The sequence below is a fragment of the Carica papaya genome, chromosome 1, assembly GCF_054855325.1.
Source record: "Carica papaya isolate Zhongbai chromosome 1, ASM5485532v1, whole genome shotgun sequence".
Lineage (NCBI taxonomy): Eukaryota > Viridiplantae > Streptophyta > Magnoliopsida > Brassicales > Caricaceae > Carica > Carica papaya.
Genome location: NC_142309.1, coordinates 19311594 through 19383138, shown reverse-complemented (window position 1 = coordinate 19383138; position 71545 = coordinate 19311594). Strand labels below are relative to the sequence as shown.

The following is a 71545-nucleotide window of genomic DNA, read 5'->3' as shown; positions in this document are numbered from 1 at the left end:
AAAAGAAGTGAAATTTTGAATCTGTAAAGTATTTTTGAAAGAAAAATTAAAAACATGGGGCTAAATCGTAAAAAAAGAAAGTTTGTCCACATGGGATGGCCCAGTCAGCAACCCGAGTGAACCAAAGCACGCCGCGTGGCTGGCTGGCTGACATCGACTCTACGCAGGAGGCCACACGGGCAATCCGTGTGCCTAGGCAATTCGACGGCCCAGATTGCATCCTGCGCACGCGAACGGCCCAGATGTATTTTTTCTTTATATGCGATCGGACAGGCGAGATTAATCGCGATGGACGGTCCAGATTCGTCAATGCAATCAGCCTAAACAGGAAATCATCAAACAACCTTCCTCGCTCCACATGTCCCCGAACTGATGGCCCAGATCGACACGGGATGGGTAGTTAAATATCGCATTACAGGAGAACCTAATCCTAGTCGCCCAGCCCTTGCCAAAGAAGAAGAACCAGATGCTAGAGAATGAGACCAATCCCCGACTGCCGCCACACCGAAGCCACCGTCGACCTCCAAAAAATATAAAATTTTCCCTTCCCACTTGGAATTCAATTACGAGAGTCCTTGTGGCTATATCAGAGCAAAATGGACAACAGATGAGCTGAAAATCATTGGCAAAGTCCGACGGAGCTGCGGTGGCCAAAACCCTAAAACCTCTCTGATGAGCCCGTTCCCATTTCCCGTTTCACACAATTCTTTGACTATTTTGTTCACTGTCCCTTTCTGTTCAAGTTGGCCGAAGGAAAATCGGCGGAGCCGCTGCACCCAGAGACCCCCCCAGCCAATAGGTTCGATGTTTGATTTTTTTGGCCAACCGAGACTTTCTAAAGTGTTTATTGGCAGGGATACGTGTAAAACTGGCCAAACTCGACCAGGCCGAGGTGAACCACCGCAGTGTCGGAACCCTAAAATTGGCCAAAAAATGTTTTCAATATCGATTTTAAATTTTTTAGGGTATTTTAAGGTACGTGACAAGTATTTTGATTTTCATAAGAAACATTCAGGAAACTCAGGACCCGCTAGGAGATGTAGTAGATAGTATGACATTTCGAAATACTGATCCGGATAAGAATCTCTCACCTTATTTCCTGTTATGGTAAATTGAGGTTTAATAATCAATAATGCTGTGTTTTATAAAAAATTAAAAAAATCCTAAAAATAATTACGAGTCACTAGTGGAGCCGGAACCTGTCAGTTTATATTATTTTTAATTATTTTCTCGTTTATTAACTGCCTAATCATTATTTTCTTAATCCGATTGACTGATCGAAAATAAAGGCTCTAAGTATGTTTCTTGGTTATTAAGGTATGAAATTATATTGTCTTCATAAATATCGTTTAATTAATCTGTGAATATGAAATGAGATATTGGTATGCGCTTGGCGACTATTTGGTTGATGGGGATCTTTATGTGAAAGGCTTATTAGGTATTCTGGGAAAGGACATATGAGACCTAGTATATAGGGAATCCTACTGTGAACGTTACGTTACGTTACCTCAGTCGAACGGGGGTAGGAAGTCCCATACTGGAAGAGTTTGGGAGATATGGTTCACCCTCATACCAGACGAGGTATCGAAGCGATGGAATCTTTGATGCCCATTACCAGATGCGGTATGAGGACGATCGGTTAATTGATAAATTTGGATATTGGGTTCACGCGTAAAGGGACATCCCTATGGACCCCCAAAGGTACCAGTAAGCAGGTAAAAAAAGAAAATTATCATTTCTTATTCACTTATGCATGAAATTAAAAAGTTGTATGGATATTAGTTTTCACAGGTTGATTTTCAGAAAACTCATAACGATAAGTATGGAACAAGTAGTTTTCTTCATGATAAATGAATTTACTTAAATTAAAGGCTCTATTAGTTATTTTTCTTATTTTTACCAATATTTAGTTTTCGTATCAGTTATTAGTGTGATATTCTTACTGAACTACTGTATCTCACTTTTTTATTAAATATTTCAGATAAAGAGAACCAATATTCAGATCTCTATTAGTAAGAAGGTAGTGAATAGTTTACCTCTCGACCCCTTCAAGAGCTAGTGAATGTTAACTTCTAAGACATCTATCTAATTGTTTTAAATCATTTATTTGTTTCTCTTTACGATCCGCTGTAGTAGTGATATTCTCGTAACACTATTAGATATTATAATTTATTGTGTAAAAAATATAAATCCAAATACTATTGTTTATTTCCGCATTTAAAAATACAAATTCATTTACTTTGAGTTTTTAGTCTTTACACCATTAGATATCATTGATTTCGACTCAATTAGAACTTTACTGATCGCATGCTATATTTTACAAGAAAACAAAAAGATACTTCCTTTTCCTCATTTTTACAAGAGACATGAACCAGCTTAGCTAAAATAGCCAAGTGAAAGCAAATCCAAAGCTTATTCTGATCCTCTTAATTTTACGTCCATTCACGCAGTGAAGGACAAATGGTCGATTAGTTCGAAAAGAAAGATCAACTAAAAGAGAGAGTGTGTGTGAATATTTACTGACAATCAATTTATTAGTCTCTTCAAACAAATCTGAAAATTCCAAGAAGATACAGCGAGAGAGTTGACCTGATCGATCATTTTGTGCTTGATAATGGTGCTGCGATCGAGCACTTTCATGGCGACACTTTCTCCTGTCTCTGTGTTATGCGCGAACTTTACCTTGGCAAAGGTTCCTTCCCCGATTGTCCTACCTCCCTTCTACTTTCCTACTTTCCTCACCACCTTTTCTCTCTGTCTCTCTGCAACTAATTTGCTTCTTTACTCACCCTCAGCATTTGTCTTATCTCTTTGTGTTTTGAGAGAGATCTTTACCGGCTGTATATCAAACTCAAGCCGTTTCTTGCAAGTTCTTTTGGGTTTTTCTTTTAAAATTTATATACGAGCTCGGAACTCGAATGAGTTTTTCGCAAATTGAGTATGTTAGAACAAAGCGCAGAAGCAGAGAGTAACTTTGATTGTTAGGTCAGAAAATGAAAGAAAAAATATAACGCCAATCGTGGAAAATGAACCGAATTTTCTGAGGAAAAAAGAAATGGTCTGGAAGAAGAAAAGAAAAAGAAAGAACAGACTGTGAAAGAAAAACCAAAATGCGGAACACAGAGACAGGAGAAAGTGTTGCCATAAAAGTGCTCGATCGCAGCACCATTATCAAACACAAAACAATCGATCAGGTCACCTGATTCTCCTTAACGGTTTTCACCGTAGTTTTTCACTTCACAGGATTGAATTTTTATGTTATTGGATAAATCGAGCTTCTGCTGCTCTGCGACGCCAAAGAGAAATTGCAGTGACCTAGCCGACTTGAAACATATGTCAGGCACTTGAACGGTGCCGTTTCCATGGCTTAAATAAACTTCTATTGTCCATCATGCAATTTTTAAAATCGGGAAAGCCCAAAAGATCGTTGTTGATGAAATTGTGCCCACGCCCAGTTTGAAAATTGTATTCTGTACCTGGATAATTATGGAGGAATTTGATACTACTGTGTCGACATTTTCTTCACGTTTATTATATCCTAATTTAAATCTTAAATCTTAAATATTTAATATATCAAATTCGTCAATATTTTAGCTTGATGAATTTGTATACTAATTCAATAAATAAGAAATTATAAATATTTAATTTGAATTAAATAAATTTGATTTTAAACTATGACATCATTTTTATTTAAAATAGATTAAAAAAATTTATTTTATTTTTACTTCTATTGCATATAATTAAAAAAAAAATTTAAAAAAATATTATTTAATTCAGAAATAATGTAAACATTATTATAAGTAACTAATCATTTCAAAATAATATATCTTAAATTTTATTAAAATTTAATGGGCACAAATAAATATCCAAAAACAGCCCATTAAAAAATAATTGAGTCCCACGTGTGAAATCAATTTCATTTTAGTTTTAGTTTTTTTTTTTTTTTTTTTTCTCAAAAAAGGTTATTTTTGGGTTTTTAGTCATGATGTTTAAAGAACTTGAAATTCATTTCATGATGGGAAAAAACTACTTAATTATGAAGTCCACTTCAAATATAACTCAGTATTATATATGTGTATCCCAGCTATGAACGTGTATATGAGCTTGGTCAGGTACATAATTAATTGTGTAATGATACCCACTAATCAAAGCTTCGATTTAATTAATCGAATACATCTTAATCTGCTTTTGCGATAAAAAGTTTTTTTAATTAATCCTCTAATGGTAACCTGCTAGCATTTATTTATTTTTTAATAATTATCTACCGCACAAGTGGACCTTTAATAATTCTCTCATGCTTATAAGGTAATGTTGATTTTTTTTTCCTTTTTAATGAAAAAATGGTGTTTGTCTTTTTTCTTATTTAATTATGCATTTCTTAAAATATTCGTGTTCCTTTTCTTATTATTACCTTGCATAACTTCCTAATTAATTTATACTATTTCATTTAGTTGAATGACAAACTTAATTTGTTATTGTATTTTTTATTTTATAATTTTTAAATTAAATTTAATTTAATAAATTTATTACATATATTAAAAAAATATTTTATAATCTTTATATTTTTTTAATAGAAAAATCATATAAGTTAAAAATTCAAAGTAATTTTATAAGTATTAAAATAATAACAATAAAATATATTAATAGTGATAAAATCATAAATGTTATGAAAAAAATAATGGTATTAGATATAGATAACATTATTCTCGTGATATAGTAAATTTTATTTTATTTTTAATTTTTAATTCATATAAATTTGTATTTAGTAAATCAGTTTATTATTATTTTTTCTTTCTTATTATTATATCCATAAATTATGTGTTCATGCGCTTATATCATACCTATAAAAATAACTTTTAATATAAGTATAACTGCATTTATATCTTAATTTCATGCTTTTAAAATTATTATTATAAAAAAAAAAAAATCATGGAACAATATATATACAAACAAAGTTAACCAGAGAAAAGAATGGATAAGGATCGGTAATATGGTGATTAACGAATATATAGTAAGGATTATCTTGAGTCAAACTTTAATTATGAGAACTAGGAAATGTCAGACTTCCCTAGTGGAGGCAGAGACGAATAAAGCAGATACTGCAGGACTGGGGGGGGCTGCTCAACTTTTCCACGAATGAAGGGGGTGTGACCATAAATAAGCCTATGAACATTTTGAAACAATTGGCTGAATATAATAATAATAATAACAGTAATTATACTTATATATTATTATTATTAGAGAGACTTATAATACATTTTAGACAAAAATTATTCATATGGGTGTGCCTATTAGCACTCTACAAAATTTAAAAAAAAATAAATCATAAATTAAATGCGGAAGTGAAATAATAGAGTTAGAATTTTCATTCATTACACAATAATTTAAAATACTCAATAGAGTTACGGAAATGATTCTTTTAAAGGAACAAACGAAAAATAAAAAAAAAATAAATGAAAAGTAAACAACTGAGCGTCCTAAGATGACATTCACTAACATTTGAAAGGAGTTCGGGTGATGAACTATTCACAACTCCTTTATTGATTAGGATATAGATTTTGGTTCTCTTGATCTGAAATGATTAATAAAATGGTGAGCTATACTATCTTAATAAGAATATCACACTATTCACCGATACAGAAATGAATGTTGGTAAAAATCATAAAAACAACTAATAGAACTCTTAAATTAAGTAAATTTATTTATCATAAATAAAACTATTTATTGCATACTTAACATTGCGAGATTTTAAAAAACGAACTATAGAGGTAATAATACAAACAACATCAATATCTCATATTCAAATGGCCAGAATAACAACTTTCCATTTTTATCTATTTACTGGTATCCCTGGGGGTCCATAGGGATGTCCCACTACGCGTGAACTCATATCAAACATTGTCAACTAACCGGCTGTCCTCATTCCTCATCCGGTTTAAGTGCCAAAAGTACCATCCCTCAATATTCTGTCTAATATGAGGGCAAATCGAGCCGTCTTCATACTCCGTCTGGTATGAGCACAAAAAATATCATCCCTCAATACCCTATCCGGTATGAGAGTGAATCAGGCCGTCTCCATACTTCGTCCGGTATGAGTGTCAAAAATATCACTACTCGATACCCCGTTCGGTATGAGGTAACGTTTATGGTAGGGTTCCCTATGTACCCAATCTGTCCACCATCTCTCAGGATATCTAGTAAGACAACCGTTTCATTAATTCACTTAACCAAGCAATTTTTCGTTTACATTTAATTTTCAGTTTTACAATTTAACTGTAAATCACACAAGACAAGCAATACATGAATTAAAGAAACACAACTGAATCATCTTACCAATTTCAGTGTATTATCATACATTTAAAATTGTAAAATCAAACAATCAGTTAAAACAGAACAAACAGTAATAAATAATCGGTTCTGGCTCCATTAGTAACATGTAATTAATTCTTGAATTTTTTAAATTACACAAAATACCGTATTATTTATAATTAGACTTCAATTCCATAACATAGAATAAGGTGAGAAATTCTTGCCTAAATCGGTGTCCGAAATACCAAATTTCTACTGTGCCTATTAACGGTCCCTAGGTTTTTTGAATTTTCTTACGGAGATTGAAACATGTTTTACGTACCTAAAAATATCCCAAAAATTTAAAATTGGGGTTAAAAACTCTTTTTTGACCAATTTTGGGATTCCGGTACGGCAGCACCACCGTGCTCCGGCGACGACACCACCACTTGTAACGGCGGTTTGCCTTGGTTTGGCCATTTTTGGGAAGTTTTAGCTGGTTTTATACCAATCCCTACGAGAAAACACGTTAGGGGGTCTCGGTTGGCTGAAAAAAGTCAAAAACAGAAACCTACCGACGGTAGAATTTTCTAGTGCGGCGACTTCACCAACTCACATTTGTGGTTGGGTGTTTTCCTTCGATCAATCTATAGAAAATAGAATGGTGATCAAAATAGTAAAAAAATCACACGAAACAGAAATCGGGAAGGGGCTCATCGGAGGAAGTTTCTGGTTTTGCCCGTGGTTTCCGACTCATTCGTTATTTCTTTTTTTCTGATTTGGTCATGCATCTCGCGTTAATCTAAACCGTTCATCGCATTTGATCTCAATCATCCGATCGCATTTAAAGAGGAAATGAATATGAATCTTTTATCGCAATTTGATATCGACCGTACGATCGCGTTTAAAGAAAAAATAAATTTATACCATTCATTGCGTTTAATCGTGACCGTCTGATCGCGTCTAAGGAGGGAACAGACCCGGACCGTCCACGCGCGTGGGAACGCTTCTGGACCGTCCGATCGCGGGGCACGCGGATCACCAGCGTGGCCTCCCGTGTGGCACTGAGTCACCGCCTTACCATGCGACGCACTCTGGTTCATTGAGGCTGCTGATTGGACAATTTTACTTAGCGCAATTTTTTAAAATTATGTTTTGTCCCCAGTTTCTGATTTTTCTTTCAAAAATACCATCCGAACCTAAATTTTCACATATTTTTCTCAAAATTATTTTCAATTTCATCCCTAACCTATTTTTTTCATAATTCACATTAAATTAAATTTTATTAATTTTAAAATTAGATTTTTATACAATTTTTTAATGTATAAATTAATTCTGGGCCAAATTTTGGGCCCGTTATTACAACTCTCCCTCTCTTAAAAGAAATTTGGTCCCTCAAATTTATCTCTCTCATACTAAATTAAACAGTTGGGGCCTTAATGAAGGAAATTTTCCAGTTGTGGAGTACTCTGGTCTTTTGGTCTACAATGTCCACTGATACCTCCTCATAAGACAGATCCTTCTGGAGTGAAAGGGGCTCATGAGCCAAAATGTGAGAGGAGTCCGAGTTGTACTTGAGTAGCATGGACACATGGAATACATTATGAACTCTGGATAATTTTGGAGGTAGTGCAAATCTGTAGGCAACGGTACCAATTCTGTCTAAGATCTCAAATGGCCCAATAAACCGAGAATTTAGTTTCCATCACTTACCAAACCTACTGATCTCTTTGAAAGGGGTGACCTTGAGAAACACTCAATTACCTTTCTCAAATTTTAAATCCCTCCTCCGAGTATCCGCATAACTCTTCTCCTTACTCTGAGCCGTCTGGATGTTCTTCCTGATCTTAACTATTTTGGTTGTAGTCTCTTCCACAAGATCTAGGCCAAATAATTTTCTATCACTCATCTCTTCCCAATAGATCGGCGATCTACATGAACGACCATATAACGTCTCGTACGGAGCCATACCGATACTTACTTGGTAGCTGTTATTGTAGGCTATTAAGGGTAAATGATCATCCCATTTGTCCCCGAAGTCAAGAACATAAGCTCGGAGCATATTCTCTAGTGTGTGGATCGTCCTTTCTGATTGTCCATAAGTTTGAGGGTGGAATGCGGTTCTAAGAGATAGTTTCATTCTCATTGCTTGCTGAAAACTAGACTAGAACCGAGAAGTGAAGCTGGGGTCCCTGTCAGATACTACTGTCACTAGCACTCTATGTAACCTGACTATTTTTCGGATATGCATCCTTGCTAACTTGTCCAAGGAGTTGGTCATCTTGATGGCCAAGAAGTGAGAAGACTTGGTGAGTCGGTCAACAATTATCCAAATGACATCATGTCCCGAGTGTACCCTAGGTAAACCTGTCACGAAATCCATTGTGATGTATTCCCACTTCTACTCCGGAATCGGTAATGGTTAAAGTAGGTCACCTAGGTGTTGATGCTCTACATTGACCTGCTGACACATTAGGCACTTGGAAACAAAGTCAGCTACCTCTCTTTTTATTCCGTTCTACCAAAATCAGGATCGTATACTTTAGTACATTTTAGTACTTCCAGGATGCATGACAAACTTTGAGTTATGAGCCTCTATCATGATGTTCTTTTTCAGCTCATTGTCACATGGAACACACACCCTATCCTAAAATCTGAGCAACCCATCGGCAAAGACTCGAAATTCTGAATTTTCCTCCTGTTTTGCATTTTTTCTTAGGGCTGTTAGGGTGGAATCGGCAAATTGGGCTTCCTTTATTCTCTAGATCAACTCAAGTTGAACAATCAAGTGGGCTAAGCATGTAACTCTCTTCAGGTCCTGAAGTCGTATATGTTGTGCGGCCCTTATTACCCTATATTTTGAAACCATTAGGCGAGCTAACATACTTGCATTTTTTCTACTGAGTGTGTCGGCTACTACATTGCTCTTTTCTGAGTGATACAAAATGTTGTCATTGTAGTCCTTGAGGAGTTTTGTCTATCGTCTCTAACAAATGTTGAGATCCTTTTGAGTGAACATATGTTTCAGTCTCTTATGGTCAGTATAGATCTGAAAAGTCTCCCCATACAAGTAATGACACCAAGTTTTTAAAGCGTGAATAATCACGGCAAGTTCTAAGTTGTGGGTGAGGTAGTTTTTCTCATGACTCTTTAACTATCTTGACCCATAGGGTATGACCTTCTCATACTGCATCAGAACACAACCCAACCCCAAGTAAGAGGCATCACAGTAAACTGTGTATTCACCTGTCCTACTCAACAAGGCCAACACATGTGCAATAGTCAACCGCTTCATTAGTTCTGAAAAACTCCTTTCACGGTTCTCGTTTTACTCAAACTTGACGTTCTTCTTTGTGAGCCGAGTCAAATGAGCAGCTGGGTTAGAAAATTCTTCTACAAATTTGCGATAATAACCCACCATTACCAGAAAGCTACGAATTTCCTTGACCTATATCAAGTTCTCCCAACCAAGCACTGCCTTAACTTTTTCGGGATTCACTGACACTCCATCCTTTGATATGATATACCCTAGAAAGGTAGTCTGCTCGAGGCAGAATCCACGCTTATTCAACTTTGCATACAACTTATTTTCTATAAGAACCTGCAAAACTTGAGTCAGATGGTGAGTGTGTTCCTCTTTACTTTTTGAATAGACCAAAATATCATCGATAAATATAATGACAAACTGATCCAAGAATTATCTGAAAACTCTATTCATCAAGTCCATAAAGATGGCTGGTGTGTTGGTTAGTTCAAATGGCATGACCAGTAACTCATAGTATTCGTACTTGGTTCAGAAAACTGTTTTTAGAATGTCCTCTGCCTTGATCTTTACTTGATGGTAACCTGAGTGCAAGTCTATTTTGGAGAAGACCTGAGCACCCTGCAACTGATCAAAAAAGTCATTAATCTTGGGGATGGGGTACTTGTTCTTAATCAGGATCTTGTTCAGTCCCCTGTAGTCAATACATAACCTTAATGTTCCATCTCCCTTCCTTGCAAATGGAACTCCAGCACCCATTGGGAACACACTATGTTGGATGAAGCCACTATTATGCAGTTCATTTATTTGTTTTCTCAGCTCTTCCATCTCAACACAGCTCATGTGGTAATGGGTAACCGAGATAGGTTGGGTGCCTGGCTGAAGATCTATGGTGAATTCAACTTCTCTGTTCACTGACAATCCGGGTAGTTCATCAAGAAACACATCTGAGAAGTCTTGGACTACCAAAATCTCTTGGATGCAAATTTTTTTCTTAGGTTTGCCTAGTTAGAGAAAAAAATCGAGTTAAAGCACTTCAAAATTGAAAAATAAATTGTCATGAGGGAATAATGTTTAAAAATTTTATTAATTTGCGAATGACTCTTCATTAAGAGGGTTGAATACAAGTTTTTTATGAAAATAATCTACGGTGGCATGATACGCCGCTAACCAGTTCAGTTCTAGAATTACAGCAAAGTCCCCCGTATCAATCTCTATTAGGTCCACACTCAATTTTCTATCTGTTATATCTATGATATAAGCTCTGTATATAACCTCTTCTAGGAGTAGACACAAACAACACAGAATTAAGTCTTTCAGGTAATTCATTCAAGTTTGGTGCAAAAATATGTGAGACAAATGAATATTAGGCACTAGTATCAATTAAAACATGTGCAAGATAATTACAAATATTGTACATACCCAATATCACGTCTGAGTATGTTTTTGCATCTTACTGAGTGAGATTGTAAGCATTGCCCTGAATAGGAGGTCTGACTTGGTTCTGATTCCTCGGGCACTCTCTCGCGTAGTACTGGGCACTCCCACATATATAGCAAGTATTGTTGAGGCGATAACAAGATCGATCTTCATGATTTTTGCCACAATGTTGGCAAGTCCTACCGCGTCCTGTTACTGGAATATGAGGAGGAGCCTGAACCATCGGCTTAGGTCTCTTGTTCTGCTGACTAGGTACAGTGGGTGCTGGTCTGCAGTGTGAAACTGGGGGCCTGAGATTCCCCACTGCTGGAGGAAAAATGCGAAGGTTCCTCTCCACTAGCTGTGCCTTGGCCAGAACGGTTGAGTAAGTGCTGAGCTCGAACACATATAGCTGCTGTCTGATCTCAGATGGAGGCCCTACTCGAACTTTCTTATCTTTTTGCCTACATCCATCATGTTCTCAGGGGAATACCGATCCAATTTTAGGAACTTTTGAGCATACTCTGACACAGTCATATCACCTTGGATTAGATGTGCAAACTCCATTTCCTTCATATGTCGGAGATGCTCTAGGAGGTACTCTGCATTAAAGGCCATCAGGAACTGTTCCCAAGTGACTGGAACGGGCAAGGTGGCCACTTGAGCTCCCACCAACATGTAGGTGGCAAATATGACTCTTTGTTCGGGAACCACCCTAAGAGTTGTGAAAGCTTTCTCTATCTCAGTTAACCAATAATCGGCTTCTTCAAAGGAGGATGCCCCTACAAAAGTAGATGGGTTAGTCTTTTGTACCCTTAATATAACCTAGGTCCATCATGGGTGGAATTGGGTCACGTGGAAGAGGGACTTAATTGTGCTGAGGAGGGACCGAATGATACAGTGGTACTGGATGATACAGTGGAGGCACCGGATGGTACTGTGCTGATGTTGGGTGATGCGGTGGGAGCACCGGACTATATTGTGGTGGTGCTAGATGGTACTGTGGAGGAGCAGGATTGTACCAGGGTGGCTCAAAATCCTCCCACTGCAAGGGTGGCTCAAATTATGGCAGTAGGGGAGGGTCAGGTAGCTCCCTCCTTTCTTCCTAGGCATGTTGGGTAGTAATGAGTCTCTCCAGCATTTCAAAGAGTCGGTCAACATCCCATCGAAGTGAACCCTCCAAGGCTGCTCGATTTAGTGGGGATCTTCCTGTTTTCATCTATTTGTACCTGCATTTCACAAGGAACGGTTGAGTGATAATTCATTTTTTTGGTGTTTCCTTAAGTTTTGTGTAAGGAATGGTTCCGAGTAATGCGGCTTTGATACCAACTGTAGAGGCCCGGAACCTAAAAGAAAATAAATCATAAATTGAATGCAGAAGCGAAATAATAGAGTTAGAGTTTACATTCCTTACATAATAATTCAGAATACTCAATAGGGATACGAAAATGACCATTCTAAAAGAACAAGTGAAAAATCAAAGAAATAAATGAAAAGTAAACAATTGGACATCCGAGGACGACCTTCATTAGCCTTTGAAGGGAGTCCCGGTGGTGACCTATTCACAACTCTCTTATTAATCAGGATCTGAATTTTAATCCTATTTATCTGAAATGGTTAATGAAATGGCAGCTACACTAGCCCAGTAAGAATATCATACTACTCACCAATACAGAAATGAAGGTTGATAAAAATCATAAAAACAACTAATAGAGCTCTTGAATTAAGTAAATTCATTTATCATTAAAAAAAATCATTTATTGCATACTTACCGTTGTGAGATTTTTAAAAATGACCTATAGATGTAATAACACAAACAACATCAATATCTCATATTCAAGTGGCCAAAACAACAACTTTCTCTTTTTATTTGCATACTGGTATCCCTAGGGGTCCATAGGAATATCCTACTATGCGTGAACCCATATCAAATCTCGTCAACTAACCGGTCGTCCCCATATCCTGTCTGATATGAGCGCCAAAAGTACCATCCCTCAATACCCTGTCCGGTATGAGGGCGAATCAAGCCGTCCCCATACCCCGTCCAGTATGAGCACCAAAAATACCATCCCTCAATACCCCGTCCGGTATAAGAGTGAATCGGGTCGTCCTCATACCCCGTTCGATATGAGTGCCAAAAATACCATTCCTCGATACCCCGTCCGGTATGAGGTAACATTCACAGTAGGATTTCCTATGTACCTAGTTTGTTTACCTTCTCTCAAGATATCCAGTAAGACAACCGTTTCATTAATTCATTTAACCAAGCAATTTTTTGTTTACATTTAATTTTTAGTTTCACAATTTAATTGTAAATCATGCAAGACAAACAATACATACATCAAGAAAATACAACTGAATCATCTTATCAATTCCAGTGTATTATCATACATTTAAAACTGTAAAATCAAACAATCAGTTAAAACAGGATAAATAATAATAAATAATCAGTTCTACCTCCATTAGTAACATGTAATTAATTCTCAAAGTTTTCTAAATTACACAAAAGACTGTATTATTTATAATTAAGCGTCAATTCCATAACAGAGAATAAGGTGAGAGATTCTTACCCAAATTAGTATCCAAAATACCAAACTTCTAATACGCCTATTGGCGGTCTCCGAGTTTCTTGAATTTTTACTATGGAGATTGAAACATGTTTTACGTACCTAAAAATACTCCAAAAACCCAAAATTGGGGTTAAAAACCCTTTTTTTTGGCTAATTTCGAGATTCCGGCATGGCGGCACCACTGTGCTCCGGTGATGGCACCACCACCCGTGGCGGCGATACCTCAGCCTGGCATTTTCGGCCAGTTTTGGCCAATTTCGTCTGTTTTTATACTCATCCCTGTGAAAAAATACGTTGTGGGGCCTCGTTTGGCCGAAAAAAGTCAAAAATAGAAACCTACTAGCAGTGAAATTTTTCGGTGCGGCGGCTCCACCTGCTCACCTTCACGGCTAGACATTTTTCTTCGATCAACCTATAGAAAATATAACGGTGATCATAATGGTAGAAAAATCGCACGAAAAAGGAATCGAAAATGAGCTCATCGGAGGAGGTTTCGGGTTTTACCTATGGCAGCGCCACCAGACTTTGCCTGCGATTTCTGACTCATCCGTCATTTTTTTGCTCTGATTTGGCCATGGAGGTGTTTAAAATTAAATTCTGAGTGGATAAGAGAATTTTTACCTTTTTTGGCGATCGAAGGTGGCTCTGGCGCGGCGGCGGGCAATGGTTGACTCCCTTCTCCGGCGACTGGTTCTTCTTCTCCAGCGGAAAGCTGGCGGCTAGGGTTTGGATTTAGTGTGATGCGAGATATTTATAGCCATCTTTAGTCAATCTAGACCGTTCATCTCATTTAATCTCGATCGTCCAATCGTGTTTAAAGAGAAATGAATCTGGACCGTTTATCGCGATTTGATTTCGACCGTATGATCGTGTTTAAAGAGAGAACGAATTTGGATCGTTCATCGCGTTTAATCGCGATCGCTCAATCGCACCTAAGGAGAAAACGGATCCGGACAGTCCACGCACGGGGGAATGCTTCCGAACCGTCTGATCGCGGGGCACGCAGATCGCCAGCGTAGCCTCTCGCGTGGCACTAAGTTAACGCACCTTACCACACAACGCGCTATGGTTCATTAAGGCTGCTAACTGGGCGGTCCCATGTAGTGCAATTTTTTAAAATTGCTTTTTGATCTCCAGGTTTTTATTTTTCTTTCAAAAATATCATCCAAACCCAAAATTTCACCCATTTTTCTCAAATTTATTTTCAATTTCATCCATAACCTATTTCTTTCAAAATTCACATTAAATTAAATTTTATTAATTTAAAAATTAGATTTTTATATAATTTTCAAATGTAAAAATTAATCCCGGACTAAATTCCAGGCCCGGGTATTACAAATAATATGTTAACATGTAAAGCCCCGATTTTTTTTTTTGCTTCAGCGGCATTACCACAACCTGTTAGCATACGTAGCATAACATATATCATCCCACAAATAATTTCGATCATCACATAGAAAATGTTCAAATCAAATCATTCAAATTTCTAAGGTTTCTCCATTGTATATCCATCTTTACAGTAGATTACGAATTCACGATTTCTAATTTCAATATGAGTTACTTACTACTAGCTATGTAATTACTCTATTTCACTAATCATACTCCCTGCTCCGTTTCCTCTACCCGCTAAGTTTAGAAGCACGCGCAGCTTTGGTCCAGTTTCTAGTATTACTTCATCTGTAAGTGATAGGTAATGAGTATACACAAACTCAGTAAAGTAAATTCAAATCATAAACATAGTATGAAAATCCAGTTAAATGCCTAATCTCCTAGTTTCTCCCTTCCATTAGTCACGCCATCTTTTCTACCCATACTCTCCTCCTTTTACTCATCTACCCCTACCATAATTACCATATCTCATCGATGAAAAATTATCAACTCCCCCATATGGAGTCACCACATTAAACCACCCCAATATTTCCAAAGTACCTGTCCCCTCGACCTTGACCCGACCACACACCCACACTGTTATTTCCAAATAAAAATCCCCCAACCATCACCAATATCGGCGACCCCTTTTCCTCACCACTCGAACCCCAACTGGCCACCCACTCACACCGTTACCATTTTCTTCCATCACCAATATCGGCAACTCAATTCGCGCCCAATTTCTGTAAATCCTCGGCCTTAAATTGGCCACACACTCACACTATTACCCTACTAACAACCCCCTAACCGTCACCGACATCAGTGACCCCACTCATCTCCAGTACCAAACAACCACCAATAGCCAACATCAGCATATTTATTCACCAAACAGACCATTAGTGGAGTTATACAATTTTCACGATCATAGTCAAACATCATGCATGCATACATATTCAACAAACATAGAGAACAGCTCATACAAGCATTCACATTCAACAAGTACACAAATTAGCTCATACTAATATCCACACGCATGTACAATCAATCGAATTCTTATGCATACTCATCAACCCTATCCTATAACTTACACACACACACTTCCTTTCACTGATATCCTTCTCTCTTAACTCCCTCAATTATCCCTCTCGGACTGTACACACACACCTTTCCTGTCACACTGTAACTCTCATTCTTACCTCCCTCAAGAGTCCCTCTCGGACTACTCCCTCTCACTGGTATCTCTCTCTCATCTCTCGCAACGACCACTCTCAGACCACTCCCTTTCCACTAATATCGCTCTATTTCATCTCCCTCACGTACTACTTTCGGACTTCTCTCTCTCTCACCTTTCCTACTGGTCCCTCTCAACCACCCCTACATTCACAATCCCCTGCACTAATATCGGACTTTTTCTCCCTCTGTTGACACTTGGATACTTATATTTATACATACGTACATATACATCGAATTTTAGAGCTATCTAGTTTCCTCTTTCGCACTCCCATTCGTACCTTCTGTTCTATTTCACCACACTTTTTCCTATCCGCTCTTCCCTTCCCTATTCACTCCTCTACCGACTCTTTACAAATCCTTCCCCTTCTACAGCTCATCTCTGTTGATCCTCTTCCTCTCGACTAGACTTCAATCCATGGTTATACATCTCCAGTTAACAAGTTTAACTATAGTTTACCATTTCCATGTTTGAAATTCAAATTCATAATACCTTCAGTCTCCATCATCTTCCGCATCGCCGTAGCTCACTCAGTCGCCTTAATCGTCTCCTCCTTCTCCAGCTCCCTCTCCCGTCCCCGACCGACTCTTCCTTTCTTTTCTTCTTGTCCCTTCTGTAACGGCCCCGAAAATTTAAATGAAGATGTATGTATTAAAAATTTTAAATATGGAAGCGAAATAAAAATTCTGATTAACATCCCTTACACAATAACCATAAACGTATTCAGCGTATGAAAGAATAAGCTAATTAAAAGAAATACTCGAAATAAAAATTATAAATAGAACTATAAAATCTTTAGGTGTCTAACTCGCCATCTTCCCGCGGGACGGGCTCGGGAACTACGTTTTCCTGATCTGAAATGGTTAAGGAATGAGCAACACTAGCCCAGTAAAGACATCACACTATCTCACTGCCACAGAAGTAAATGTTGGTAGAAAAAAAAATGACCAATGGAGCATAATTTATAACAAACTCATTTATTAATGATAAAAATATTTATTATCCACTTACCTCGGTGAGACTCGTGAAAGTAACATATGAAAATAATAACATTATAACCATCATAAAATTATAAACACTTTGTAACATAACACATATTATACTTTTGCACTTTAATAATCAGACAACAAATTTTCTCTTTTACCAGCCTACTAGTATCCATGGGGATCCATAGGGGGTCCCCGCTACACGTGAACTATTAACATTAATAATCTGATTCCAGGACCGTCCCCATACCCCGTCCGGTATGGGTGCCAAAACCATGAACCTCAATACCCCGTCCGGTATGAGTGTGAAACGGGTCGTCCCCATACCCCGCCCGGTATGAGTGCCAAAACCATAAACCTCAATACCCCGTCCGGTATGAGGGTGAAACGGGTCGTCCTCATACCCTGTCCGGTATGGGCGCCAAAACACATAAGGTCTCCATACCTCGTCTGATATGAGAGACCACGTTCCCGGTAGGGTTCCCTACGGATCCGGTCCGTCCACCATCTCCCAGGATATCTAGTCAGGTTGTCCACACTATCCATTTATCAATTCACATAACCTTTTTTCCATTTTTCTTGGTCTCAATTATCCAATCATACACAAACACGTAAATCAATAATGAACACCAAACAAAACAACACAATATCGGGTTCACCATAATTCAAACCATAATAAAAGAAACCATGAATCATGCATACAAAACCATAAGATAAATACATCAAATACCATACTATATTTAAAACTATAAAATAGATCAAACAACAACTGACCGACAATATATCAGATTCGGCTCTATTAGCAACCTTAAACAATTATATACATCCATTAATTCATGAAAATACTGTTTTATCATTTATTGAACTTTAATACTGTGATAGGAAATAGGTGAGAAATCTTTACTTGTTTCGGAGTCTGAAATCGGCTATACAATGTGCCTACGAGCTGTCCCTAAATTCCTTGAATTTTCTCCGAAAAACTGAAACGCACTACCGGTACCTGCACGTGTCCCCAAAAATCCTAAATCAGACACAGGGCCCCTTTTTGGCCAATATCGAAATTCTGACACGGTGGCTCCACCGCCCGCGACGGCACCGCCGCCCGCAATGGTGATCCGCCTCGGGTTGGCCGTTTTCGGCCGAATTCGGCCAAACTTGCATTGGTTCCTGCGATAAAACAACCCTAGGACACTCGGTGGGCCAAAAAATCACGAAAAACTGATACTTACCAGCGGCAGAGTTCTCGGGTGTGGCGGCTTCTCCGGCGCGAGTCGCGGTTTGATGTTTTGCTCCGGTCAACCTCTAGAGAAAATGACGGTGATCACAGTGGTGTAAAAATTACATCGAACGGGAACCGGAAAGGGCCTCATCGGAGGTAAAAATCGAGGAAAGTCACGGCGGCGCCGCTGGACTTCGGCGGTGTTTTTCGGCCGTTTGGCCGGTGGTTTAGCTCCGATTTGGCCATAGGCAGATTCAGTATCTAAAAACGAGCCAATTAGAAAAAATTTACCTCGTTTGGCGGTCGAAAAACCCTCCGGTGCGGTGCCGGGTGGCGACGGATGAGGCCCTTTCCATACATATATATATATCTCATTATTATTATTATTATTATCATCATTTCTTCTTTTTTTTTTTACAACCCAAAAATCCATTTATCACATAACACATATAATATTATAACACATTTTTTTGCCATCATAATATAGAAAAATAAAAATAATATTTTTGACCGAAAATTCATAAAGAATTGCATATGGTTACAATAATTTTTAAATTTGTGCATTTTTATTTATATTTTTGTTATAATTAATGTGGCACTTTAACATAATAGTTATAAATAATACTTATATATTATTTAAGGTTATGATATTATTTTATATTTAAGATATGATAATATATATATCATAATTATATATTAAAATAATATGGATAATAGTTAGCTATTTAGTAGATATAATAATTATTTATTTAAGTATTTTAAATATAAAAATAAAATGTGATTGTAATAAGATTACTGTGTAATTAATTTTTAGTTGATTATAAATTATAAGATTATCTACATTTATTTTCTCCCTACACCTTATTTATAATACAGATTTTCACCAAATGTTAATATATGATAGTTTTTTTTTTCTATTTTTATTCAAAAAAAAATTATGATAATTCATATTCACATAAAATGGTATTTTTATATAATTATAAAAATCATGTTCTGCACGTGGTACAATTTTAATATATATATATATATATAATATGTGGTAGTTTTATATACTTTTATAAAGTTACAAGGTTGAACTTTTGAATCAACGTGTCCTTTTAAATTAAAGTCGTGAAACCTGTTCCAATTGTCAAAGCCGGATTGCGGATGATCTGTTATTACTAATACTTTATACCTATTTCATACCAAATCACAATTTTATTCTATTTGATAAAATAAAAGAGAATATTAACAGCGTTTTATTTGTTTATTTATTATTATTATTTTATGAAGAATAAGTCAATTTATATCAAAGACTTTTAATCATAATTAAGCAAAATTAATTAAATAATTAAATTAAGATTTCAACAAAAAAAAAAAATCAAGTTCGATTTTAACCGGTATAATAATCAATACACGAAACAAAGTTTAACCAAAAACTTTATAAAAACTATTATGAGTGTGTTTAGTTTAAATTTTAATTATGTTAAATAAGAATAGAGATATAATATAAATTTAAATAATAATATTTTAATTTTAAGTAAATTGTACATTAAAATATTTCTGTAATTCCTTATTTAATATATAAAAAAAATAAACGTATGAATCTATGATTGTAAAATTAAATATATAAATTAAAGTTAATTTAATCATATATAAAATTATAAATTATAATTAATTTTTATGTATCAAATGATCAATGTTTAAAAATTAAATAAAATAAGTTAATTTTGTCGGCAAGATTAGTATTTTTAGACGTGGGTGGTGAATAAAACTAATACTATGTGGTAGAGTTTGGATTTCATGTTCTGTTAAAAAAAAATAAAGGACAATTTCATAATTTTACAAAAAAAAGTGAATAGTATATAAAGAAATTAAACTGAGGACAGGTAACTTCTTAAATATAATGTTACTAACTTGATGCAATATTTATCTTTTAAACAAAATCATTAACTATTTTACTAATAGAAATCATTCATTTAAATTATTATCATTTATTTAAAAGTCATGATTTCAAATATTATTGAAAAGATAGAGTTTACTATTTTATAACTATATATGTAACGCCTCTAATCTAATTCAGAGACGTTACGATGATTCTGCCCTTATATCCATTAAAGGGCATACACTATTATACTATCTAAGTCCATCAAGTCAATATGCACTTACATATAAATAGTACCCTAACTCATTCATTTTGTAAATGACCGAACCCTTAAAGAAAATAAATTTATATTTTTAATGTGAAAGCGAATAATAAATTTAGGGTTTACATTCCTTACACAGTAAATTAGAATGTCGGATATGGATACGAGAATGTCTCTTCTATATTGTTTCATAAAAAAAAGACAAACGATAATTAAAAATAAATAAATAGATATTTTAGAGGTTAACATCTACTAGCACTTGAAGGGAATCCGGGAAGTGAATTACTCACAACTCTTTTGCTGATCGAGATCTAGATCTTGGTATTCTTAATCTGAAATGGTTAATAAAATGGTGAGCTACTCTATTCCAGTAAGAATATCGCATTAATCATTGATAAAAAAAATCGAAAGTTGGTAAAAATCACAAAATAACTAATAGAGTCATTGATTTAAGTAAATACATTTAACTTTAAAATATTTTATTCCATATTTACTATTACAAGTTTTTTCGAAAATAACTTATGACAATAAATAACCAAGTGATATTTTAATTTTGTACATAAGATCAGTAATTCTTCATTTTAATTTACTTACTGGGACCTCTAGGGGTTTATAGGGATATCTCTCTACTCGTGAACCCAGTATTAAGATTTGACAATTAACCAGGTTGTCCCCATACCCCGTCTGATAATGAGCACAAAAAATATCATCGCCTTGATATCTTGTTCGGTATGAGGGTGAACCATATCTACCAAAACCCTTCTGTTATGAGATTTCTCAGCCCCGTCCGACTAAAATAATATATACGGTAGGGTTCCCTATGTACCGAGTCCGTCCACCTTTTCCCATGGTGCCCAGTAAGCTTTTATTTATTTAGATTTTCATCATCCAAATAACCACAAAAGCATACCAACGTCTCATTTCATATTCACCTATTAATTTAAACGGTAATTAAGCAAGTGATATAGTTTAATATAACCGAATAACCAAGTAATCAAATAACCAATTAAACAATGCATGAGAAACCAAATAAACCAAATAATCGAGAATGTCATAAAAACTATCAATTAAATATGTACAATATAATATTAAGCAATTTATGCAGTACAAAAAAGATAAACAGGGAATCAGGACAAATATGAACTAAGCGGTTTTGGCTCCACTAGTGACTTGTAATTATTTTTAGGATTTTCCTAATTTTTTACAAAACACACAATTATCGACTATTAATTCTCAATTTGATGTAAAAAAGAACAGGGTTATGGATTCTTACCCGGATCGGTGTTTCAAAACGTCGTATTATCTATTACATCTCTTAACGTGTAAAAGTCCAGAACTTAAATGAAAATAAATTTATAATTTAAATACGAAAATGAATAATAGAGTTAGGGTTTACATTCCTTACATAATAATTTAGAATGCCCAATAGATCTATGAAAATGTTCCTTATAAAAGACAACGATTATTAAAGAAAAAATTAATAAATAAGTATTTTAAGACAACATTCACTAGTACTTGAAGGGAGTCCGGATGGTGAAATACTCACAACTATCTTACTAATTGGGATCTGGATCTTGGTTTTCTTGATATGAAATGGTTAATGAAAGGATGAGATATACTAGTCCAGTAAGAATATCACACTAATCACATATACAAAAAACTGAAGATTAGTAAAAATCAGAAAAATAACTAATAGAGTCATTGCTGTAATTAAATATATTTAACATAAAGATGTTTGTTTGATACATACCGTTACGAGTTTTTAAAAAGCATCCTATGAAGACCCACGTCCATATCACTTTTCATTTTTATACATAAAAGAACAAGTGACGACAATTTTCTTTTTTTACTTACTTATTGGTACCCCTGTGGGTCCATAGGGATGTCCCCCCTACTTGTAAACCTAATATCCAATTTTAACAATTAACCGATCATCCCCATACTTCTTCTAGTAATGGGTATCAAACATTCCATCGCCTCGATACCCCGTCCAGTATGAGGATGAACCATATCTTTTAAACCTTTCCGATATGGGACTTCCTAGCCTCGTCCAACTGAGGTGACGTTCACGGTAGGGTTTCCTATGTACCGGGGTCATCCGCCCTTTTTCTATGTACCCAGTAAGTCTTTCACATAAAGATTTATATCGAGTAAAACAACCAATAAACGCATACAAATATCTCATATTATATTTACAGATCAATCATATTATATTTATGCCGACAATGTAACTTATCATAATAAGAGATCAAGTAACCAGATAACCAAATAAACTAGATAAATTGATAAGACTATTGAAACTATAAATTAAAAATATGCACGATATGCTAACAAGCAAGTATGATAGTAAAAGAAAATAAATAGAAAATCAAGACACTTATGAAGTAATTGGTTCAATCTCTACAAGTGACCTGTAATTTATTTTTAGAGTTTTCTAACTTTTCATAAAAACACAACATTATACATCGTTAAAGCTCAATTTACTGTAACGGAGAATAGGGTGAGAGATCCTTACCCGAATCAGTGTTTCGAGATGTCGCGCTGTCTACTACACCTCCTAATAAGTATTAGATTTTCTGAATTTTTTCTGCAAAATCCAAAACACTCATCACGTACCTAAAAATATCTAAAAAATCTAAAATCAGTGCCCAAAACTCTTTTTGGCCGATTTTGGAGTTTTGGCATGGCGACACCTCCATGCTCCGATGTTAGCTCCATCGCCCACGGCGGTGGTTCACCTCAGCCTGATCGATTTTAGTCAGTTTTGGCCAATTTTACACGTATGCCTGTAAAAAAATACTTTAGGGGGCCTCGGTTGGCCAGAAAATTACCAAAAACATCGAACCTACCGGCGGGGATCATTAGGTACGGCGTCTCCACTGGTCCTTCTTCGCGGCAGGGGTTCCTTCTTCGGTTAACCTATATAGAAAAGGACGCTAAACACAATGATTAAATAATTACGTGAAACGAAAAATGGGAAGGGACTCATTGTAAAAATTTTTGAGTTTTGGCCGCGATGGCTCCGTCGGGCTTTGCCCATAGTTTTCGACTCACTCGTCATCCCTCTTACTTCGATTTGGCCACAGGGATGCTTGAAATCAAATTCTGAGCAGGTATGGGAACATCTTTACTTTTTTTTGCGATCGGCGGTCGGCCTCCTTCTCCAGCACCTGGTTCTTCTTCTCCGGTGAGGGCTAGCGACTAGGATTTGGGCTCCCATGCGACACGAAGTATTTATACCTATCCTGCGTCAATCTGAACCTTTCATCGCGATTGATCTCGTCCGTTTGATCATGCCTAAGGAATAAACGAATATGGATCGTTCATCGCGATTAATCTCATACGTCCGATTGCGGGACATGCGAATCGCCTGTGTGGCCTCCCGCGTAGCACCAACGTCAGTGTACCTTACAATGCGATGTGTTCCGGTTCGTCTGAGCTGCTGACTGGGCAATCCTACGTGGTCAAACTTTTTCTATTTACACTTTGACCTACTATTTTTAATTTTTCTTTCAAAAATACTCATCGAATTCAAATTTTCACCCATTTTTCTCCAAAATTGCTTTCAATTACATCCTTACCTATTTTTTTCAGTAAGTTAATAAAATTGAATAAAAATTAATTTATAACTCATTTTTTATTTATTTTTAAAATATCAAAAATGATCTCGGGCCAAATTTCAAGTCCAAGTATTACATAACGAGTTCCAAATTTTCTGAAATTTTTCTGCGGGAATCAACATACTCGTTATGTACCTAAAAATACTCCAAAAATCTAAAATCGATGTTGGAAATTATTTTTGACCAATTTTAGGGTTTCGGCACGGCGCCGGCTCCATCATTGTTCACCTCGACCTTACTAGTTTTGACTGATTTTACACGTATCCCTGTAAAAAAATACGTTAGGGTGCCTTAGTTGACCAGAAAATTAAAAGAAACTGAACCTACTGGCAAGGAGTCTTCAGGTGTGGTGGCTTCGTCAATTCTCCTTCGCCACTAGGGTATCTTTTTCGACTAATCTTTACAGAAAAGGATGGTAAACACAATGGTTGAAAAATTATGTGAAATAGAAAACAGGAAGGGATTCATTGGAGGGGTTTTAGGGTTTTGGCCGCGGTAGCTCCGTTGGTCTTTATCTGCGATTTTTGGCTCACCTGCCATCCTTTTTGCTCCGATATGGCCATAGGAAGACTCAAAATCGAACTCCGAGCAAGGAGGAAAAAGTTTTACTTTTTTTGGTGGTCGGTGGTGGCTCTAGTGCGGCGGCGATCAGGGGTCGATTTCCTTCTCCGGCGAGGGCAGGTGCGGCTAGGGTTAGGGTTCCCTGAGATGCGATGTTTAAATATTCATCTTGTGTCAATTTGGACCGTCCATCCTCGTCGACATGGAGCGAGGAGAGGCGTTCGATTGTTGCTTGTTTAGGCCGATTACATGAGCGAATTTAGACCGTTCATCGTGATTGATCTCGTCCGTCTGATCACGTCTAAAGAGGAAATGCATCTGAGCTGTTCGTGCATGTGGCATGTTATCGGGACCATCGAATCGCCAAGCATGCGGATTGCCTGCGTAGCGCCGATGTCAGCGTGTTTTACCATGCGCCGTGCTCTGGTTTATTGTGGCAGCTGACTAGGCCGTCTCACGTTATCGATGTTGTTGCCGGATCACGACAGTGCCGCCATGCCGGAATTCTAAAATTGGCCAGAAAAGAATTTTAACACCGATTTTAGATTTTTTGAGTATTTTTAAGTACGTGAAACGTGTTTTAATCTCAGCAAAGAAAATTCAAGAAACTCGGAGACCATCAATAGGCGCAGTAGAAAGTTCAGTATTTCAGACACCGATTTAGTTAAGAATCTCTCCACTCATGTAAAAACACAATTGTATTAAACTCACTAAGTTTTTTTTTTTTTAAGGTACCAATGTTGAATTAAGAAATGGTCGGTGAAAATAAAATACTTATATTAATATATTTGATTTATAAAATATATCCCTAAGAACCGGAAAAAAAATTGCGGGCGGCTTCCTGGTTCAAAAGTCTTTGAAGGGAAGTCATCAGATCAAGAAGCTCATGTGTGTCCGCCTTTTGGTTTTTCTTTCAGTCGTTTTGTTCTTTTTCTTTTCTTCTTCAGACCATTTCTTTTTTCTTCAGAAAATTCGGTTCATTTTCCACGATTGACGTTATCTTTTTTTCCTTCATTTTCTGACCTACCAATCAAAATCACTCTCTGCTTCTAAGCTGTCTTCTAACACACTCAATTTGCCAAAAACTCATTCGAGTTCCAAGCTCGTGTATTAAGTTTTAAACGAAAAACCAAAAAGAACTTGCAAGAAACGGTTTGAGTTTGATATACAGCTGGTAACGATCTCTCTCAACACGCAAAGAGAGAAGGCAAATGCTGAGGTTGAATAAAGAAGCGAATTTGTTGCAGAGAGACTGACAGAGATGGTGGTGAGAAAAGTAGGAAAGTACGAGGTAGGTAGGACAATCGGCGAAGGAACCTTCGCCAAGGTAAAGTTCGCGCAAAACACGGAGACAGGAGAAAGTGTCGCCATGAAAGTGCTCGATCGCAGCACCATTATCAAACACAAAATGATCGATCAGGTCAGTTGATTCTCTCTCGCGCTGTATCTTCTTGGAATTTTCAAATTTGTTTGGATAGACTGATAAGTTTATTGTCAGTTCGCACACAAACACAGTCTGTCTCTCTCTCTCTCTCGGTTGATCTTTCTTTTTGAACTAATCAACCTTTTGTCCTTCACTGCGTGAACGGATGTAAAATTGAGAGGATCAGATAAGGTTAGAGTTCAAGAATAAGCTTTGGATTTGCTTTCACTCGGCTATTTTAGCTAAGCTGGTTCACGTCTATCCTGAAAATGAGTTGACGAGAAAGGGCTATAGTTTTTCGAAAATGAATTATCTTTCCGTTTCTGGTAAAATTTAGCATTCGATTGGTGGAGCTCTTATTGGAACGCAATCAAACGAAATAAGCAGTCTGCTTTATCTCGCTCTACCAATTATCTTAACCGTGGTAACTTGTATCTAAGTTCAAGATTTTACCTTGACTGTTTAGTTCAATCTGTGGGTTACTAAACAGATGCTCCAAATTATTCCGCACTGGTTCTGAAGTTACTATTTTCAAAATCATGATGCAATGATGTAACAGCCCTTTGATCCTCAATATTGCTTTGAGAGGCCTCCTTAATTTATTGATAGGGTTTTTCAGATCTTTAATGGCAACATGTTCTTGTCTTGTACATGATCTTGAATTTCAAGATTAAGCCATTTTGGCTTTGAATTTAATTCAATATGCTTCATTTCACATTATGTTCTTATTTTGTTTTTCTTCTTTACTCCTTGTCAATGCAGATTAAGAGGGAGATATCAATAATGAAGCTTGTTAGACATCCTTATGTTGTCCGTTTGCATGAGGCAAGTATTTTCTTTTTAAAAAAAAAAAAATCTTTTATGCCGCCTAAATCTTTTTATTTTCTTTCTTTATTATAATCTTTTTGCTTCATTCTGATATGTAATGTTGGTCTCTTAGGTTCTAGCAAGTCGTACTAAGATTTATATAATCTTGGAGTTCATTACAGGTGGTGAATTGTTTGATAAAATAGTAAGTAATCCAACTTGAGATACAAGGATTCATTTATGTACTGGCTGTTTGTGGTTTGGCATTTTTCTTTATCACGTTAATGTAGGAGAATGTTTAATTCTGATTATGCAGGTTCACCATGGACGACTTAGTGAAGCAGAAGCAAGAAGATATTTCCAACAGCTTATTGATGGTGTTGATTATTGTCACAGTAAAGGAGTCTACCACAGAGATCTAAAGGTGCTCATTTGCTGACTTTAGGAAATTTTTTATGGGCCTTCTATGTCACAAATTTCTGACATTGTTTTATCCACAGCCCGAAAATCTTCTGCTTGATTCCCAAGGGAATTTAAGGATTTCAGATTTTGGACTTAGTGCATTTCCTGAACAAGTAATGAACTGTAAACACTATTACTTTTAACAAATTTTAATCATTGTAGTTGAGAGAAATGAAATTAAATGGCTTCTTGGTTGATTATTTTTGAGCATAGGGTGTTAGCCTTCTTCAAACAACCTGTGGGACTCCTAATTACGTGGCACCAGAGGTAGATAGTAGAACTGTGTAGTTTCTGATTTGATGGTAGGAGGAGTTCTTTTCTTTGTTATGCAAGATTAGATCAATCTGTTGAATTCCCGCCGCAGGTTCTCAGTCACAAGGGCTATAATGGTGCTGTTGCAGATGTTTGGTCGTGCGGTGTCATACTTTATGTTCTAATGGCAGGATATCTTCCATTTGATGAGCTTGATCTCATGACTTTATACAGTAAGGCACGATATCTTATCATGTCTACTATTTCGTGCACATTGTACTTCTATAACTTTTATGGATGTTATTCCTTTCATGTTTTGGTGATCTTCTATTGCTGATATTCTAATTAAAGGGTGAAGCAGCACAATTTGTTGAATGATCCATTTACCACTGTGAATTTGATAATGGGAACATTCAAGGTGGCATTGTTGGGCAAGAAATAGGGTAAAATGTTTTCACTGGTTTGATAAGTAAGAATTTCCACTATAACTTTGTGCATTTCCTAGTGGTAGTGGATGGTGATGCTGATCATCCTTTAAGTTATTTTCCTAGGTTTGGAGCCTGAAAGCCCGTTTATGTCACTGCATTCTCTTGACATCTTATGATGCCTGTTTTCTATCTGAGTTTGCTGTCAAAAACAGTGTTACAATTTAGTAAATTACTTTGTGCAGATTGAGAAAGCAGATTTCTCATGCCCATCTTGGTTTCCAGTTGGAGCAAAATCCTTGATTCATGGTATTCTAGACCCAAATCCTGAATCTGTAAGTATAGGCTTCCTGATCAAACATTTCCTTTATGCATCACCTGTTCACTCGCTTTGCTGGATATACTATGACAAATACCAAAATGAAGGACAGCAATGTTTGTATTAGATGACATGGGTTTAACTTAAATGCTTGAACTGATATCTTGTTAACCTGAAAGATATGCATTGGATAATATCATTTTCGAACAAGAGATTGAGGTGCTTGACATAATGCTTGATTTTCTCTCTCTCTCTCTCTGTCAATGTGTATAGCGGATTACCATTGAAGAAATTAGGAATGATGAATGGTTCAAGAAGGGTTATGTTCCTGTTCGACTACCTGAACATGAAGATGTCAACCTGGATGATATAAATGCCGCTTTTGATGATTCTGAGGTAGTAAGGTTTTCATATTATGTTTATTCATATGATCCGATCTTGTGGGGCCAGCATATACTCCCATGATTCACAGTGGTCAATCCAGGGTATACCTGCCTTTGGTGGGTTCCTGATTACCAATTGAAAAAAAAAAATTATTTAGATCTTCATGATACTAAAAATTGTTGATTTATGCTCTAATTAGATAAATATAAAAAGCTCCTCTACATATCCCCCTCCAACAGTATATCGTAAAAATAGGTTAGGCTCATGTAGGATTTTCAATGGATAACTTAGAAGGGTTCCCAATTTTTTGGAACTTGAAAAATTTCTTAATAAGGTTTATTTACATATAGTCATTTTCTATTAGGTTGATATTTTAACATTATAGCTCACTGTAGGAACAAAAATCAGATGAGCATTGCAGGAATGAAGGAGCTGGCCCTTTAATTCTTAATGCATTCGACTTAATAACTCTATCTCAGGGCTTGAACCTTGCAACATTATTTGACCGTGGGCAGGTATATATTAGTGAATCAGTTATTTCATTTTCTTTAGTTTTATCTAATGCTTGTTTGAGCAGACCTACCTCAATTATTAACATGTATTTATGTTATTTCTGCTTGTGGTTCATAAAACAAAAGGTTTGCCCTTTTTCATGTGAGACTTTAGATGATTGTATCTTTGGTCTTTTCTAATATTAATATTGTAAAGCTGCTGTCGTTCATATTATGCCATTCAGATTCCAGATATGTTTGCTTCTTATGCCTGTTAACATATTTTACATCTTACGGACAGGACTCAGTAAAGTATCAGACACGCTTTATTACGCGGAAGCCAGCAAAGGTTGCTCTATCGAGTATGGAAGTTGTAGCACAATCGATGGGTTTTAAAACACACATACGCAATTATAAGGTTAAACAATTTGAAGTTTGCTAAAGATTTGTCCCTATATCATGACGTTAAGAAGTCTGATATACTTTCCTGCCTGTTTATTGTGCATTTTCTTGCTTGTTTACTGGTTATATTTCTCTATCTGAATGAAAATCTTGTTTCACAGCATCTTTGAACTCTTATTAACTGAGATCATCTGCTAATTTTCAGATGAGAGTGGAGGGTCTTTCTGCTAATAAAACTTCGAATGTCTCAGTAATTTTGGAGGTAGGTTTTTTTTAAAAAAAAAAAATGAGGAAAGGAGGTAAGTTTTCAGTATAACTACTAATTCTTGATTTTGCTATCTCTAGGTTTTAGTGTATTAACTTATTTTCTGTTTTCTTGAATTTCATTTGGGTTGAAGGTCTTTGATGTTGCTCCTACATATTTTATGGTAGATGTTCAGAAAGCAACTGGCGATACTGGTGAATTTCTCAAGGTAAGTTACTTCATTGAATTTCTCAAGATTATTCGTGACCTGATTTTTTTTGCATGGTCTTGCTTGAAAAGGTCAACTGGTGTAGCCTCTCTCCTTTTTAGTTTATAAAGATGGCAAAGACCTAAAAAACTTGACAAAATCAAGTGATAACGGGAAATGCACTACATGAATTGGCCAAATAAAGTTAACACAGCAAATAAACTAAGATGTCCAAACAACAATAGGGAACTTATAAATCCGATATGGAATGATTTATTGTTCAAATAATTTAAAATATTAAAGATATGTTTGGAGCAAATCTAAAATATTAAAGATATGTTTTAGTTCTTTACAGAATTCATAAAAGATTGATGCTTCTTATTTTCTAATAGAATTTACATTTCTTTTTATTAAGCTAAGAATGTATTTATAAATAAATTTTACAAAAGTTTTGGTTTAGTTCCAAATCCGGCTGAACTTAATTGACATCCAAGTTGCTTGAAATGTAAAAAATTCAAAAGATAGTGAAAAACCAAAATTTACTATTATAAGACTCCATGCTTGAAACTAGAACCATCCATAACTGAATCAAACATTAAATCAGAAAAACAAAATTAGATCTGAGTGTTGGACAAAAATAAACCCAATTGGTAGATTACCTGAAATCTGAGCCACCCAAAATCAAACAGAAAATTCAGTGAGCTGACCTGAACTGTTTGAAAGTATAAGTAAACCAATTAGAACTCGATCTAATCCTTCCGTCATTATCTTTTAGTTCTCTCCAGTTGTGTTTTTACACTGTAATTCTATGAGTTGCTATTTTATGTCTTGCAGTTTTACAAGAATTTTTACAGCAACCTAGAAGATATCATCTGGAAGCCACAGAATGAACCTACTAAAACAAGAATCGCCAATTCCAAGAGCAAAAGACGTTGATTTCTTCTCCTTTAACTTCATGCATAGTTTATGAACTGGTTGACGCTACTGCATTGTAGATCAATTTTTTTTTTTAGTTTTTGCTCTCCATTGTATCATGTATCTTGTAGTCAAGGAAAGATGAACCTACAGTATTCGAAGAGGCTAAAAATGAGTATAATACATTTGCTTTATGGCAGTACACTTTACAGTGTTCTTATAACCTGGCTGCCTGTTATAACTTTAGGTTTTCTTTCTTTGTTTCCAATTGAAACTACGATTACACTAAAAATTATTTCACCATATAACTTACAAACGTTGAGCACAGAGATGATGAAACTAATAAATGAAAGTGCATTTATCTTCAGCATAAAGACAGGTTAAAGAACAGTATAGTTTCACCCCAGTTTAATCTTGTTATGGTGCATTTCAATTTCAGTGAATTTTTTCAGGATAATTTAGTACCTGTAATTTGACTTTTTTGTTATTTGATATAAATTCCTTTGGTTTTTAGATGATATTTATGTTATTCATGTCCAGGCAGGAATATGTTAAAGTTTAAGTCAAAATTAGAGAACAGATTATAAGGAAGTAATAGAAGATGAGAATAGACAATGGAATTGTTAAAAAAAAAATGCACAGCATTCAAACCAGAAAGATTAGAATTTTAATCTTCCCAGAAAGAAATAAGTAAACGTTAACTATTCACTTGCCCTCCCTAAATAGCAAAGTCAAAGGAGACCAGCAGAATCCCCACAAGAGCAATGTCCATTTACAAATCTGTGAAGACGTTTGCTATCTCGGATGATTATAGTCCTACCAGTTAGCAAGGAGATCACTTTAACAAAATTATGACAATCTCTACACATACATAAATTTTTTATTATTCGAATTGGCGCAGCATTTGGTGTATTCAACAATCCAAATGTAATGGCCAACTTTTCACTATGATAAACCAGAGAAGAATAAGTCTTTTCTTCATCATCATCCTCAATTAATTCGAAACTTTCTTGCTGTTCATATCCATGTCTCTTTGCTTTTTCAAGCAATTCCTCCAGCAATGTGCTTATTTCTGAACTATGAAGATTCGACCGATCACTGGACTTGAAGGAATGAACTTTGTCCTTGATGCTAATCCACCCCCAATCCTTTAAATTTCCCAGTTTCTCCTCTCTTATTATTCTCCTCACCTTGGAAACCTCCTGCCATCTCTCTGCAAATATATACATATTCAATAACAATACATAAGTCTCTATGTCCTTTGGCTTCAGTTTGAGTAACTGTTCAGCAGCGTACAAACCCAACTCTGTATTCTCCTGTCTTCTACACCCTGCAAGCAAAAGTGACCATATAAACTCATTTGGTGGAAAACCCATCTTCTTGATAAACTCGAAAGCTTCCTCTAAACGACCTAATCTCACAAACATATCAATCAAACATCCATAGTGGTCCATCAATGGCTTCATTTTATAGTCCTTTTGCATAATCTTGAGATAGCCAAGTGATTCATTTACCATTCCAGCATGACTACAAGCTGATAAGACACCCACGAAAGTTATCTGGTTTGGTCTTACTCCGGCTACTCTCATGTCCTCAAACAGCTGCAATGCTTGCTCTGTCTGGCCATGATGTGCGAGACCAGTAATCATAGAAGTCCATGATATCAACGTTCTGGTAGACATCTCTAAGAAAGCTTTGCTTGCTCTCCCAATGCTCCCACACTTGTTGTACATGTTAACTAGTGCTGTTCCCACAACTACTTCGGACAGGAAACCAGTTTTCAGCGTTTGAGCATGTACCTGCTCTCCTTGTTCTAAGGCCACCATCTCACCACACACGGTTAATATGCTAGAGAAGGTGTAGAGATCGGGTCTAATGGCTGAGCGATTCAGTTTCAAAAAAATGCTCAGTGCCTCTGTTCCACTGTGGTAGGCTGAGACATCGTCCTTAGCAAGATCCACCATTTGAGCATGGCCTGCAATCATGGCATTCCATGTAACCAAGCTGACATCTCCCATGACATCAAACAACTTCTGTGCCTCATCAATCCTTCCACATTTAAGGTACAAGTACATGATAGAGTTATTTATTCTCAAGTTTGATTCATACCCTTGTTTAATGCTCAAGGAGTGAAGCTGTGATCCTATACTCAAATACAACATTGTACAACACAGGCTCAAGACAGTAGACAATGTAAATTCATTAGGCTGAATTCCTTCAGATAGCATCTCAGTGAAAATTCTCAGGCCCTTTGCAGCTTTACCATTGTCTCCAAAGGCAGAAATAACTGTGGTCCATGACACTATGTTCTTTTCTCTAATCTTTTGGAAAGATTTGACAGCAGAATCCAAGCTGCCACAAGTTGAGTAAAAGCTACAAAGCGAGTTCCCAATACTTGTATCAAAATCTATCCTATATTTAACAATGTAAGCATGGATTTGCTTCCCCAGTCCAATAGAATTCAGAGCAGAAGAAGCATTCAGAGCAGCTCCTAGAGTGTAGTTTGTAGGATAAGATCCGACTTCCAACATTTCTTTGAAAACATGGATTGCAAGCTCTGGTTGAGAATTCTGAACATAACCCGTCATCAAGGTCGTCCAAGAAACCACATTTCTTCTATCCAGATTATTGAATATTTTCTGTGCATCCTCCATGGATCGACATTTTGCATAAACATTGATAAGAAATGTCATGATGAAGAAATCTTGATGGGTTCCGGTTTTTACGATGTGGGAGTGAAGAACTTGCGCATTTGAAAAGGAATTCTTGTCAATGCATTCTTGAAAGAGAGGGACATAGTATGATGATTCAATCTTTTTTCCATCTTTTACAATGGAAAGCGCTTCTTGGAAGTCTAGGGTTATTGCTGCTTCTATACTTCCATCCAATGGGGTGATTGTCTGGTTTCTTGTATATGAGAGGCCTGGGCTCTGAGACACCAATGTTGTCGACTGATTATTGTATATAGTTGGAGAAGAAGAAAAATTTAAAGTGATTTAGCTAATTAGATTGGGAATTCTTTTTTAAGAAACAAAAAAAACTCAGAGAGATATGTTTTTATGTTTATGAAATTTAAAAATTCGGTGGTTCCATTCAACCAAAAAAAAAAAAAGATTTGCAAAGCAACCTGATTCTAAACTTGGGTGTTATCAATAACAATTTTAGAAAGGGTAAAGGTATGTAATCATGAACTTCATTCTGGAAATTATTGAAAATCATTTGTTTTTCTCACTAGGTGAAAATAACTCATGACCTGCTAAAATTTGATCTTATAGATAGTTTTAAGTGAAAATATGACAATAGATTTCTTTTTTTTTTTCCGGGTGAGAAAAATACATTTCAATTACACTAGTTTTGAAATTTTGAACTATAATATTTGTTCCAAAAATAACATTGACTTTAGAGCGAGAATGATTGTACAATATATAAACTGTTTTGTCTAGTAAATCAGTGAACTAGCATGTTTCATATAATGAACTGGTTGAAGAATAAAGAAACACTAATCAAATTGCAAAAGAAGATATACCTTTTCTGGGGCAAGAAAAGTAAAGAGTTGTTTTCTGGGTTCTGTATCGAGCTTGAGATTGCCACTGAGGGCAACTGAAGGCAGAGAAGCCATGAAAGGGAACAGAAAGAGAAAGGTGGTCATTTATTAGGGAGAGGGTCATTTTATCCTCTTCTATCTCTTTGGATAATGTTGTGGAGCAAAATATATGCCCTGAAAACTCCATGTCTCGTATAAAAACTTCAGAATAACCATGAGCAACAATCGCATGAGTAAGCTAAAGTGTTTCACATTCTAATACCTACTTTTAGAAAGCAGACCAAAAAAATTGAAATGAAACTGACCAAATCCACAGCTAACTCTTAATTTAAAGTTCATATTAACCATTTTCCGAAATGAGAACATTAAAGAATTTGATGAAACTAAAAATAGTTAAAACATAACAATTATGATATAATCACACCTATGAAGTGTGAATAAAATGAAAACAAATCAAAGACGGGCCCTGCAATCATAACCCAATTGTATAATTTGAGGCCTAGGTCTTTTTGGCCCAACTGGAGTGGTTGCTGAAAGAACTAGCTTTTATAATTCTCACTTACGACAAATAATAGAAACGAAAAAATGTTGTATTACAAGTTGTTCTCAATGGTCATCCTGAGAATAAAATTATAACATTGAGCTAATGTTTTTGGACTTGAAAAGCTGCAGATCCCCTGTTTGTTTCTAGTTCAGAGTGTTACTCCCAATAAAAAATTACATGAAAGATACATTGAAATACATTAAATCGATTGCCAAGGAAAACGAAATTCAATTAATATCATAGCTCAAATATTGCTGAATAATAATTAATACATTACATTTAGATATTAATATTTTGAAAAAAACAAGTGGACCAGATTGAAGAAAGGTGGTCTCATCCCTCCATCCCCTGTTTATTTCAAAAAATAAAAAATCCCTCCATCCCCTGTAAATATACCGCTACAAAGGCTTTGCAATATATATTTCTTCTCTCTTGGAAGGTGATAGACTGACTGAGGACCCAATTTGACATCATATTATCTGCATAAGCTGTTAAACATTAAAATGATCGTGATTTGAATGCTTTAACACACACAGAGATCTTCGGCCAGTAAAAGGATTTTGTCAACAATTTCATGTTTTCCACTACTTTTAACAAGCTATATTTCTAGTATATAAATATGTTATAGATACATTAACAATTTGTACATTTTTCTATAGTTTTCGTCCAAGCAAACAGGGTTAGTTTCAGTTCACAAGACATACCTTGCCCCACAGGTACATAATGGGTCCTGTCTAGTCCTTGTATTTCATTGTCTCTTTTTCAAAACCAATAGTTGGAAATTGTTTTGCATACTCCTCAACCTCGTGTCGAAGCTTTGCAATATCAGATTGAATTTGCACATTTGACTGTAAAGTTGCTACAAAATCCTTTAACTTTGTTCCTGGATTCAGAATACAAAATAAATGCTGTGAACATGCAGTTCTCACAACTAAGAGACCCCAACCAAATAGTGCAACACGTGAAGAATCTTTTCTTCTTTTTGCTTTTTCCTAGATAATGACAGAACTTAAGGAAATGAAAATGATAATAGATTTAAAAGAAATAACTCATGTAGGACATGAAAAAAAAATACCTTTGGCATCAGCCTTGATCTTCAACGCCAACTTCACAGCTGCATCAAAGAAATCGGCTACTCTCTCAAAATCTTCCTCTACAAAACCCCTAGATGTGAGAGCTGGGGTTCCTGGAGTTCAAAGGTAGATGTAATACATAAACCTGGTAAAAATTTAGTTCGCATCAGGAAGGAAAAAATAATCACAGGACGGAGGCCATACCCATCCGGATGCCACCAGGAACCATGGCAGACACATCCCCGGGAACTGTATTTTTGTTGGCTGCAATATGAATAGATTCCAAAACTTTTTCCACTCTTGATCCATCAATGCCCTGTCAATTAAAGTTCCCAAGTAAGAGTGCTATAAATTATTTAAATTTATTATACAATGATGGAAATTTCCCAGCCAATTAGCTTATGTTTCAGAAAAAGGAGTGATTGTTTCGAACATCAACTGGTAACTTCTTCCATTCTCTAACTAAATTCCAGGTATGCAGAAAAGTTTAAAAAATTCAATTAGGAAAAAGAAAGAAAGAAGCTTAAGAGCTAAAGCACTTGAAAAGGGAAAGGATCAATCACATACCTTGTTTTTCAAATTTACCAAAACTAAATGGTTGTCAGTTCCACCAGATACTAATTCGTACCCCTTCTCTAGCAAACTCTGCATATATGATGGGCATAGAAGGGTGAGTATAACTAAAGGCAATACGCAAACAACTTGTCCAAAAAGTGGCAAAGGATGCAAAACACACATAAGATCTAGCAAACTATATAAATTTGCATCACGGAGAAGCACTCATTCAGACCTGAGCAAATTTTGAGCAATTACTGAGGACTTGCTGCTGGTAGGCCTTGTACTCAGGTGTCTTGACCTGCATTAAGAGAAAAATAGTCAAGAAACCAAATAAATGCAAACTTTGCTAAATGATTCTTAAAAAGCTGAATTGATTGAATCATACTGCAATTTTCCTTTTATTTTTGCCAGTAAATATAAATGACACGAAATCAGAAACCTACTTCTTAACCCAGAAAAATCACAAACCTGCTTTAATGCAACTGCCAAACCGGCTATAGTATGATTATGTGGACCACCTTGCAATCCCGGAAAAACAGCCTGGTTAATTTTGTCTTCATAGTCATACATCACCTGCAGGACCAAACTCAAAAATATGTAACTTGTTAATAAAGATTGCAGGAGTATGGATACTATAGTTCTAACACGAAGGGCAAACAGAAATGATAAAGAAAAATCACAAGAAAGGAGCAGAAGCTGATTTCCAAGGTTTGCAATGCAATATGCTCTTGGAGGATAGAAGTGATTATTTTTCTAGTCTCTCAAATTGAGTAATGTCCTCTATCTGTTCCCTCCATTTCTAGAGCAAAAAGTTGGCACTCACTTCTTGCCCTTGTTTGTTGACTTCTTTGACACCCTTCCTGAAGAAGATCATAGCACCACGTGGACCACGAAGTGACTTGTGCGTTGTCGTTGTCACAATATCTGCATATTCAAATGGAGAAGGAATAACACCTGCAGCAACCAATCCACTAATGTGTGCCATATCAGCCAACATAATTGCTTTTTGCTTGTCACAAACCTGCAAAGCCATCAAAATTAATCCTGTAAGACTAAACCGAGCTTCGTAAGAATTTTCAACAATTTTGTGAAAACATCACCAATATTGCTTCTTCCCAGCAGGTGAGCTTGAGTTTACCTTCCGAATAAGTGCATAATCATAAAGACGAGCATATGCACTAGCACCAGCAACTATAAGTTTTGGCCTGAAAAGTGTGGCACTTATCTCCAACTGCACACAATTTTGTTCAAGTGAATTAGGACTTCTCCATCAACATTGGCTGAAACCACATTTTGCCAAGGATTCTGAATTTTAACGAAAGATTTAGATAGGAAAAAAAGGACGCTACCAACTGGCATATAGTTTATTGCTTAACTTTAAGAAAGTAAACAAATATAATCAAAATGATGATTATTGCTCAGTGAGCCACCACAATAATTTGGATCAAGATAGTTTAATTAGGTTATATAGAAAAAAAATTAAGATTGTAAATCAGTAGGACTGAAGTTTGGGGCTCACAGTATAGTGGTACCACAGAGGAGATCCAATGCAAAGTCCACTAAATAAGTGTTTATCCTTTGACATGAAGTGATTGTATCCAGGTGTGGATATTAACCTCTGTTATACATGAAGACAAGTGACATCTACATAACATTTGCATTTAGCCACAACTTATTACGTTTGTAGTTCTCCACAACATACAATCTACTTAAGTATTCAATTTTCTGTTTTCTGAGTAATTGTCACCATGAACCCCAATTTAGAGTCTGAACAAGAACCTTAGCAGACTAGGGAAAATATATCATCCACTGACTTAGGACCATAGTATTCCAAAATGTAAATCTATCTAGAATAGTCAGTAGAAATTCATGAAAGATGGAAAAGTATACCTGCTCATAGTCAATATATCCAGTGCTCTCGTTCAATCTGTATGGCATTGTTTCAAAGAATATAGACACAGCAGATATTTTCTTTGTATCTGTCTGCAAAACAGCAATCAATAGTGCTGGTTATAATCTCTAGTAAAACAAGAGTGTCATAGTAGAAACTAAGAGATTGCTGAACCATGTTCGATGCACAAACATTAAAGCACCTGAATTCAAGCATTATAAGAGATTACATTACTAATATCTTAGAAGAAAAAAAAAGCATTAGAGCAATGAGATAACAGGGAGTTTCGTTAAAGGATCTAAGGACCTTCTTTAATGGAATAAATTTTGGAAAGATACATAGATACTAACTGAAAACTGGAGAGAGCTTGTCTACAAATTAAAAAAAAAAAAGCAGGAAAATTTTTATCAGAGAAAGCTGCAAGTACCTGGTAACCATGTGAAAGATGCCCACCATGAGGTAGATCAAGCGCCATGATTCTTTCATGAGGTTTCAACAGTGCAGTATAAGCTTGGAAGTTGGCAGGGGATCCTGAGAGTGACTGCACGTTGACTGCAAAAAAGAAAGGTATGAATTCCCAAAAGTTAGGAAGTTAGCTATGCACATTGCATTGCATTCTTAAAGAAATAAACAGATTACTGAGAACATTGCAATTAAGCATTAAACATGAACTGATGAATTCAGAATGTTCAGCCCCTTCTACAGCAATGTAAATCTGTCATCATCTCTTTTGTACCAACCAAACTGCCTCTGGCAGATAATTAATTAACTGGCAAATGAAACTAAATAAAACTTTCCCTTAAACTGTGACTTTAGCTACAATGACTATCCATGAGCACTGTCCAGAAGTTTACAATCACTAATAGCATAGGGAAGAAATCACTCTCAAGACTATAAGATATAAGAGAACAGTAAGAAAAGGAAAATAATATATCTTTTAAAAATAAAAAGGCCAATAATTCTGACAATTAAGTCAGTATAGGCCAAAGGTAAAGCTACTCTTTATCTCTATCAATTAAAGCTAAACATGAAATAATGATCTTATGTCTCCTTCTAATATATGACAGTCAACTACAACTAAAGAAATCTGGAACCAAACAATAAAACAACTAATCTAATTATAGCATCAGCTGCATGACTAAAACCGGATTAACTGAGTAAAAAGACCACATCAAACATGCAAATGAGAAATCAAATAGGGCCAATATAAACCAGAAGAGACAACCATTTACCTCCCCATTTCTCTGGATCTAATTGAAAAGCTTCTAATGCACGCTTTTGGCACAAGGACTCGGCCATGTCAATATACCTAATTTGATGAGAAGTTAAAAGAGTTACATATCACAAAAAAGCGACTGCATATCAACTTATCATAAATTACCTTCCACGTGTGAAATTTAAAGATTGGAAAGAAAAAGGAAACTAAAAGCAACAGAAACAACAGAGATTCGACTTTAGAAAATAATAACTTCTTGTGCTGAAAACTAGTGCTATATTGTTTCCTAATAGTAGATAACAACCAGAATGACATCAACTTCAGAATTCAACAAACAATAGCAAACGCCATTCATATTGAGATTTTCTTTCCAGTGTCGATTACATAAACTCATCCAAGACATCTAGAAGGAAAAGTGGAATCTCATACTCATTTCCTCCATAATATCTAGCGCCAGGATATCCTTCACTGTATTTGTTGGTCATTACAGAGCCTACAGCTTGCATCACTGAGACTGACGTGAAGTTCTCTGAAGGTATAAGTTCAAGCCCCTACATATAAACCTCAGATCATTAACATGCTTCAGCTCAATAGAATCCACCACGTACAAATGATTAAAGAAGGGTAAATTTACATAACTATTAGTCAGATTATAAATCAAAAACAATTTACAGTAAGAAATAAATTTGGTAGCGATTATGTACATATCATACTTTCCATTGCCTTGCTTTCTCGAGTTCGATAATGTCGGCGATTTCAGGATCGATTTCCTCGAGTGGAGCATTCAGTTGCTTTATCCACTGATGCAAAAAAGTGAAAAAAAAAAATTGCTTGTCTTCGCATTGATTAATTACAAAGCTAACTCGTGGATCTAATACAGCAAGAAAAAAAAGTTCGTTCAATTTAAGCTTTGATTCAGAATCAAATAAAAAAATTTGCTTACAGTGGCACGAGCTTTCTCTTTCTCCTGTATGGCTTCGTTTGGCAAGGAGGACTGCGCATGCAGATCAAATACGAAACCGGATAGATTTCAATACGAAATCCGAAACAAACTAATACCGCGTGATTAAAACACACACACACACACATATATACGTTCAGCAGATCAAGAGAATGACCATGAAATATAAAGAACCGCCATTAAAGAAAGGTGAAATTGGCTTGATAGAAGAGGATAGTCTGCGAAGAGCCAGTGCCATTCCTGCGTTTGCCTTCTTTCTTTCTGCGCAAGAATTTTTCTTCTTTGCTTTGGATTTCAGTTGCAAGCGGCTCCCTCAGGCCTTCAGCAAGTGGGTTGGTGGAACTGCGAGGCGTGTCTTCTGCTCTTTATTTAAATCTAAAAAAATGGTTGTTCGTGGGGGCAACGTCAGTTGTCAGACGGGACATCACCAATAAACGACTGCGTTTCTGAGAATGGCTTAGATTGCCCGATAACGACGATTGACGAACCCTCAAGCATGATTCTGCTGCAATATTCCAACGGCAGCGTTTTGTGGGGGCTTTCAAAACGACAGCGTTTTGTTGTCAGACCGTAATGCAACAACAACGTTTTCTTTCGGGCTTATACGTTAAAAAATGGGCCCATATTGGAAACAAGGTTCAAATTCTTTCAGCCCTATACTTCAACATTCGCGCGTGTGTGACACTAATTTAAAAATAGGAATTGTTCGCAGACGGCAATGTGAGCCCGACAGATATATGCTGGCCTATGACGGGATAGTTTTCGTTTTTACCTATTTAAATATTTAGAAATTTAAATAATTATTTATTGGCAAAGTTTGTTATTTTTCAATAAAAAGTTAATAGATTTAAATTGAAATTTATATTTTTGTATATTTTTATTAATATGTTATATATAATTTGTACTTGTATATTATCTAATTAATAAAATATACTTAATTCCACTCAAAAGTTTAGAATCCGGAATCTTAAGCTGGAATACAGAATCCAGCCAGGTGGAAAAACCTTAAAAAAATTCCAAATAGTTTCTCGTCCAAAATGTACCGTATAAAGACCCACCATCGTTTCATACCACATGCTTCCCTATTAAGCCCTTATTATCTCTAATCTTTTTCTCTTAGTTTATGGTAACCATGGAAATAGAAGCACCAATAAGCAAAAAAATCACAGAAGAAACCGTAACGGAGGAAGACGACGACGAGCAATCTCCAATAGAGCAAGTCCGTTTAACTGTTCCGGTAACCGATGACCCGGCACTCCCGGTATGGACTTTTCGTATGTGGTTCCTTGGGTTATTCTCCTGCGTCCTCCTCTCTTTCTTGAACCAGTTCTTCTCGTACCGGAAGGAGCCGCTCATCATCACACAGATCACAGTTCAGGTGGCTACGCTTCCTATCGGACGGTTCATGGCCTCTGTTCTTCCCGAAACGAAGTGTCGGATTCCGGGTTTCGGGTCGAGAAAATTCAGCCTCAACCCGGGGCCGTTCAACATCAAGGAGCACGTTTTGATTACCATATTTGCGAACGCTGGAAGTGCTTTTGGTAGCGGTTCTGCTTATGCTGTTAGTATCGTGAATATCATAAAGGCTTTTTATGGGAGGAGTATCTCTTTCTTTTCTTCCTGGTTACTTATCGTCACCACCCAGGTTTTTTCTCCATTTCTGTAACTATTTGCTCTGTGTTTGCCCGAAAATATAGATATTTTTTATTTTATTTCTTATACTTTAATGCATATATTATTTATAAAATATACGTCATGGTTTCTCGTTTTGTAGTAAAGCATATACATGTGTATGTATTTTTATAAATTCCATACAGTTTTTTTCTTATATATATATATATTTATAAAACTATGGTACTAACTAGGGGATGAACGAATTGGCAATGAGTTTTCCAGGTATTGGGATATGGTTGGGCGGGGCTACTGAGGAAGTACGTGGTGGAGCCAGCCCATATGTGGTGGCCCAGTACCCTCGTTCAGATCTCTTTGTTCAGGTACCTGAATTTTTTTTCTCATTTATATCTTATACTTCATAAAATAGTTATTTATATAAGAATTTAAAAAAAAAAAAAAATAGAAGGCAATGACTATGAGGGATTGATATTCTGCATGACTCTTTGTACATGGCACTATTTTTGTATTATATGATTGGATTTATTTAATTTAATTCGGCTGGATTCAAGCCAGGGTTGGCCCTCCATTACCCTGAAAAATGAAAACAAAATATGCTTTTATTTTATGGTTTAATATAATAAAATTTTTTATATTTTATATTAAGTAAAATGTTCCCTTGAAAACTATTCCAAATATACACATTTGAATACCGGGCATATGTGTATCTATAAACAAACAAAAACAAAAAATAGAGAACACTAAAAAAATAAAAATATCATTATCGGTATTTGATTGAGCTAAATTCATACAATTTAATTTCTTACTGATTAAAAATTACATTAATTAACTCTTTAAAAAGATACTATACCTACATAAATTTGCAGGACTTTGCATGAAAAAGAAGAGAAAGACGGCAACCGCCATTTATCTCGAGTCAAATTCTTCTTGATCGCACTCATATGCAGCTTTAGTTGGGCCTTATTCCCCCAATACTTGTTCCAAACCCTTCAAAGTATCTCATGGGTCTGTTGGGCTTTTCCTAACTCGATCACTGCTCAACAAATCGGGTCAGGTCTTAATGGACTCGGAGTCGGAGCATTTACTCTGGACTGGACAACTGTTGCTTCATTTCTATTTAGTCCCTTGGTATGTCCCTTCTTTGCCATTGCCAATGTCTTTGTGGGGTATGTCATCTTTGTTTACCTGGTGATTCCAATATGTTACTGGGGTATGAATATGTATAATGCCAATACATTTCCCCTTTATTCCACGGATTTATACACAGCACAAGGTCAATTGTATAACATTTCATTGATTGTTGATAAGAAGTTTGAGTTAGATTTTCCAGCATATAAGGAGCAAGGAAGGGTCCATTTAAGTATCTTTTTCGCTTTGGCATATGGCTTTGGATTTGCTACCATTGCTTCGACACTTTCTCATGTCGCTTTATTTTATGGACGGTAATAATTATTTTTATTTATTTATTTTGTCTATAAATTTTTTGAATAAATTGTAATTTAATCACGATAAAGAAAATTTTTCATGTGACATTAATTATAATTTGATCACAGGGAAATATATGATCGATACCGTGCTTCGTTTAAGGGAAAAGAGGATGTCCACATGAGACTAATGAAGAGATATGAAGACATACCTTCATGGTGGTTTTATGTTTTACTTCTTGTAACCATTGTTGCTTCCTTACTTCTCTGTATTTTTTTCAAGAAAGAGGTACAGATGCCATGGTGGGCATTAATATTTGCAGCCGGGCTCGCATTTATTTTCACTTTGCCTGTCAGCATTATCACTGCCACAACAAATCAAGTAATCTACAACTTAATTATAGTGTTAAGAGTTTAATTTCTGAAAATTTTGAATGTCATAGTTTGTTTTTTTTTAATGTAGACACCAGGCTTAAACATCATTACAGAGTATATAATGGGAGTAGTATGGCCAGGAAAACCAATAGCAAATGTTTGCTTCAAGACATATGGATATATGAGCATGTCACAGGCTATTGCATTTCTCAGTGATTTCAAGTTGGGTCATTACATGAAGATTCCTCCCATATCAATGTTCCTGGTTCAGGTAAATTGTATCAAGTTGGATCACTATATAGAACTAATATAGCTAGACTGATAAAGTTACTTAATTTCAGTTGATCGGGACAATGGTTGCTGGAACAATCAATCTAAGTGTAGCATGGTGGCTTCTCGAATCTATCGAAAACATATGCCATAAAAGTGTTCTTCCAGCAAATAGTCCATGGACATGCCCAAATGACAAAGTGTTTTTTGATGCATCTGTTATCTGGGGATTAGTAGGACCAAAGAGAATTTTTGGGTCTTTAGGAGAATACTCATCATTAAACTGGTTCTTACTTGGAGGACTTTTAGGACCTTGTCTTGTTTGGCTCCTGCACAAAGCCTTCCCTAACCATTCATGGATTCCACTAATTAATCTACCAGTACTTCTGGGTGCAACGGCTTATATCCCCCCAGCAACCACATTGAATTATAATTCTTGGATTTTAGTGGGTGCCATCTTCAATTTCTTTGTATTTAGGTACAGAAAGAAATGGTGGCAGAAGTATAATTATATCTTATCTGCTGCATTGGATGCTGGTGTTGCCTTCATGGCTGTTATGCTTCACTTCTTGCTGGGACTTGAGGACAAGAGCTTGAACTGGTGGGGTTCAGGTTCGGACATTGATACCGAACATTGTGGCCTGGCAATTTGCCCAACAGCAAAAGGTGTAGCAGTTGAAGGATGTCCACTTTTTTAACTTCTTCGAATTTTTCTTTCTGCCACCAGTATGTATTATTTACCATGTATACGACACATAAATAAATTAGCGCATATATATATATATATAAATATCTTAACTATATTTAATCCTCCAGTCACAAGTGTTTGTATATCTATATAAATATATAGGACATGTTAATATATTTTATTAATTTGAATTTTGGAAAGAATGAAAATAAAGATTTGAGAAAACAATTGAAATTTATGTACCGATGACCTTTTTTCAATTGTATAAAACAAATTAAACTTCAGATAGATGAAGGGTATTCATGTAATTCAAACTAGAATAAAATTGATTGAAGATGAAAGATTTAAAATTAATGACCAAACTGGAACGAGAATAGATTAAATTAAATTGTTTGTTAAAATATGCTTATGCTTAAAATCGACATAAAGTAATATATTTAAATAAAATAAAATAAAATAATCAAAGACTTCTGCAAAATTTAAAGAGAGAATGAAACTTAATATAAATTAATACTTAAAATGACAATAAAAAAATTAATATAAAAAATATATATTTGAAATAATTCCAACCACATTGGACTGAAAACTAAAATTTTAGACAAAAATATTTGGCGAATTTAATTATTGTTTTGGTTGTAATCTAACTTATATATAGGTAGATTAGGTTATTGGGACATAAGCTTTGCACGTGATGTTATTATATATAAAGTGAATCATGCATGATGCGCCATAGTATGACGATGAATCAAAGAAATTAATGCTTATTGGATTTAAAGTTCCATAGGCACATGAATTGAAAGACTAAAAATGGCATTCATCGTGTATAAATTAAATTCCCCATCATTGTAACAACTGTCTTTCTTATATATATGGTTGAGATTAATTCAAGGGTTTTATTCAATTTTCCTTAAGAAGAAATACAAAAATCAAAAGTTAAAACAATATATATACATATATGTACAAAGAAAGAACAGAATTAGAAACACCAAGATGCAAAGAATCAAGTCCGATAATCACCTATATATATATATATATATATGTTGTGTTTTACAGAAATAATATATCATTCTTGCCCAGAGAAAGAAAACGAAACTTTTGCTATTATTTTCAGGGATAAATTGTTAATGACAAGTCAACATCCTAAATTTAAAAAAAGAAAAAGGTAGATAGTCAAGAGTTGGAAATATCATTTATGGATTTTATTGTTTAATTTATATTTTTATAAAAAAAATAATTATTTAGTATTTGAGAGCACAAAAAAAATATTATGAATAAACTCATATTTGTGTTAATACTTATTCATAAATTAATTATGAATTTATTAATAAAAATATCATATTAGTTAACAGATAATTTATTAAAAGTAAATAATAGGAAGTATTAATTAGTCAAGATGTTTAATAGCTGGATTTTTGCTTATGTTATGGAAAAGATTAACTCTTAGAATTACTGTTAGTAAAAATGGCAAGAATGTTTTTTACAGCTATTAAAACATCTGGAGCCTATGAATTTATTAGAGGTCAATAATTAATTTGCCAAGTCAAGGACATTGCTGTCACATTACCCAAAATTGATTTTCAATTCAAATCTTACCTAAAGCCAGATCAAAATTAAAGAGGTTAAAATTATATTTATTTCCTAATTTTATTTTAATCAAATTTTTATAGGATGTTAATTATGCATTTAATCAAAATAAGTAACTATGTGATTTTTTGTCGGGTCATGAAGGGAACTTGGTGCTTTACGTCATTAAATTATGTTATTAAAAAATAATAATTTTCTATGAAAAAGAATTTTCGTTAAACTGCAATTAACAGATATCATTATGGTAGTATAAAGATAGATTAAATTTAGAAAGCAATAAATCTATCTGTAATTAATAAATTTATTTCCCCTAAAAATCCAAAGATTCTGCTATTTTTAATAAAGATTCCACGTAATATAATTTGAAAAAGGCGAGGAATAAATACAATTTATAAACCCCAAACGTAACAGATTCTCCAGATCCCCCGCCCCTCTTCTCATCATCGGTCTCCATTGATAACCACACCACAAAACAGTTTATTTTTCCTCCTCGCAAACTCTGGCCCTTCGCCATGTCTCCTTTCGAGATGCAATTCCAAGCCAGCGCCATGGACGACGAAGAAGAAAATTCTCCTATTGAGGAAGTGAACCTCACCGTTTCGAACACGGACGATCCATCTCTGCCAGTCTACACGTTTCGCATGTGGGTTCTCGGCATTCTCTCCTGCTGCCTCCTTTCTTTTCTCAACACCTTCTTCGCTTACCGTACGCAGCCGCTCACCATAACCATGATCTCCGTACAGGTCGCCACGTTGCCCATCGGCAAGTTCATGGCCAGCGTACTTCCGTCAACCACATTTCGGATACCCGGGTTTGGGAACCGAAAGTTCTCACTGAACCCGGGTCCGTTTAACATCAAGGAACACGTCTTGATATCCATCTTCGCTAATGCCGGGGCTGCGTTCGGGTCTGGTACCGCCTATGGTGTAGGCATTGTGAATATTATCAAGGCCTTTTATCACAGAAGCATCAGTTTTCATGCTAGTTGGATTCTCGTCATCACTACTCAGGTCCTCTGTTTTCTCTCCCTCTAATTCCCTTCTTCATTCACCTGTAATTGCTATAAATTTCAGACTCGGGCTGACTTGTAACCGGGTTGTGGAGCAGGTTTTGGGCTACGGGTGGGCCGGGATTATGAGAAGGTTCGTGGTGGACCCTCCAGAAATGTGGTGGCCCGGTAGTCTGGTTCAGGTCTCTCTTTTCAGGTAAATATTGGGCATGTCGTTTTATCAGCTGTCAGAGGAGAACAATTGTCGTTTTGACTTTTATTTTTGGTTCACTGATTAATATCCAGTATGGGGGACTCATGACAAGAGCCAGAGTCTGAGTCAAAAGGGTTTGACTTGTAATTTCACGAAGGATTATTGTAATTAGAATAGTTTATATACTATAATTACGCTTGAGGCATATCTTGAACCTTTACTTAATATTTGTAGAAACGAAAAGATGATTTGCTTAAGACAATGAAAGAGAAAATATATTCTCTTTTTTTGACATAATTAAAATTAAAAAAATTAAAAATGAAGAATAATTATAATTTTTTTTCTTTAAATTTTAATTAATTATGATATCAGAATTTAATAGCATCAACTGTGTGACACTAACAGGGCTTTACACGAGAAAGATAGTGCTCGTATGTCCCGAGGCAAATTCTTCTTGATAGCTCTGATCTGCAGCTTTTCCTGGTACGTCTTCCCCGGCTATCTCTTCTCGACACTATCCGCCATCTCCTGGGTGTGTTGGCTATATCCCAAATCGGTCACCGCCCAGCAGATAGGCTCCGGCATGGACGGACTCGGCCTCGGCGCCTTCGCCATTGACTGGGCTGTCATATCTTCCTATCTCGGCAGTCCGCTAATCACTCCTTTCTTCGCCATTGTTAATGTGCTTGTTGGCTATATAATCGTCATATATGCGGTTCTTCCCTTGGCCTACTGGGGCGTAAACCTCTACGATGCCCACAAGTTCCCCATTTTCTCGTCGGAGCTCTTCGATGCTGATGGACAGGTTTATAATGTTACCGCCATTGTCAACGACAAGTTTGAGATTGACATTCCGGCTTACGAGCAGCAAGGCCGAATTAACCTCAGTGTCTTTTTTTCTCTCACTTATGGAATTGGATTTGCAGCCATTATATCTACACTCACTCATGTCGCCTTGTTTAATGGAAAGTGAGTTATCAATCGCTTTTAGTTACTGCTCACTTCATTCACAATCAAAATTCTTATGTTACTTCTAATATTCATAATTCAATTAGTCTATGCTTTACTTATCATTTAGCTTAAATTTTTTGTTACTTGTCATTTAAGTATAAGAATTTAAATTTAGAAATTGATATAAGGACTAAACTTAGGATTTGAAAACGATCAAAATGAAAATTGAACCAAACACAATAATCAAAAGTTGACACGAGATCGGATTGATGGACAGAGAGATCATTCAGCAATTTCGAGCTTCGACGAAGGGGAAGATCGATATTCACACAAAGTTAATGAAGAGATACAAGAACATACCAGACTGGTGGTTCCATGTGTTGCTTGCAGTGTCAATTGTACTGTCTCTTGTGCTATCCATTTTCATGAAAAATGAAATCCAAATGCCATGGTGGGGACTGGTATTTGCTGCTGGCCTTGCTTTAATTTTCACTCTTCCTGTCAGCATTATAACAGCCACAACCAATCAGGTAAAGGGCTTCCATTGATGAACAGTATTAGTTATTCAATAAATGCTAGATGTATAGTTATTTTTGCAGAAGTATTTGACTGGCTCTGCATTTTGTTTAATTAGGGTTTAATTTTTATCAGCCAATTGCTGGTTCTAATTTTCATATTTGTCTTAATATGTGTTACTAAAATATGTACCACCATTATCATCTTTGAGAGTCTCTCATATTGAAAGTTGAAATTGAATTCTCCCTGTCAAAGAATTCAAGTTTTAAATTTCAGAAATCAAATAGTATACGCATATTTAGATTAATATATTTAGTTAATTTGAAGTCTAAACATTCTGCTTTTTTTTTAACACGACCTGCCAGATGCCGGGATTAAACATCATTACAGAGTATATCATGGGTGTTATATTACCTGGAAGACCTATAGCCAATGTCTGCTTCAAAACTTATGGGTACATAAGCATGGCACAGGCAGTCTCCTTTCTGAATGATTTCAAGCTTGGCCATTACATGAAGATCCCACCAAGATCAATGTTTTTAGTCCAGGTATGACTTAAAAAATGCCCTTTTGTCTGTTGAACGAGGACACAAGATTGTTCAGGCAAGAAGTCATGCTCCATGACAAACATTCTCAATGGAACTTATCCTGTTCTGGTGTATATACAAGTGTAGACATAGACATTAGAAAAGAAAGTGTGATAAAATCTGAAACTCGGGTTTTTAACGAGACATGCTTGATGAGGACTAAATTCATTTCTTGCAAATCCACGTTTTACTATGTAGTGTTTGCTTAAAGTGCTTTACCATACTGGTACAAAAGTACTGATTAGTATTCTCTATAGGAGATAGATAAATTTTTACAGACGGTAAAAAGACTGATAATTAGTGAAATTTGATGCAACTTACTAGTCCCCGGGAGTATTATTAGTTAGTGGTGTTATTTGTGGACCAAATAAATTGTAGTAGAAAATTTTTGTTTGTGCTGTATTTTTGTCCATTTATATAAGGTTATGAAGCTATTGGTTTGAAAATCGTCAGTACAGTAATCTTGCTGAATTGGAAAATTTATCATGCTCCAAAAGTGACTTCTCAAGTATATTCTTTTGGTGTTCTTGAACAGTTCATAGGAACCATAGTAGCTGGAACTATCAACATTACAGTAGCCTGGTTTCTGCTGGGCACTGTGGAGAACATTTGCCAAATTAATCTCCTACCTGAAAACAGTCCCTGGACATGCCCCAGCGATCGGGTCTTCTTTGACGCATCCGTAATCTGGGGACTGGTCGGACCTAAAAGGATCTTCGGCAGTCTTGGCAACTACTCAGCTCTCAACTGGTTCTTCCTCGGTGGTGCACTGGGACCTCTTGTCGTTTGGCTCGTCTCCAAAGCTCTCCCCAGCCAAGCACACTGGATTTCAAAGATCAATCTGCCTGTTCTTTTAGGCTCGACTGCCGCCATGCCTCCTGCCACAGCAGTGAACTTCAACTGCTGGATTGTTGTTGGGATTGCTTTCAATTATTTCGTGTTTAAGTACAGGAAGAGTTGGTGGCAAAGATACAACTATGTTCTGTCTGCAGCACTGGATGCTGGATTAGCTTTCATGGGGGTGTTGCTCTATTTCACTTTGTCAACGCAGGAAGTAGGCCTAACCTGGTGGGGGACAGGAGGTGAGCATTGTGATATCGCCAGATGTCCCACAGCTAAGGGAGTTGTTAATCCTGATTGTCCTTCCTTTTAATTTTCATCTTCAGTTTCATGGCTTGTGTTTTATAGGATTCAATACCACGAATTTTTAATTCTATTTTCTTTTTTCTTTTTTTTCTCTCTCTATCAGTAATTGTAAGGAGAAGTTCTTTGCTATTCCATTGATTAGAATTGACTGATGATAAACTGTGTTAGGACTTAAAATTGAGAGGACCATAAAAACTGAAGGCTAAATTTGATTAAGAATACATTTATCTTAAGGTTATGTGTTTATAAGAAATCTAAAAATTTGTGTAATTAACTTAGTTTAGCGAGTAATTAAGATATAAATTTTATTATTTTCTTATAAAATGTCCATCCCCAAGTTGAACTATGGTAAATTTTTAAATGAATTCCGTAAAAATTATTGTTTAAAACATGGCCTTAAGAAACCAAGAACTGTTAGACTATTGATTATTTTTTATCTCCTCTAAAAGTAAGTTTTAGTTTTTAATTAAAAAAAATATCTTTAAAAAATATAAATGTATATATTTGATTCCTGGATTCACAGTGAATAGTAAAATAGATGTTTATAAATAAAATAATAAATAATAATGTAATGTCTCGAGTCCCAATAACGAGACATAAACATATTTATATCATTTTCAAGTTAATGGGATCTACAATTCATACATATAAGCAGCTCAAAATTAAATTATATAAAACAAAACATCCTTTATAATATATACAATATTTATATACACAAAACATAAGGTTAAAATATAGAGTTTAACAAAACGATGCGATAACCAAAATAAGAACAAAATACACACTGATCATAACACCTTTGCATCTTACTCATCCAATAGCTGCTCTGAATCTTTCTATTCTGAGAATATTATGATAAAATTTAATGAGTTTTACCAACTCAGTAAGCATTTCCATTATTCCAAGACTCAAATCAGACATCATGCAAACACATGCAAACATGAAACAAATGCAATATTGATATTTTTCAAATTGAAACTTATTTTCATAATGTTTCTAACTTCACAATCTTATACTTCATAATTTACTTATTATTCACAATTAATTTTTCTATCAAAGTTTCACACATTTCACTTGAACATCATAATTACATTCGAATATATTTTTATACTTTAATATTATTACAAGTTCGAAATATCACAAATACACTCAAAATATCATATGTACAGTCAAATATTATAAATACACTCAAAATAATATATCTACACTCGGAATATCAAATTTAAGATTTTATTGTGCGATGTCGTTTATATCATCATCGAGTATAAGCGAAAATGATCTCCCTATCACATGGATAGCACACACAAACTCTCATATTTGTACAATAAGTACGTTTGCTAGGTGACCCACACATTCACAAACACCTATCTACATTTGAATTAGGTTTCATAAAGCTATCCATGTGCAGTTCACCATAACCACTGAACTTCAGCTATAGACGCATCATTCGCTCATTGATTCAAACTAAACAAGTAAGATATACACTATTTCGCTCATATTCACTCATTTTCTAAATCTGTTATCAAATTTCTTCTATTCAGTTAAACTACTTAATTCTTATTTTAATTAATTTCTTAAAATATTTTATTTATTCTTATATTTCTTTTATTATTTCCCAATTAATAACATTTCTTTTTATCTACTAATTTCACTCATTTATTTCCTCAAATACAATAATTTTATTTTACAGTTTTATTTCATTCTTATCACAACTCTCGAATTTCTAGTTCTTTTTCATGCTAGGTCACATCACAATCATGCAATTCACAGGAGTATATGTATACAACCATCACAGATTAAATGTTCTGAACTCCGTCAGGAAAGGTTCACACTGCCTAAACAATGTCCAAGTTTATGTTCTTCTCAGTATATCAATATAGTACTTGTTCTATGCTCAAACACGCACAAATCAATAATATGCATGTCTATAATTCAAAATACGTAACTTAGATTCAAAATATGCGATACTTACAAAACTCTTTTGTAAAACATCCTGCAATACCGGATTCAACCACAAGTACAATATGGGTTCATAACATGATTAATAATCTTAAATCGGAAACTAAAAAGGCTAAATCGCTTGCAATTTGCGGGGTCCAAACCTCACTGTGAACACTTGGATTCTGGCACCCAATGGACCACTCTTCAGTTCACCATGTCAACATGAGCACTCTAGCTCCCGAAACCTACACACATACGTTAGTACACACTCCCATCGAAAACCCATGACTAAAGAGGAAAAAGGGACTCACCTGGTTGAAGTTCGGTATTGTGGAAGCCCGAACAACTTCAAGCTCGTCACTTCCTTTTCCTTTTTTGGTTTAGAGCCTCCGCAACGTTTCTCTTCTTCTTCTTCCAGTTTTCTTGTGCGCGAACTCTCTGGTTGTGCTCTCTTTCCTTTTCTTCCCACTTCTTTTCCTCTTCTGTTCTCGCCTCCTCCCTGTCGGACTATCGTTCTCTATGTCCTTCTTACTCTCAGGCTCGGCTGCTTACTTTTCTCTTTTTTTTTTCTTCTTCTTATCTTCCCTCTCGGCTCAACACGACTCCTCCCTTTCTCTTGACTTTGGTCGTCACTCTTTCAATTTCGGCTGCTCTTCTTCGAAATGAGGGAAAACCATAAATGGGTTTCCTTAAATACTCAATTCCCAGTCGTTCGATCTTGTCAGATCTAATTTGGTCCATTCGATCGTCCGCTATTCAAAGCCGTTGGATTGGCCTCAGACGGTCTAATTCTGACTGTCCATTTCCTACCACCATTTCCATGTTTCAATAATTGCAATTTTGGTCCATTTTTGTAGATGTATTCAGTTAGGTCCTTAAAATCTATAAAAAAAAAACCCCTCTAATTTTTGAAAACTCCTTCAATTAAACCCTTAAAGCCTTAATTTAATGAATTTTATCTTAAAATTTTAATTCTTTTATTTTTATTTACTAATTTATAACCCCTTGAATTATTTTCACACATAATTTACATTTAATTGGGGTCGGATATTACAATCATTCATCCCTCATAAAAATTTGGTCATTTAAATTTCATTACAACTTTAAAACAAGTGAGGATATCGAGTATGCATCGAGTCGTCAGTTTCCTAAGTAGCCTCTGTTGGAGAATGATGTTGGCAGAATACCGTAACCATCAAAATGGTCTAATAAAGCAGAGACTTAATTTACCTTTCTTCCCAAATCTCATAATGTCCTTGATTGGTGACATTTTGAGGAACACACGGTCACTTGTCTCGAACTCCAAGTATCTTCTATAGTTTTCTGCATAATTTTTTTTTGCTCTGAGTTGTCTAGAGATTTTTCTTAATTTAAGAATTGGGTTGGTTCTATACAAAAACGTAGCATTGTGCTTAGAAATTATAAATAATGTGTATAAATTGTGTATGTGCATATTTTGTGTGTATATGAATTGATAAGAATAGATTGATAAGAACATATTGATAAAAAGAAATACGTGAATAATTATGTACGACATGCTATGTGTATTATGTAACGACCCCAAAAATTTAAAAAAAAAATGTATATAAAGAATATGAGTGCGGAAGCAAAATAAAAGGTTCTGATTAATATCTCTTACACAATAACTTAAACGTACTAACAATATAAAAAAATAAGTCCTCTAAAGGAAATATTAGAAATGAAAGACTATAAAGAAACTAATAAACATCTAGACATCTACTCGTCGTCTTCTTGTTGATCGGGCTCGAGAACCAAGTCCTCCTGATCTGAAATGGTTAAGTAAGGAATGAGCTACACTAGCCTAGTAAAGACATCACACTATATCACTGTCACAGAAGTAAAGGTTGGTAGAAAACCAAAAACAACCAATAGAGCACCAATTTTGAATAGATTCATTTATCAATAATAAAACTATTTACCATATACTTACCTTAGTGGGATTTATAAAAACAATACATGGAAACAACAACATCATAGATATCATGAATTCATACAAAATCTGTAACATAGCACATGTCATACTTTTATATTTCAATCATCAAACAACAGTTGCCCCCTTTTCATCAGCCTACTAGTATCCATAGGGATCCATAGGGGTCCCCACTATACATGAACCCTTCCCTTAACAAACTTAATTTCCATGGTCGTCCCCATACTCCGTCCGGTATGAGCGCCAAAATATTTAAAATCTCCATACCCCATTTGGTATGAGACAACATTCCCGGTAGGGTAGGTTCTCTATGGACTCGGTCCGTCCACCATCTCCCAGGATATTTAGTGAGGCTGTCATCTTATCCAATTATCAATTCACACCCATTTCCTTTTTTTTCCTTAGTCTCCGTTACCCATTCAAAGATGAATACTTAAACAAGCAACGTGCATCCAACAAGGCAAGTATATCTTAGATTCACAAAATCAAACAGTCGTAAAGTAAACAGTGATTCATGCATTCAAAACCATAGAATAAATAAACCAGATACCATACTGCATTTAAACTGTAAAATAAATCAAACAAGAATTGACAGAGAAATATGTCCGGTTCGGGCTCCATTAGCAATTGTAATAAATTATGCATATCTATTTAATTTAGTTTTATCATTTATTAGACTTTAAACCCGTGATAGGAAATAGGGTGAAGGGTCCTTATCTAATTCGACGTCGAAAACTGGATTTTCACTGCGCATACGGGCAGTCCCTGGATTCCCTGAATTTTTTTTTTGGAGAACTGAAACGCGCTTATGGTACCTACACATGTCCCAAATAACTCAAAAATCAGACTCAAGGCCTATTCGGCCAATTTCAGAATTCTGGCACAGCGGCTCCGCCATGCTCCAGCGACGATGCCGCCGCGAGTGGCGGCGATCCGCCTCAGGTTGGCTGTTTTCAGCCGTTTTTGGCCGAATTCAGCCAAACTTACATTGGTTCCTGTGAGAAAACACCCCTAGGGCCCTCGGTGGACCCAAAAAATACTGAAAACCAAAACTTACCAACGATGGGACTCTCTGGTGCGGCGACTCCTCCGGCTCGAGTCGCGATTTGGTATTTTGCTTCGATCAACCTGCAGAGGGAACGATGGTCACAATGGTAGAAAAATTATATCGAACGGGAATCAGGAAGGGCCTCATCGGAGGTAAAAAATGAGAAAACCTGCGGTGGCGCCGCTGGGCTTCGACGTCGTTTTCCGGCCAATTGGCTGGTGTTTTTGCTCCGATTTAGTCATAGGAGGGTTCAGCATCGAATTCTGAGACAATGGGAGAATTTTTACCTTGTTTGACGGTCGAAAATTTCTCCAGTGCGGCGGCGGTCGGCTTCCCGGCGGCTGGGCTATCTTCTCCAGTGAGGGGCTCTAGTGGCTAGGGTTAGGGTTTGGGTGCGGATGAGATTATTTATAACCATCCGCTTTTAATCTGAGCCATCTATCGCAATTCAATCTGGGTCGTCCGATTGCGATTAAATAGAAAATGAATCTGAGCCATTCATCGTGATGCAATCTGGACCGTCCGTGCGTGATTCAATATGGGTCGTCTGTGCGTACAATCTGGGCCGTCTGTTCGTGTTTTTTATCTGGGCTGTTCGTGCGTACTAGAACGGATCTCAACCATTCGATCGTGCGCACACGGATTGCCCACGTGGCTCCCTTCCGCGTGGCCTCCCGCGTCAGCATCTCTACCACGCGGCGTGTACTGGTTGGCCGGGACTGCTGACCGGGCTGCTGACGTGGTGCAATTTTTTTAAATTATATTTTGACCCCTAATTTTTAATTTTCTTTTCAAAAATACCCCAGAACCCAAATTTTCACCTTTTTTTTCTAAAATTATTTTCAATTAAATCTCTAAATAAATTTTACCCCTTTTATTATTGTTATTATTATTATTATTATTTCTATTTAAATAAATTAAATTAAATTAAAACCATATATTATTACATAAAAATTAAAATAAAATAATAATAAAAATTAAAAAAAAAAAAGAAAAGAAAAGGGTTGAGGTGTTACAACTCTCCCCCTTAAAAAAATTTGGTCCCTCAAATTTGCCTCTTACTCTTGATCAAAAAAATGGGGGTATTGGGTTCTAAAATCTGATTCTAGCTCCTATGTAGCCTCCCTTGGTATGTGGTTCTGCCACACGACCTTTACAAAGGATATTTTCTGGTTGCAGAGCAATATATTCTTTCGATCAGTAATGCCGACTGGTACTTCCTCATAGGATAAGTCCTCTTGGAGTGGGAGGGGTTCGTGGGCCACGACATGAGAGGGGTCAGAGTTGTACTTGCGTAGCATGGACACATGAAATACATTGTGGACCTTAGAAAACTCTGGAGGTAGTACTAGTCTGTAGGCGACAGTATCAATCCTGTCTAAGATTTCGAATGGTCCAATGAATCGGGGGTTCAGTTTTTCCCTCCTTCCAAACCTACTAATTCCCTTGAAAGTGGTGACCTTGAGGAACACCTGGTCGCCTTTCTCAAACGCTAAATCTCTCCTCCAAGTGTCCGCATAACTCTTCTGTCTGCTCTGAGTCGTTTGAATGTTCCTTTTGATCTTAACTATCTTGGATGTGGTCTCCTCTACTAGCTCCGGGCCGAACAATTTCCTATCGCCCACTTCTTTCCAACAAATCGGCGATCTGCATGGACGCCCATATAACGCCTCATACTGAGCCATGCTAATGCTCGCTTGGTAGCTGTTGTTGTAGGCAAATTCTATCAGGGGCAAATGGTCGTCCCAATGGCCTCTAGAGTCACGAAGCATATCTTCAAGTGTACGGATTATCCTTTCTAATTGTCCACCAGTCTGAGGGTGGAAGGCAGTACTGAGGGACAGCTTCGTTTCCATGGCTTGCTGAAAGCTACTCCAAAATCGAGAAGTGAACCTAGGGTCTCTGTCGGACACCACTGTCACTGAAACTCAATGTAATGTGACTACTTCTCGGATATACATTATTACCAACTTGTCCAAGGGATCGGTCATTCTGATGGCTAACAAGTGGGAAGACTTGGTGAGCCGATCAATAATTACCCAGATGGCATCATGTCTTGCGCGTGCCTTAGGTAATCCTGTCACGATATCCATGGCGATATTTTTTCACTTCCATTCCAGAATCGGTAAAGGCTGAAGTAGCCCGCCTGGGCGCTGATGTTCTGCCTTGACCTGCTGATATATCAAGCACTTAGACACAAAGTCAGCTATGTCCCTTTTCATCTCATTCCACCAAAATCGGGGTCACATGCTTTGGTACATTTTGGTGCTTCCGGGATGTATGGCAAACTTTGAGCTATGGGTCTCAGCCATAATGTCTCTCTTCAATTCACTGTCATTCGGAACATACACCCTGTCCTGAAATCGGAGTAACCCATCGGCAGAGACTCATAATTATGAACTAACTCCTTGTCCTGCATTGTTCTTAAGGGCTACTAGGACGGGATCAGCTGACTGGGTTTCCTTTATTCTCTGGATTAACTCAGGTTGGATAGTCAAATGGCTCAAACATGTGGCTCTCCTCAAGTCCTGAAATCGAACATGTTGTGTAGCCCTAATTTGCTTGCATTCTGTGACCATCAAATGGGCTAAGATACCTGCACTTTTTCTACTGAGTGCATCTGCTACCACGTTGCCTTTACCCGGGTGGTACAAGATATCACAATCATAGTCTTTAAGAAGTTTTATCCACCTTCTCTTACGCATGTTGAGATCCTTCTGAGTGAATATGTATTTCAAACTCTTGTGATCGGTATAGATCTGAAAAGTCTCTCTGTATAAATAATGGCGTTAGGTCTTCAAGGCGTGTATGATTGCGGTAAGCTCTAAGTCATGGGTGAGATATTTTTTTTTATGGCTCTTTAATTGTATGGACCCATAAGCTATGACCTTCCCATGCTGCTTTAGGACACAACCCAGGCCTAGATATGAGGCATCACTGTAAACCGTATATCCTCCCGATCCACTCGGTAAGGCCAGCACAGGTACAGTAGTCAGCCGCTTCTTCAGTTCTGAAAAAAAAAATTCACAGTCCTCATTCCACTCAAACTTGGTATTCTTCTTTGTGAGTCGGGTTAGGGGAGCTGCTAGACTAGAAAATCATTCAACGAACCTGCGGGAATAGCCCACCATTCCCAAAAAGCTACAGAGTTCTTTAACTGATGTCAATTTCTCCCAGTCGAGCACATTTTCAGGATTCACTGATACTCCATCCTTTGATATGATGTGTCCTAGGAATGCAGTCTGCTCAAGCCAGAATCCACACTTACTCAACTTTGCATACAGCTTCTTCTTTCTGGGAACCTACAAAACCTTGGCTAGATGGTGAGCATGTTCTTCTCTGCTTTTTGAGTAGACCATGATGTCATCGATAAACACGATAACAAATTGATCTAGGAATTCTCTGAAGACCCTGTTCATCATATCCATGAAGATGGCTGGGACGTTGGTTAGCCCAAATGGCATGACCAGGAACTCATAGTGTCCATACCTGGTTCGAAAGGCTGTCTTGGGGATGTCTTCTGTTTTTATTTTCACCTGATGGTAACTTGATCGCAGGTCTATTTTAGAGAAGATCTGCGCACCCTGCAACTGATCAAAGAGGTCATCAATTATGGGAATGGGATACTTGTTCTTGATTGTGACCCTGTTCAATCATCTGTAATCAATACATAGCCTCAACATTCTATCTCCCTTCCTGACAAATGTGACTCCGGCACCCCACGGGGACACACTGTGTCTGATAAAACCATTGTCTTGCAATTCAGTGATCTATTTCCTCAGCTCCTCCATCTCAACGCGGCTCATGCGGTAAGGAGCAACCGAAATAGGTTGGGTGTCAGGCTGTAGATCTATGGTGAACTCGACTTTTCTATCTACTGGTAGTCTAGGTAGTTCATCCGGAAACACATCTGAAAAGTCTCGGACTACTAAAATCTCTTGAATACAATTCTCTTTCTTGGGTTTACCTAGTTAGAGAAAATAGTAAGGTTAAGGTACTCGACAATTAAAAAAAAAATTGTCATTAATGAATAAATACTAAATGATTTTATTAATTCGTAAATGGCTCCTCGTTAGGAGGATTAACTACAACCTTCTTACTAAAGCAATCTATGGTGGCGTGATACGCCACTAGCCAATCCGTCCCTAAAATTATATCAAAATCCCCTGTGCCTAATTCTATTAGGTCTACACTCAGTTTCCTATTTGCTATCTCTACGACACAAGCCCTGTAGACAACTTCTCCCAATAGCGTTGCACTCCCAACAGTAGACACAAATAACATTGAATCAAGTTTATCAAGTAATACATTAAATTTGGATGCAAAAACAGGTGAAATAAATGAATGCGATGCACTAGTGTCAAATAAAACATGAGCAAGATGGTTACAGATAATGTACATACCTTGTACCACGTCCGGGTCGGTATCGAAATCCTATTGGGTGAGGTTGTAAGCCCTTCCTTGAATAGGAGGTCTTCATTGATTCTGGTTCCTTAGGCACTCTCTCACATAGTGTTGAGCTTTACCACATATGCGACAGATGTTGTTAAGGCGGTAGCATGGTCGGTCCCCGTGATCTCTGCCACAATACTGACAGACCTTACCACGTCTTGCCACTGGAGCTTGAGGGGGAGCTTGGATCACTGGTTTGGACCCCTTGTTCTGTTGGACAGGCGCAGTAGGTGCTAGTCTGCGGGGTGGAGCTGAGGGTCTGTGGTTCCTTGCTGACTGAGGGAGGGTGTGGAGGCTCCTCTCCACTAACTGTGTCTTGGCCAGAACGGTCGAGTATGTTTTGAGTTCTAGTACAAATAAATGCTGCTTGATCTATGGGCGGAGGCCCCACTGGAACCTCCTAGTCTTCCTACCCTCATCCATCAACGTCTTAGGGGAGTATCGACCTAACTCCAGGAACTTACGAGCATATTCTGATACCGACATGTTCCCCTGGACCAACTGGACAAACTTCATCTCCTTCAGATGTCGGATGTGCTCTGGGAGGTACTCTGCATGAAAGGCTGTTAAGAACTGTTCCCAAGTAACTAGAACAGGTAGGGTGGTCTGCTTGAGTTCCCACCAGCGGTCTGCTTCTCCCACCAGCATGTAGGTAGCAAGGGTGACCCTCTGCTCGGGAGTCACTCCTAGGGTCTTGAAGACCTTCTCTGTCTCCGGCAACCAGTACTGGGCATCTTCAAAGGAGGATTCCCCATAAAAGTAGATGGGTTCAATTTTCTGTACCTCTCTACATAGCTTGGATCAATCATGGAAGGAGTTGGGTCCCGCGGAAGAGGGACTGGGCCAGGCTGAGGATAAACTGGGGGGCCCTGTGGTGGTACTTGCTGGTATGGTGGGGGCACAGGATTATACTGTGGCGGTGCCGGGCAGTACTACAGCTGGGGCACCGGATTATACTGCGGTGATGACACCAGGTGATACTGTGGAGGGGCAGGCTCGTACCGGGGTGGCTCGGGATCCTCCCGCTATAGTGGTGGCTTAACCTGTGGTAGCGGGGGAGGGTCGGGTAGCTCCCTTCTCTCTTATCGACCTTGCTGGGCAGCAATGAGTCTCTCCAGCATCTCAAATATTCTGCCAATGTCCTCCCAAAGTGAACTATCCCGGGCTGCTCAGTTTAGTGAGAACCTTCCTCTTCTCATTTATTTGTACCTACATTTCACAAGGAAGGGTTGAGTAATGATTCATTCGTTTGGTGTTTCTCTAAGTATCACTATGTAAGGGACGAGTCCGAGGAATGCGACTTTGATACCAACTGTAACGACCTCAGAAATTTAAAAGGAAATGTATATAAAGAATATGAGTGCGGAAGTGAAATAAAAGGTTCTGATTAATATTCCTTACACAATAACTTAAACGTACTAACAATATCAAAAAATAAGTCCTCTAAAGGAAATACTAGAAATGAAAGACTATAAGGAAACTAATAAACATCTAGGCATCTACTCGCTATCTTCTTGTGGATCGGGCTCGGGAACCAAGCCCTCCTGATCTGAAATGGTTAAGTAAGAAATGAGCTACACTAGCCCAGTAAAGATATCACACTATATCACTGTCATATAAGTAAAGGTTGGTAGAAAACTAAAAACAACCAATGGAGTACCAATTTTGAATAGATTCATTTATCAATAATCAAACCATTTACTATCCACTTACCTCAGTAGGATTTATAAAAACAACCCATGAAAACAACAACATCATATACATCATGAATTCATACATAATCTATAACATAGCACATGTCATACTTTTATATTTCAATCATCAAATAACAATTGTCCCCTTTTCATCAGCCTACTAGTATCTATGGAAATCCATAGGGGTCCCCGCTACACGTGAACTCTTCCCTTAACAAACTTAATTTCCATGGTCGTCCCCATACCCTGTTCGGTATGGGCGCTGAACAATAAACCTCAATACCCCGTCCAGTATGAGGGTGAAGTGGGTCATCCTCATACCCCGTCCGGTATGGGCGCCGAATAATAAACCTCAATACCCCGTCCGGTATGAGGGTGAAGCGGACTGTCCTCATACCCCGTCCGGTATGAGCGTCAAAATATTTAAAGTCTCCATACCCTGTCCGATATGAGACAACGTTCCCGGTAGGGTTTTCTATGGACCCAGTCCATCCACCATCTCTCAGGATATCTAGTGAGGTTGTCATCTTATCCAATTATCAATTCACACCCCTTTCCTCTTTTTTCCTTAGTCTCCATTACCCATTCAAAGATGAATACTTAAACAAGCAACGTGCATCCAACAAGGCAAACATATCTTAGATTCAAAAAATCAAGCAGTAGTAAAGTAAACAGTGATTCATGCATTCAAAACCATAGAATAAATAAACTAGATACCATACTGTATTTAGACTGTAAAATAAATCAAACAGGAACTGACAGAGAAATATGTTCGGTTCAGGCTCCATTAGCAATCGTAATAAATTATGCATATCTATTTAATTTATACAAATACAGTTTTATCATTTATTAGACTTTAAACCCGTGATAGGAAATAGGGTAAAGGGTCATTACTTAATTCGACGTCGAAAACTGGATTTTCACTGCGCCTATGGGTAGTCCCTGGATTCCCTGAATTTTTTTCTCGGGAACTGAAACGCGCTTACGGTACCTACACGTGTCCCAAATAACTCAAAAATCAGACTCAAGGCCTATTCAACCAATTTCAAAATTTCGGCATGGCAGCTCTGCCACGAGCGGCGGCACTCCGCCTTGGGTTGGCTGTTTCTGACAATTTTCGGCTGAATTCAGCCAAACTTGCATTGATTCCTGTGAGAAAACGCTCCTAGGGCCCTCTGTGGGCCCAAAAAACACTGAAAACTGAAACTTACCGGCGGCGGAACTCTTCGGTGCGGCGGCTCCTCCGGCTCGAGTCGCGATTTAGTGTTTTGCTCCGATCAACCTGCAGAAGAGGGAACGATGGTCACAATGGTGGAAAAATTACATCGAACGGTAATCGGAAAGGGCCTTATCGGAGGCAAAATTGAGAAAACCTGCGGCGGCGCTGCTAGGCTTCGGCGGTATTTTTTGGCCAATTGGCCGGTATTTTTGCTCCGCCATAGGTGGGTTCAACATCAAATTGTGAGCCAATGGGAGAATTTTTACCTCGTTTGGTGGCTAGAAATTGCTCCGGTGCGGCGGCAGGTGGCAGCGGTCAGCTCCTCGGCAGCTGGGCTATCTTCTCTAGTGAGGGGCTCTAGCTGCTAAGGTTAGAGTTTGGGTGCGGATGAGATTATTTATAACCATCCGCTTTTAATCTGAGTCGTCCATCCTGATTCAATCTGGGCCGTCCGATCGCGATTAAATAGGAAATGAATCTGGACCGTTCATCGCGATACAATCTGGGTCGTCTGTGCACAATTCAATCTGGGCCATCTGTGCGCGTGCAATCTGGGCCTTCCGTGTGTGTTTTTGATCTGGGCTGTCCGTGCGCGCGGGAACGGATCTCAGCTATTCGATCGCACGCACGCGGATCGCCCACGTGGCTCCCTTCCGCGTGGCCTCCCGCATCAGCGTCTCTGCCACGCGGCGTGTCTTGGTTGGCCAGAGCATTTGACCAGACTGCTGACGTGGTGCAATTTTTTTAAATTGCGTTTTGATCTCCGATTTTCAATTTTTTTTTCAAAATTACCCCCAGAACCCAAATTTTCACTCATTTTTCCCAAAATTATTTTCCATTAAATCCCTAAATAATTTTTGCATTATTATTATTATTATTTCTATTTAAATGAATTAAATTAAATTAAAACCATATATTATTACATAATAAATCATTATATTCATATAATAATTACAAAAAATTAAAATAAAATAATAATAAAAATAAAAAAAGAAAAGGGTTGGGGTGTTACATATTGTGTATCCATATTTAAGTTTAGATGTATGTATGTATCAGTAGAGATTGTGTGTGTGTGAATATAAATATATATTCTGTGTGAAACATGTAGTTAGAGTACATGTAACATCCCAAATACCTTGATAGGGTATAAGGGTACCTAATAACATAAACATATATGAGTGTAATAGCAAATGTATAAAGTGGAAGCTAGAAATCCCTTACAACTAAAATATAAGATGAGTATTTATACATCTAGAACCAACGAATGTCATCGAATAAAAACACAGATAAAAGTTACTTAATTACAAAATACTATTTATCAAAGTGCGGATAAAATAAACACTCGTAAGTACACTAGGGATCCAAAGAAGAGTCGAAGTACGCTTCGAGAGGCAACATTGCGGGCGGCTCATCGTTATCGTCATCTAAGAGGCCCTAACATAAAAAATGTGAGTGTCATGAAACTCAGTAAGGAAAATAGTATTAAGATTATACTGTTAAAATTTTAAAAGTTATTAGTCTCACATATGTTTTCGCAATAAATACATACCTCAAAGATCCATTGCAGTACGACATAGTTAAATATTTAAAAAAAAAAATAGTTGTTTTTTTAAGAAAAACCTTTTTCATATATCAGCATAATAGTAATTCATATTCATAGGCAAAATCTGAGCTATTACCAAACAAAAAGTAATAGGGAGAGGACATAACATAAGAAATAATAACATTTTTACGCCTTTTACCGATTTCTTTACGCGAAACTGTTCTGATATATATCTACTGAGGGTAAAAAGAATTTTCAACTACTACTGTGAATGACGCTAGACCAGATCATATTAGCACGTTTTGGTGTGTCAGACCAAATAAGGGTGGGATCTATGACCACGACTATACGTCGCCACTATGGCCCCTACCTATGGTTACACGTATCTCCTCTAGTTAGAGGAACGTTCATCATTCACAATGAGTAGTTTACCAACATATTCAAATTTAGAGGCAGAGTCAGATACATAAACAAAATAGAAATATAAAGTTCTCGAAGATAACAGCCTAATGAAGTTTATATATATATTTTTCCTTTTCTTATTTCGACACAAAACCATCATTTTCAGAACAAATATAAAACAATCAACATAATGCAACACGATAGTACATTAAAATTAGACCAGGCAACAAACAATAACCTGCATAATCATAATTTAGTTATTTTATCTAAAAAATGCACTTAGAGGTATACATAGAAATACAGGATCCCTTACCAATAATTGGCAAGAAATCGGATTCTTAGAAGTGGATGGGATGAGTGTTTTACGTCTAAATTTCCTTTGGTGACCCATACAATTTCCTTCCTTACTTCCTCTTTCTAAAACTTCACTTTTTCTCTCTAGAATCTCACTTTTTCTCTTTAGAATCTCATTTTAAGAAGAAGGAAAATAAATGTGAGTGGATATATGAAAGGGAGAGGTGCCCAATTTATAGGAGTTGGGGATCATTGGATGTGTGTCATGTGGCACACATCATAGTCGTCCACGTGGCAGCAAGGGAGAGGTTTCCAAGGTGGGACCCGCACGGCAGGGTGAGCCATACCCCACAAGCGCATAGGGCATGGGCGCATTGTGCGCACAATAGGCATACAGCATGCGCACAGGTGCTAAACCGCATAGTGTCTTCGCACAGGGCACCTGCACGCACAGTGCCAACACGCAGGGCACTTGCACGCACACTTGCATGCACCGTGCCGCGCACAAGCACTTGTGTGGCTGTGCATGCACCTGCGTGAACGCAAGCAAACACAGTGTTGTGCACGAGCACCTCTGTGTGTGCACGCGTAAGCGCGAGGGCACCTGACTCACGAACACATGATTTTTCCCCCGTCTTTCGTTTTTTGATTTCTTTGTTGTTTTTATGTTATTTCCCTGAAAATTTCTAAATATTACATACACATATTTATTTAAAAATTCTCTAAAATATGGGTTAGTTCTTAAAAGCAAGCAACTAAAAATATACATAAAATATTAAATATAAGTGGCCTTAAGGCCCAAATAGAGTTTTCAACCCCACGTTTAAGCGTAGAGGTCTCAGGGTGTCACAGTACATATATGTATTATGATATGTGTGTGTATTAATATGTGTGTACACATATTATTCATGTGAATGTGTAATCCATGTGTATATAACAATGTATGTTTTTTTGTTTAATTGTGTGTAAAAATTAAGATAAATATATTCGTGTTAGATTATTTGTAAGAATCAGGAACCTTAAGTTAATATAGATTTTAGATTTTTAAATAAGAAATTAAATAAGTTGAATAGATCTAAAAAACAAATACCAAAGAAATAGAGACTAAGTTAGTTAGAGAAATAGATTGCATAAGCCACTAGGAAATATAAGCATATGAAATAGTTTTAGAAATAGAGAATTTAAGTAAATTTAAAAATAAATCGCATAGTAAGTAAATAGAAGAATAAGAGAAACTTTTATGATAGAATAAAAAAATTGTGAAGAATTAATAAGACACTTAATTCGTTAGTCGTAAATCAAGGAGAAGAGAGTGTGTCTGTGGCTGAAGTTCAGCGGTTATGGTGAACCTTCGCAATGATAGTTTTGTGAAACATAATCCAGACGTAGATAGATATTTTTGAGTGTATGGGTCACCTAGCAAATATACTTGTTATGACCAATATGAGATTGTATGTATGTATTATCTATATAATAGGAGGATCCTTTTTTCCTCTCATTGATAGTGATATAACAGGCATCGCACGATGGTAACCCAAATAAGTTTTAAAAGACTAAGTAATGAAATTATAAGTTCGAGTAGAATGATATGTATGGGTGAGAAATCCAAATTAAATCCGAGTATACAGATTCGTGTGTGTGAGCAAATTCGTTTAGTTTTGAGAAAAATGTGAATCCATGTTTATGTGTGTACAACTTTTGTATATAAAAAGCTTATGTAAGAGGAAAGAGTGATAAGCAAGAGAATGAAACTAATATTAAATGTGAATAGAGGAAATAAAAGTGTGATTTAAGATGAGAATAAGAGTTAAATGAGAAGAGAGATGACTAGAATATGTTTCATTTATTCATCCGTTTTATTGTGTATTTTGATTATGATGACTTGTTTGATATTTTCTCAATTGTAAATATTACTATATTTTATATATTATATTGATGTATGTACGTAAGTTTCCGTTATAGAATTCTTTTTTTACTGAGCTCGTGAAGTTCACCCCAATTCACTCTATTCAGATAAAAGAAGATAAGAAGTAAGTTCAAGATCAATAGAAGATTGTGAAGAAAACTTTATTAGTTTATATTTTAGAGTTATAAATTAATTTAGATGTCTCATGTATATGTGAATAAATAATTATTTAGTTATAAGGGAAATATATTAATACGTAATATGTTGTGTATGTGATATTTATTGGTTTTATTAATTAGAAACGTTGTGCAAACATCCATGTCGTCAATATTGGAGTTCGGGTTATTACAAATAGACAAGTTGATAATGTGAATGGATTTGCTATTCTGAAAAATAAATGGTTGTAGATTTTTTATTTTTTTATTATTGAGTCATTCTCTATGATTAATGGATGATTTAACAAACCTTATTAACTAGCTGAATATTTTAAAAATTCTTTTGTACATGGGTTGACATATGCCCATACTAATATAATTCTTTATATTTTTTGTAATACCCAAATTAATTTTATTGTAATTTAAATTAATTTTTAAATATAATTTTTGAATTTTTTGAATTTTAATTTAATGTAAAAATAAAAAAAATAGGAGTATGATGAAATTGAAAATAATTTTGGAAAAAATGGTAAAAAATTGGGTTCTTGTGGTATTTTTAAAAAAATCAGAAATTAAGGGTTAAAATACAATTTAAGAAAGTTGTGCCACGTAGGACGCCCAGTCAGCAGCCTCGACGAACCGGAACGCGTCTCGTGGCAAGGGACGCTGACGTGGTGCTATGTGGGAGGCCACGCGGGCGATCTGCGTGTTCACGATCGGACGATCTAGATTCGCTCTTCTGCACACGGACGGCCCAGATGCGTTCCCTCCCCAAACACGATCGAACAGTCAGATTTAAACGCGATCAACAGCTATATTCACTCTCTATTTAATCGCGATCGGACAGTCCAGATAAAATGCGATGGACGGTTCAAATTAAAAGAGAAAGGATATACATAACCCTCTTCACACCAAACTCTAACCCTAGCCGCCAGACACCCTCGCCGAACAAGAAAACTCAGCCACCGGGAAAGAAAGCCGCTACCACTCGCCGCTGAGCCGGAGCCACTTCCAACTGCCAACAGAGGTAAAAATTTTCTTCTTTGATCGGAATTCAATTTTAAACATCCTCATGCCCGAATCAGAGTAAAAAGATCGGCAGATTAGCCGAAAACTGCAGGTAAAACTCGACAGCGCCGCCGCAAAAAATTTCAAAAAATGCCTCCGATGAGACCCTTCCTGATTCACGTTCTGCGTAATTCTTCCACCATTATAATCACTATTTCCTTCTCTACAGGTTGACTGAAGCAAAACACCCAACCGCAAAGGTGAGCTAGAAGAGCCACCGCACCGGAGAACCTCACCGCCGGTGAGTTTCAGTTTTTCATTTTTTTGGGCCAATCGAGGCCCCTTAATGTATTTTTTCGCAGGGATTAATGCAAAACCAGCCAAAAATAGCCGATCAGATACAAACCATCGCCACGGGCAGTGGCGCCGTCGCTAGAGCACGGCGGAGCCGCCGTGCTAGAATTTCAGAATTGGCCAAGAAGAGGTTTTGACACCAATTTTGTGTTTTAGGGATATTTATAGGTACTTGTAGCACGTTTAATCCCTTGAAGAAAAATTCAGGGAACCTGAGGACCACCTGTTGGCACAGTCAATAAGTTTAGCATTTCGGACATCAATTTGAGAAAGAATCTCTCACTTTATTCTCTGTTATAGAGTTGAAGTCTAATTAACAATAATACAGTATTTTGTACAATTTAGAAAACATCTATAATTAATTACGGGTTATTACAGTAAGTAGACGGTAAATGATTTTATTTATGATAAATGATTTTACTAAATTAAGAACTCTATTAGTTGTTTTTATTATTTCTACCAATCTTCATTTCTGTGTCTGTAAGTAGCGTGATATTCTTGCTGGACTAGTGTAGTTCATTCTTTTATTAACCATTTCAGATCAAGAGGACCAAGATTCAAAGCCTGATCTAGAAGAATGTTGCGAATAGGATGCCAATTTTATTTATTTTCTAGTTATTTCTTTAATTTCTCGTATTTCTCTCAAAATGGTCATTCCCGTAGCCCTACTTGGTACTTTAAGTTATTGTGTAAGGAATGTAAATCCTAACTATTTATTTCGCTTCCGCACTTAATTTATAATTTATTTCCTTTAAAATTTTTGAAATTGTTACAGTTGGTATCAGAGCCGCGTTCCTCGGAAACATTCCTTACACAAAAATCCTTAGGAAACACCAAAAATAATGAATTATCACTCAAACGTTTCTTGTGAAATGCAGGTACAAATATATGAGAAGAAAAAGGCCCCTACTAAATCGAGCAGCCCGAGAGGGTTCGCTACGAGAGGATGTTGATCGGTTATTTGAGATTCTTGAGAGACTCATCGCTACCCAGTAGGCCCAGGAGGAAAGAAGGGAGCTACCTAACCCTCTCTCTGCTGCCACAAGTTGAGCCACTCCTGCAGCGAGAGGATCCCGAGCTACCCCGGTACGACCCTGCTCCTCCACAGTACCACCCGGCACCACCACAGTATGATCTGATGCCCCAACCACAGTACCACCCAGTGTCATCACAGTATGGTCTGGTGCCTTAACCACATCACCTAGCACCACCACAGTATAATCTGGTGCCTCCACCGTATCATCCAGTACTACCGCATGGCCACCCACTCCAACCTCAGCACAGTCCAGTCCCTCTTCCACGGGACGCAACTCCTCCCATGATAGACCCAGGCTACATCGAGAGGTATAAAAGACTTAATTCATCTACTTTTGCAGGAGGATCCTCCTTTGAAGAGGCCGAGTACTGGTTAGATGAGACAGAGAAGGCCTTCATGACTCTTGGGGTGATTCCCAAACAGAGAGTCATCCTTGCTACCTACATGCTTGTGGGAGAGGCAGCTCACTAGTTGCAACTCAAGCATGCCACCCTGCCCTTTCCAGTTACTTGGGAACAGTTCCTGACAGCCTTTTATACAGAGTACCTTTCATAACATCTCCAACATCTGAATGAGATGAAGTTTGCACACTTGGTTCAGGGGGACATGACTGTATCAGAATATGCTAGGAAGTTCTTAAAATTCCGCCGGTATTCCCTTGAGATCATGATGGATGAAGGTAGGAAGGCAAGAAAGTTCTAGTGGGGTATCTGCCCTGAGATCAAACAGCAGTTATATATGTTCAAGGTTAGTATTTACTCGGTTGTTTTAGCCAATGCATAGTTAGTGAAGAGGAACCTTCGTATTTTCCCTCTAGCAGTAGGGAACCTCAGGCCCTCGGCTCCACACTGCAGATCAGTACCTACTGCACCTGTTCAACAGAACAAGAGACCCAAGTCGATGACTCAGGCTCCCCCTCAGGTTCCAGCAGCAGGATGCAGTAGAACCTATCAACACTGTGGTAGCGCCCAACATTATGCAAGGGAGTGCCCGAGGAACCAAAACAAGACCAAACCTCCTATCCTGGACAGGGTTTACAACCTCACTCAGTAGGATGTAGAAGCCAATCCAGACGTGGTACAAGATACATACACTATCTGTAACCATCATGTTTATATTTTGATTGATACTGGTGCATCGCATTCATTTGTTTCACATATTTTTACATCAAAATTAAATGTATTACCTGAAAAACTTGATTCTATGTTATTTGTGTTTACTCCTGGGAGTAGGACACTACTGGAGGAAGTTGTATACAGAGTCTATGTCATAGATATAGCACATAAGAAATTAAGTGTGGACCTAATAAAAATTGACATAGGGGACTTTGATGTAATTTTAGGAATGAACTGGCTAGCGGCATATCATGTCATCGTAGATTGTTTTTGCAAGAAAGTT

General features: G+C 36.7%; 5 protein-coding genes and 1 long non-coding RNA gene across 9 annotated transcripts; 3 read left to right on the top strand and 3 right to left on the bottom strand.

Annotated features, from left to right (window-relative positions):
* The first annotated feature begins 25472 nt into the window (after nt 1-25472).
* CIPK8 (CBL-interacting protein kinase 8) lies at nt 25473-31205 on the top strand. Of its 2 annotated transcripts, XM_088221297.1 has the most exons (14): nt 25473-26070; nt 26836-26898; nt 27014-27085; nt 27197-27304; nt 27381-27455; nt 27556-27609; nt 27707-27832; nt 28265-28354; nt 28612-28734; nt 29118-29237; nt 29515-29631; nt 29821-29877; nt 30014-30088; nt 30902-31205. In XM_088221297.1, the coding sequence occupies exons 1-14, from the start codon at nt 25912-25914 to the stop codon at nt 31001-31003; spliced, it is 1341 nt and encodes a 446-aa protein (XP_088077423.1). In that variant the 5' UTR covers nt 25473-25911; the 3' UTR covers nt 31004-31205. The 2 variants fall into 2 exon arrangements, with proteins under 2 accessions (XP_088077423.1, XP_088077424.1); XM_088221298.1 differs by lacking the exons at nt 27381-27455; nt 27556-27609.
* A 374-nt stretch (nt 31206-31579) lies between these two features.
* LOC110807323 (putative pentatricopeptide repeat-containing protein At5g52630) lies at nt 31580-34966 on the bottom strand. Of its 2 annotated transcripts, none has more exons than XM_022032424.2 (2): nt 34509-34966; nt 31580-33933 (listed from the first exon to the last, which is right to left on the bottom strand). In XM_022032424.2, exons 1-2 carry the CDS (start codon nt 34629-34631, stop codon nt 31714-31716), a joined length of 2343 nt encoding a protein of 780 aa, XP_021888116.2. In that variant the 5' UTR covers nt 34632-34966; the 3' UTR covers nt 31580-31713. The 2 variants fall into 2 exon arrangements, with proteins under 2 accessions (XP_021888116.2, XP_021888117.2); XM_022032425.2 differs by having other exon boundaries at nt 31580-33912; nt 34509-34960.
* Nucleotides 34967-35278: 312 nt separating this feature from the next.
* LOC110807312 (serine hydroxymethyltransferase, mitochondrial-like) lies at nt 35279-41251 on the bottom strand. Of its 2 annotated transcripts, none has more exons than XM_088221295.1 (16): nt 40927-41251; nt 40752-40802; nt 40522-40608; nt 40238-40359; nt 39825-39901; nt 39020-39144; nt 38592-38684; nt 37840-37932; nt 37525-37722; nt 37170-37274; nt 36934-36999; nt 36711-36788; nt 36348-36459; nt 36146-36256; nt 35775-35953; nt 35279-35558 (listed from the first exon to the last, which is right to left on the bottom strand). In XM_088221295.1, exons 1-15 carry the CDS (start codon nt 41005-41007, stop codon nt 35805-35807), a joined length of 1548 nt encoding a protein of 515 aa, XP_088077421.1. In that variant the 5' UTR covers nt 41008-41251; the 3' UTR covers nt 35279-35558; nt 35775-35804. The 2 variants fall into 2 exon arrangements, with proteins under 2 accessions (XP_088077421.1, XP_088077422.1); XM_088221296.1 differs by having other exon boundaries at nt 35279-35549.
* A 570-nt stretch (nt 41252-41821) lies between these two features.
* Nucleotides 41822-45273, top strand: LOC110807310 (oligopeptide transporter 4-like). Its single transcript, XM_022032409.2, has 6 exons — nt 41822-42414; nt 42666-42763; nt 43268-43843; nt 43955-44207; nt 44289-44471; nt 44542-45273. The coding sequence occupies exons 1-6, from the start codon at nt 41893-41895 to the stop codon at nt 45166-45168; spliced, it is 2259 nt and encodes a 752-aa protein (XP_021888101.2). The 5' UTR covers nt 41822-41892; the 3' UTR covers nt 45169-45273.
* Nucleotides 45274-47111: 1838 nt separating this feature from the next.
* On the top strand, nt 47112-51239 carry LOC110807306 (oligopeptide transporter 2-like). The gene is made up of 6 exons (XM_022032405.2): nt 47112-47752; nt 47850-47947; nt 48350-48913; nt 49173-49425; nt 49777-49959; nt 50534-51239. The coding sequence occupies exons 1-6, from the start codon at nt 47255-47257 to the stop codon at nt 51149-51151; spliced, it is 2214 nt and encodes a 737-aa protein (XP_021888097.1). The 5' UTR covers nt 47112-47254; the 3' UTR covers nt 51152-51239.
* Nucleotides 51240-53070: 1831 nt separating this feature from the next.
* Nucleotides 53071-53950, bottom strand: LOC148270416 (uncharacterized). Its single transcript, XR_015819677.1, has 2 exons — nt 53397-53950; nt 53071-53330 (listed from the first exon to the last, which is right to left on the bottom strand). It is a non-coding gene; the product is annotated as an uncharacterized LOC148270416 (long non-coding RNA).
* Between the last annotated feature and the right edge of the window lie 17595 nt (nt 53951-71545).

Excerpts from the sequence above, each read along its gene's own strand:
- LOC110807312 (XM_088221295.1), bottom strand. The coding sequence starts at position 41,007 with ATGGCACTGGCTCTTCGCAGACTATCCTCTTCTATCAAGCCAATTTCA. Across the intron at positions 37,275-37,524 it reads TCAACAAACAAGGGCAAGAA|GTGATGTATGACTATGAAGA; the intron begins GTGAGTGCCAAC and ends TTGGTCCTGCAG. Across the intron at positions 36,460-36,710 it reads TGGTAAATTTGAAAAACAAG|GGCATTGATGGATCAAGAGT; the intron begins GTATGTGATTGA and ends TTTAATTGACAG.
- LOC110807323 (XM_022032424.2), bottom strand. The coding sequence starts at position 34,631 with ATGACCACCTTTCTCTTTCTGTTCCCTTTCATGGCTTCTCTGCCTTCA. Across the intron at positions 33,934-34,508 it reads CTTTTCTTGCCCCAGAAAAG|TCGACAACATTGGTGTCTCA; the intron begins GTATATCTTCTT and ends TACAATAATCAG.
- LOC110807310 (XM_022032409.2), top strand. The coding sequence starts at position 41,893 with ATGGTAACCATGGAAATAGAAGCACCAATAAGCAAAAAAATCACAGAA. Across the intron at positions 44,208-44,288 it reads TCACTGCCACAACAAATCAA|ACACCAGGCTTAAACATCAT; the intron begins GTAATCTACAAC and ends TTTTTAATGTAG. Across the intron at positions 44,472-44,541 it reads TATCAATGTTCCTGGTTCAG|TTGATCGGGACAATGGTTGC; the intron begins GTAAATTGTATC and ends ACTTAATTTCAG.
- CIPK8 (XM_088221297.1), top strand. The coding sequence starts at position 25,912 with ATGGTGGTGAGAAAAGTAGGAAAGTACGAGGTAGGTAGGACAATCGGC. Across the intron at positions 26,899-27,013 it reads ATGTTGTCCGTTTGCATGAG|GTTCTAGCAAGTCGTACTAA; the intron begins GCAAGTATTTTC and ends TTGGTCTCTTAG. Across the intron at positions 29,632-29,820 it reads CACACATACGCAATTATAAG|ATGAGAGTGGAGGGTCTTTC; the intron begins GTTAAACAATTT and ends GCTAATTTTCAG.
- LOC110807306 (XM_022032405.2), top strand. The coding sequence starts at position 47,255 with ATGTCTCCTTTCGAGATGCAATTCCAAGCCAGCGCCATGGACGACGAA. Across the intron at positions 48,914-49,172 it reads GTCGCCTTGTTTAATGGAAA|AGAGATCATTCAGCAATTTC; the intron begins GTGAGTTATCAA and ends ATTGATGGACAG. Across the intron at positions 49,426-49,776 it reads TAACAGCCACAACCAATCAG|ATGCCGGGATTAAACATCAT; the intron begins GTAAAGGGCTTC and ends ACGACCTGCCAG.